Below are 72,089 nucleotides of genomic sequence, written 5' to 3'. Positions count from 1 at the left end.
GAAATGGCAACAAAGAATAAACTCGATTGAAAAAAGTGGCATCAGATATAATTCCAGTGTTTGTGAATGGTCATATAATGGGTGAGATGCTATGAAATAGCATTGTATGTTACAGAAAAATCATTCATAAACCCGAGTCAGGCTATACGTCACTGATGCCTTATTTTAAATAATCTCTACCATCAGCTTCGTCTTCAGCAGTCTCCACTGTGATCAATCAGCAACTACCATCATGGACCTTCCACTATGAAGTATTATTTCCAGCCCATTCAAAGCTAAAAAATGTTAGGATCATTTTCTGCAATAAAGCATTTTAAAATTTAAGTTATGTGTACTTTAGACTCATAGACTATAGCTTATATAAGATAGTTCCTTTTTAAAGATAGTTTCTATATGCATTGAGAAACCAAGATACGTGACTCACACCTGATGGTGGTACTTGCTCTATTGTAGTGGTCAGAAACAAAAGTACACCTCCTCTCAGGCGTGCATGCCCCTAGTACATACTACAATGTGAATGCTGTATACATAGCAGTTGTGATGCAGTATGTAGGGAATCATGACAAGAAGATTATGTTGTACCAATTCAGTACAGACTCATTTATTTTCCATTTGAATTCTGTTGAGTGTGGGCATGTAGAGCATGCCAGTATGGAAATTTCAGTTTCACAAGGTCCCAGACTCAAAAGGAATTTCTTAACAAACCACATCTGGCACATGTTATCTCTCTAGTGGAGGTTTTAGTATATATTACTATATGGAAAATTCTTCAAAGCCCTGCAGTAATGACATGACTTATTTCTACCATCATTTTTCAAGGTTTATTTTTTATTTTTTGTATTTTATAACACTTATTCCACTACACTATTTTTGTTTAGAAGAGTGTCAGAGTCCCCATGTTAAATAATTTTAATTACACATATACAATCATTTGTAAATTACTTAAAACAAATACACAATGATAAGAGCAGTTGAACTGTGGGTATAGGTCTCTGAACCTTACCAATTTGTAACTTGTCTTGTATCCTAAAATTTTATAGACAAGTAGGACCTCTTCAGTGGGAAGGACTACAGTATCTAAACTATCTTTCTTCTTAAGAAATATAAATCACTGTGTTTATTAGATGACTTGACTGCTTTGGGAGCCTGTATTAAAATGTCTTCCTCTTCAAATATTAACCGTGTATAGCACACAGAGTGAACCAATTATGTTCTTCATGGTTCTTTCATTTTGTACATTCACTATTTTACATTGTACATAATAGTACAATTTAAGTGAATTTAAAGTAAAAGTGAGTAGTCATTAGAGGAGGCAGGGAAGGGGGAGATTGGAATGAATGACTTGGAGAGAAGAATGTGTGCATTTACATCCACAGTCTTACTCTTCTTTTCTTTTTTTTTTTCTTTTTTTTTTAAAGATTTATTTATTTATTATATGTAAGTACACTGTAGCTGTCTTCAGACACTCCAGAAGAGGGCGCCACATCTCGTTACGGATGGTTGTGAGCCACCATGTGGTTGCTGGGATTTGAACTCTGGACCTTCGGAAGAGCAGTCGGGTGCTCTTACCCACTGAGCCATCTCACCAGCCCACTCTTCTTTTCTTTTGTTTTCTTTTCTTTTGTTTTCTTTTCTCTTCTTCTTTTTTTTTTTTTTTTTTGTTTCAGTTACTTGTGGTCACTCATGGTCCAAAATTATTAAATGTGAAATTCCATAGATAGAAAATTCATATGTTTTAAATTATACACATTCTAAGTAGCATAGTGAAATGTCATGCATTCTTGTTTCTTCCTTTCCAAGACACGGAACACGCATTCTTCCAGCACACTTACACTGGATATGCTTTTTGTCCTTTAATCACTTGAAAAGGGTGTTGATTACCAGTACTGGTTACAGTATGTATGTTCAAGTAATCCTTATTTCAACACTGGAAAGTTCTATGCAAGCTTCCCATGGAGACAAGCAAACAATACCCTGCTGTGAGCCTATAATTCACAACAATGACTAGCGTGGTAAGATATCCCTAAATGTACAATAGTGGCACACATATCTTCGTGGTAGCCAATCGCTAGCTAATGGACCTTAATGCCCACTCAACAGGAGGGCCTAGAAATAACCAACTACCCATAGGTCTTAAAGTAGAACCTACAATTTTCACTTTACCAAACTAGCATACTTTCTAACTGCATTCTAAATACTTCTTCTTATACTCATAGATGAATGTAGTTCTTACCTCTCATCAAAGAAACTTCTCTTTGCAACAGTAGGAGACCATTACAGGAAACCTCACTGATCAAGATGGAGAGAATACATGATCATGTAGTATCCAACTCCAGCTGAAACCCTCATCCATGATACTGCAACAATATGGCTGCCTAAACATGACCTAAACAAATACAACACCAACAGACATGCTAACATGGAAAGGGGGAAATCTCACGAGGTCCCAACCCTAATCAAATAACCACAGGCAGTCAAAAGGTGCTGAGAATGGGATGAAAAACCTTCCTTGGAAGTGAATCCACTAATTGGTTATCCAACACCAATTAGCCATGAAATCATGTACATACAAGTAACATTATATGGACTAAACAAATTATATTTTCATGTCATGCATACATAATACACACATATATACATCTCTATCTATCTCTATTATATGTATAGATACACACAAACACATATGCATATATTATATATATATATATAAACAATTTTTAAAAATGAAACAAATAGAGGCAAATAATCTTGGTACTTGAAGGTCTTGGTATGCTTGGTATGCAGAAAGTAAATGCCATTAATCTGTGGTTTCAGCTATAAAAGTCCAGGGAAGGCAGATAGTAGAATTTTGTCTGTTTCATGGAAACCATTGATACAATGTGTATAGACTCGATGACTGGCCTGGATTGAGTCGTGATCTAGCTTTTAGAGCCACCAAAGAAAAGGAGTTGGGGTGAATCAAGAGACTGATGATGGTCTCCACCCAAGTTACATGGCTGTAAGGGAAAGTGGAGGAGAGGACAATTGTCACCCAGAAGTGGGTAAAGAAGATTCTTCGATGCCAGAAATACTTGGTCTGTGTTTAGTGAAAAGATCAATACAATACTAGTTTTATAACCCAGATCAAAACCTCTTCCTCTAGTCTGCTCAATCAGATGGATTTTGTTAAGAGAAATTCAATGATTTCAGATCTAAGATAATTCATCTTCTATCCAGCGTCCTTTCCTGTCTTCCACTATGTGCTTCTCTTGCTGACAGGTCTAAATCTTTTGATTGCTACCATCTCATCTTCCTTGTTTTACTGAAGCTTACTAGAACATCTCTGATAGGAAGTCCATCCTTACACCTGAGAGCAGATTTCATTTTGTTCTCATGCAACCGCTCCCACTGGAGTTCCAAAAGCCAGGGTCAATCAAAAGAGAAGAGAAAGAAGATAGAAGAGGAAACTCTTTAAGCTTCTGCTCTTCTAATTAGCACTGTTCCCACCGACTCCTATGCCTTTCCTAATGTTTATCTGAAGGGATGCATTAGTCCATGTCTTACTCTTTCCTTCTACTTCTTACAGTGTATTCAGCCTATCTGCAGATCCTGTGGAGTGGCTATAGTCCAACTGTACAATAAGAAAGGAAGGCAATACTTTGAGACAAGCAAAGCAACATGGCTGAGTTTTGATGAAACTGTAGGGTTACAGAAAGCTCAAGTGGGAGCAGTTGATAGTCAGCTATATCTATTTCTCCCCCACTCCCTGCCACTGTTCTCTGTGGTATCCCTTCCATCTATTTAAACTCTGGGTGCAAGAAATCTTACTCATGGCTGGTTCTGAAACGAGACAGGCAGTACTCAAGGTTTACCCATGTACCCTGAATGTTTCTGAAACTAAGTCCAAGAGAATTAGTATCGGCTTTGAACACACCTTGCAGTCTACAGCCCAAAGGAGATGTTATCAGAAGGAGTAAATGCAAAGCACACAGTGTGCCTCCTTAACCAACTTAGGCTACTTGCTCTTCAAAGGATAACAAACTAGGTAAGATACATCAAAGGTCTAAGCTGGCCAGAGATGCCTTTTAGTCACTAGGGGGTTACTCTGTTATTATTTTGGATTTTGAGAATGATTACTAGCAGCCAGACCCAGATGCCCTTTTCCCCTCCAACACCCTTGTGGTTTCCTCAGAGGAATACTTCTAAGGGAGGCATGGAAAAAGTACACATTCTCCTTTTCTCTCTCCTCACATACGGAGTTGCACAATGTGGCTACAGGAAATCCTGTGGGACTGTCTTTCTCAATATCCTGGCAGCCACTGCCCAGTGGGAGTGCTTTAACCTTAAGCACTCCTGTCATTTGAATTTGATTTAAAAAATAAAAACAAAATTAAAATGAATTTCAAAATCCAAAACTTAGATTCATCCCATGAGAATATTCTGGATCATCACTCAAAATTGGGACTTTCATCTTGGCTCTACTGAGATCACATTAGATGGTTGTCATCAACAAATAACTCTTACTTCATTGGAGTAGCTATGCTCCTAAGTGAACTATATAGTATTGATTTTAGGGAATTCCAAAAATATTAAGTCAAGTGCTCTTATAGTATAAGCAGCCTGCTTTTGTCAAATGAAGTCTCACATAGGACAGCAAACATCAATATTTGGGGAGCAATCTAAAGGGAAGTGTGGTATCTTTTGTGACAGAGATCAGAAGTATAGTAAATATTACATATCTTGAAATATCCTTACCATACTCTATACATAGAATTATCCATTGAATTATTGTCTTCTTACAACTATACAGAGAAAATTATTATTTTTCTTGATTTTCTTGATTACTAAAAGGTTCCAAGAGGTTGCCACTGTTTAGGTTCCAAACACAACATAGGATGAACACATGAGAGTCAATATAGATCTAATGGGCTAATTAGATACAAGATTCGGCATCCTTTGCTATGCTCGTACACCCGTACTCGTACACTCGTACAGGGAATCATAACTACTTTTTTGCAGAGGATCACATTTATAATATACCTGGGAGTAATCTTGGAACCAGGCTTATGTGAAGAGAGCTCAAATTATCTGTTGAACAAAAAAGCATACTAGTTAATTTATATGAAGACTGAGTACTACATATAGTTATTTAAATAAAATTCCCTTATAATGTAACCCATGAAGTGAGAAGAATATGATCATACATTTCAAGAAATGTAAATGCTTTTGTGCATTAATTACACTAAAATGAGGGAGGGGTCTCTGTGACCACCCAGGACAGCAGAAATAAGAAGACAGTTCTGTTCAACACAACTCACTAGCCAGTGTTGGTTCAAACTTTAAGAGTCGGATACTAGCAAGCTTATTTGAGGCATATTTAAGAACACCACAAATGGGGAGAAAAATATCTGGTGATAATTGAGTCACTCCTGTGTGCACAGTGAAGCTTAAGACATGACTACACAGAAAACCCATGTTAAGTACAAGTGACACCTTTTATAATGATAGATTTTATGGATTATCTTTGGAAACAGGCTCAAGATAGACAAGTTCATGATAAGGGTCTGAGAGAGCCAGTGTGACTTGGCTAGTGCAAAGCTTACCAGGTTATTAGCCATATCTGTTGCCAGCTTTCTGGGTGAAAAATGGGTTATGCACATTCTCTTTGAAGAGTCAATCCTGTGTGTTTAGCATTCTCAGTTTATAAACTGAGATTATCAGTGATTATCTTGGAGCACAAGGACCTACATATCTCTTCCACTTCAGGATTGCATATAATAATCAAACTTAAAAATAATGACTTATGAATCATTAGCAGAGAAAGTTAACCCTTAGAAAGAATAGACGAAGATACGTCTTACTTTCTAAGGTTACTATAACAAGAGTTATGGTGTGACCTCTAAGGATTCTACTTTAAATTTGGCATGTTGAGAAAATGACCTTTGCATCTGAATATAGCTACACCCTAAAGGCTTATACCATGGGACTGCTGAATGCACTTACTGTGAATGAGACTGAAATATCATACAAAAATAGAGCTTTACTCTGATATCTTGGAAAAAATAAAGGTTTTGCATTTTTCTTGAAAGCTTTTTTCCCTATTCTAGGTTGCCACCAGTTATGGTCTGTACTACTTTCTATCAGAGTATTTCAAATGTAAAAGAGACTAGAAGGAACAGTGTGACAAGTCTCCATCGGCATGAGTGTCACCATTAGCTATGATCAAAACAGGGCCACAGGGGATTCTTTTATTCCTTACTTCTCAAAGTTCTTGCCCACTCTATTAGCATAAAATGGACCTATGATACTCCATGGTTTTATCCATTTCTTCAGTGCATGGCTTTTTATGGTTAAGAAGATTTAAAAAACACCATATCTTGTCTAAAAAAATTAACACTTCCCTGAGACTTTCAAATACCTAGTTAATATATGTTCCTCCCATTGTCTTTAGAAGCTATTACTTTAATTTGTCAAGTCATCTTGTTTGACTAAGAACTAACTATGTCCTTACATCAAAATTATTGACTACGTGTTATATATATATTCTCCATTCTTTTTCTTCTTGCTGATAGTGTCTGGGAAAATACATACTGTTTTTCTTATAGTATTCTCTGTTATGTCTTTTGCTAATTATATCCTGTCATGCTCTTGAACAAAGCCTTTAGTTTTCCATAGGCCTATCAAAGAACAAATACAGAGGCTTAAGCAGATGAAAACCCTAAGGAAGGCAGCTGTATTGTACAAAGAAACACTGAATATATATATCTGTCTTGCTGTGATATTAAGACTAGTGGGTCCATTGATGGATGTGAGTTTGACCCATCCATTATAAAATTCTACATCAGATTTTTACCTACTTATCTCGTTAGTTATTAATGAACACTGTTCTATCCATTATCATAATTAGTGTTGTTTTTAAAGAACTAAGAATGTTGCATAATGTCATATTTGCTTTTTTATGTGAATTGAACATTTATTTCTTTCATTAATGTAATTCATTAAATTAAATAGTATTTAAAATGTAAACCTGATAATAAGCTATTTGTTCCTTTTAGTAATTTAAGAGCATTTTGGAAGCTCATGAAAGACCGGCAAGGTACAGTGTTCTTTTCTAAGAAAAGCAAAAACATTATTTTTGGAGGGTTTTTTTTTTTTTAATTTTGCCCTGTGCATGTGTATTTTTCCCTCATGATGGTCAAGTGTAACTTTAACCTTCCGCAAATTATCTGTTGATTTGAAATATCATGGGAAATTTTTGACCTAGAACATTTTAAGAAAGGTTGGTTACTGGAAAGACAGGAAGGCTGAGGACACTTGGCAAGGTGGCTGTCTTGCATTCTTTACATAGCATTCTCCTTTCTCAAATATTTTATTTTAAACTTGGTTTCTCAGTTCCTTGTGAACTGATTTTCAAGCACCCGGAATAGCACTCAAGGTCGTCTTTCATCTGTCACACCCACCAGCTAGGCTTCCCTGGATTTTCACTCAAGTGCAACACAACTACATCACTGACTACAACTGACTGCTTCCCTCAGACCTGACCCTCAGGAGTGAAGCATCTGCCCTTAGAGGAGTCTCACCCTACTGTGTCTCTGTCTCTGTCTCTTTCCTCAGTCTCCATCTCCCTCCCTCCCTCCCTTTCTCCCTCCCTCTCTGTCTCTGTATCTCTCTCTCTGTCTCTCTCTCTTACTCTCTTGCATGCAGTTTTTCAAAACAAAGTTTCTCTGTGCAGCCCTGGCTGTCCTGAAAACTCAAAAATTCAAGAAGTATAACATTTGTTATGGTGGAAAATAACTGTAGAGGAAGAAAAGCTATATTAATTTAATAATTATTTATCAGAGGCACAAAGAAAATACTGTCTAGAGAAGACCTTGATAGAAATGAGTTAAAGACAAATTCAGACCTTCACTTGCTTTGGTCAAGTTTGCAGAATCTCTTTGCACTCACACGTCTACATATTGTCTATTGTCACCTTGGTACTCTATAACAACATCAAGGAGCTGCCAAGATCTTCTGTCTTGAAATGCCAAGAATACTTACAATCTCATCTCTCACAGAAAGTCTGATGATATTTATTCTAAAGCAACTGAGTATCTGTGTAGTATCACAAATATAAATACAGTCCCTAATACGTGGCAGAATTTCTGAATTTTATGAGAGAATCACTGTAGATGCAGAAGGTCTTAGTAGAAAAAAATGGCAATGTGATCGATGGACTATTTCTTAATGGAAAGAAAGAAAATCAGAAAAATGAATACTCATAGTGATGGATAAGAGTGTTGTGTTGAGTGACATTAAAATATGGGTGATGCTCTGAAAGATCAAGGTAAAAGGACTTCATACTAACAGATTGTCACTATATTCAAACCCAAAGTCAAAAGAAAACTAGAGAATGAAGGCTGGAGACTAAGAAAACTTGATAGAAGTTTAGCAGTTCTGTAAGTCTATATTAATACTGACTTCATAAAGCAGTAATGGTAAAATCTGGTTAACAGATAAAATTTAAAAAATAGTTGACACAATTGAACACAGGAGAAAATGTGGTGAGCTATTTCTGAGGAAAATACATCAAATCGAACTTAGATTAGATTTTAAGATAATACATACCTTAAAAACCGGAATGCACTCATGACATAGAAGCAAAGGAGCATAGAAAGAAACTTAAAATTGAGTTATAAAGAGTATGAAGTGAAAGAATTACTAGCTTAGAAGCCTAAATGTATCACAACTTGTGGACTATTGCTAAAAGGGTTGACAAAGAAAACAGTGAGCTTCTGGGCTAGTATCCACTTATCAGTGAGTGCATATCATGTGTGTTCTTTTGTGATTGGGTTACCTCACTCAGGATGATATCCTCCAGATCCATCCATTTTTCTAAGAATTTCATAAGCTCACTGATTTTAATGCTGAGTAGTACTCCATTGTATAAATGTACCACATTTTCTGTATCCATTCCTCTGTTGAGGGACATCTGGGTTCTTTCCAGCTTCTGGGTATTATAAATAAGGCTGCTATGAACATAGTGGAGCATGTGTCCTTATTACATGTTAGAGCATCTTCTGGGTATATGCCCAGGAGTGGTATTGCTGGATCTTCTGGTAGAACTATGTCCACTTTTCTGAGGAACTGCCAAACTGATTTCCAAAGTGGTTGTACCAGCTTGCAGTCCCACCAGTAATAGAGGACTGTTACTCTTTTGCCACATCCTCACCAGCATCTGCTGTCACCTGAGTTTTTGATCTTAGCCATTCTGACTGATTTTAAGCACAAGGTCCCCAATGAAGGAGCTAGAGAAAGTACCCAAGGAGCTGAAATGGTCTGAAGCCCCATAGGAGGGACATCAATATGAACTAACCAGTACCCCCAGAGCTCCTTGGAACTAAACCACCAATCAAAGAAAACACATGGTGGAACTTGTGTCTCTAGCTGTATATGCAGCAGAGGATGGCCTAGTCGGTCATCAATGGGAGGAGAAGCCCTAGGTCCTGTGAAGGTTCTATGCCCCAGTATAGGGGAATGCCAGGACTGGGAATGGGAATGGGTGGGTTGGGGAGCAGAGGGACTGGGGAGAGGATAGGGAGATTTTCAGAGGGGAAACTAAGAAAGGGGATAAGATTTGAAATGTAAATAAAGAAAATATCTAACAAAAATATGTATAAAAAATTAGTCATTGGAGGTGGATGGATGGAGAGACCTGGGTAGGAGGGGGTGAAGAGATCATTTTATAATTAATGAATTTGGGATATGTAAGGAACATGGCAGGTAATAGCTATAATTATCAATAACATGTGCCACAATACATTTTATAATATGAGGTATAGATAATGCACGAAGAAGCACTTAAAATGAATCAATCTGTGAGTTTTATATCCATATTAATAATAAAAGTAAAAAGCAACATGCCATATGTTTTGAAACAAAAAAGAAAACAACAAATTCCTCACCTAAGAAAACTGTTAAATAATTAATCTACAAAAATGTAAAGGATAATGATGAAAAATAAGAATAAAGTCCACAGCCAAAGTGGCTAAGAACCTGAGACAAGATGGGCCATAGGCATAAAGGAAAACCTACTATCACTATTGTGTTAAAGGAACATAGCAATGAAATGACTCCTAATGACATATTGCTGTAGCCATCCAGCCCAGCAGCATTAAGCCTTTATCAGAGAAGCTGTTTCTTAGAGCCAGACAGAGACTCACCACTGAACAGTGTCCAGTAGAACTCAGCCCTAAAAGCCCTCTCTTCAACGCACAGAGATCTATCTACTCAAAGGAGGAGACTGAAAAGTTGTAAGGGACACAGATGATGAATAACTCCAGAGAAACAGCATCTTCCCGACCCAACAATGCTGATGCACATATGCATATCCAGAGACTGTTGACAGTATGCATACAGCCTATGTAGGTTCAAACCAGAGGAATCCTAGCACTAAAGAGGGGAAGTGGACACAAAGTGCCACCCCTAATTGCAAGAAGATATTTGCAAACTGATATTTGCTAGGAAAGGGAAATCAGTTTTCCCCAATGAGGTGTCACTAAGTTTATCAACCACATCCCAGGACTCATGACCAGGAGTAGTTGGCCAAAATAAAATGGTCCCCATATATTTTGTGTGCTTTTTGGGTGGCTTTTTGTTTTGGTTTGGTTTGGTTTTTGTTTATTTGCTTTGATTTTGTTTATTTGTCCTGCTTTTCTAATTTTAATTTTTTAAGAGAGGAAGAATATGAAGTTGAGTTGATGAGGGAGATTAGCGAAGCCTGGGAGAGCTAGAGAATAGGAAAGATTATGATCAAAGTATATTGTATGAAAAATTAAAGCCAATAAATACAAAAAAGTTTATTTGAAAACGACTAAAAAGAAACAAGTTGAGAAATTGCATAGGTAATTTAACTTTTTCACTGCTTGCATTTGGGTAAATAAAATATACATAATTAGGGAAGTGGTTGTATTTTAAGAAAAATGAAAATTGATTTTATATAATAATCTAAACATAATAAGGAAAAATAAACAGAGTGGTCCAAATGTACTAAAGAAAATAAGATTTTCTTCTGTTTTTCTTCAAAATCTTTAGAGATTATATATATTCGTAGACAATTATATATATAATAAAAATTAGACAAAGCAGTGGAAAGAATTTTTAAAATTAGAAGTGGTTTTACAATATTACTAATATTTTAGATGATATAATTCTTAATCTTAAAAATATAGCAGGGGTAGCTAGAGCGCAGGGTCGGCTGACACCTGCCAGCTACCCACGACACCCGCCACAGGATTTTGAGACTTCTGGTGAGTGGAACACAGAGTCTGCTCCAATCTTTAAACAGTGACAACGATAACAACTAACCCTAGAGATTACCAGATGGCGAAAGGTAAATGTAATAATCTTACTAACAGAAACCAAGACCACTCACCATCATCAGAACCCAGCACTCCCACTTCGCCCAGTCCAGGGCACCCAACACACCGGAAAAGCTAGACCCGGATCTAAAAGCATATCTCATGATGATGGTAGAGGACATCAAGACGGACTTTAATATCAAACTTAAAGAAATACAGAAGAACACTGCTAAACAGGTAGAAGACATTAAAGAGGAAGCACAAAAATCCCTTAAAGAATTGCAGGAGAACACTGCTAAACAGGTAGAAGACATTAAAGAGGAAGCACAAAAATCCATTAAAGAAGTGCAGGAAAACCAGACCAAACAGGTGATGGAATTGAATAAAACCATCCAAGACCTAAAAAGGGAAGTAGAGACAATGAAGAAAACCCAAATTGAGGCAACACTGGAGATAGAAAACCTAGGAAAGAAATCTGGAACCATAGATGCGAGCATCAGCAACAGAATACAAGAGATGGAAGAGAGAATCTCAGGTGCAGAAGACTCCATAGAAAACATCGGCACGACAATCAAAGAAAATACAAAATCCAAAAAGATCCTAACTCAAAACATCCAGGAAATCCAGGACAAAATGAGAAGGCCAAACCTACAGATAATAGGAGTAGATGAGAATGAAGATATTCAACTCAAAGGACCAGCAAATATCTTCAACAAAATTATAGAAGAAAACTTCCCAAACCTAAAGAAAGAGATGCCCATGAACATACAAGAAGCTTACAGGACTCCAAATAGACTGGACCAGAAAAGAAATTCCTTCCAACACATAATAATCAGAACAACAAATGCTCTAAATAAAGATAGAATACTAAAAGCAGTAAGGGAAAAATTAAAGGTCAAGTAACATATAAAGGCAAGCCTATCAGAATTACACCAGATTTTTCACCAGAGACTATGGAAGCCAGAAGGGCCTGGACAGATGTTATACAGAAACTAAGAGAACACAATTTCCAGCCCAGGCTACTATACCCAGCCAAACTCTCAATTACCATAGATGGAGAAACCAAAGTATTCCACGATAAAACCAAATTCACACATTATCTTTCCACGAATCCAGCACTTCAAAGGATAATAACAGAAAAAAACCAATACAAGGACGGAAACCACGTCCTAGAAAAAGCAAGAAGGTAATCCCTCAACAAACCTAAAAGAAGACAGCCACAAAAACAGAACACCAACTCTAACAACAAAAATAAAAGGAAGCAACAATTACTTCTCCCTAATATCTCTTAATATCAATGGACTCAACTCCCCAATAAAAAGACATAGACTAACAGGCTGGCTACAGAAACAGGACCCAACATTTTGCTGCTTACAGGAAACTCATCTCAGAGAAAAAGATAGACACTACCTCAGAATGAAAGGCTGGAAGACAATTTTCCAAGCAAATGGTAGGAAGAAACAAACTGGAGTAGCCATTATAATATCTGATAAAATTGACTTCCAACCCAAAGTCATCAAAAAAGACAAGGAAGGGCACTTCATTATCATCAAAGGTACAATCCTCCAAGAGGAACTATCCATTCTGAATATCTATGCTCCAAATACAAGGGCAGCCACATTCATTAAGATACTTTAGTAAAGCTCAAAGCACACATTGCACCTCACACAATAATAGTGGGAGACTTCAACACACCACTTTCACCAATGGACAGATCATGGAAACAGAAACTAAACAGGTACACAGTGAAACTAACAGAGGTTATGAAACAAATGGATCTGACAGATATCTACAGAACATTTTATCCTAAAACAAAAGGATATACCTTCTTCTCAGCACCTCACGGTACCTTCTCCAAAATTGACCACATAATTGGTCACAAAACAAGCCTCAACATATACAAAAATATTGAAATTGTCCCATGCACCCTATCAGATCACCATGGACTAAGACTGATCTTCAATAACAAAATAAATAATAGAAAGCCAACACACACGTGGAAAATAAACAACACTCTTCTCAATGATACCTTGGTCAAGGAAGGAATAAAGAAAGAGATTAAGGACTTTCTGGAGTTTAATGAAAATGAAGACACAACATACCCAAACTTATGGGACACATTGAAAGCATTTCTAAGAGGAAAACTCATAGCTCTGAGTGCCTCCAAAAAGAAACTAGAGAGAGCACACATTAGCAGATTGACAACACACCTAAAAGCTCTAGAACGAAAGGAAGCAAATTCACCCAAGAGGAGTAGACGGCAAGAAATAATCAAACTCAGGGGTGAAATCAACCAAGTGGAAACAAGAAGAACTATTCAAAGAATCAACCAATCGAGGAGCTGGTTCTTTGAGAAAATCAACAAGATAGATAAACCCTTAGCCAGACTCACTAGAGGGCATAGGTAAAGTATTCTAATTAACAAAATCAGAAATGAAAAGGGAGACATAACAACAGACCCTGAAGAAATCCAAAACACCATCAGATCCTTCTACAAAAGGCTATACTCAACAAAACTGGAGAACCTGGATGAAATGGACAAGTTTCTAGACAGATACCAGGTACCAAAGTTAAATCAAGATCAGGTTAATGATCTAAACAGTTCCATATCCCCTAAAGAAATAGAAGCAGTCATTAATAGTCTCCCAACCAAGAAAAGCCCAGGACCAGATGGGTTTAGTGCAGAGTTCTATCAAACCTTCAAAGAAGAACTAATCCCAGTTCTTCACAAACTATTCCACAAAATAGAATCAGAAGGTACTCTACCCAACTCATTCAATGAAGCCACAATTACTCTGATACCTAAACTACATAAAGACCCAACAAAAATAGAGAACTTCAGACCAATTTCCCTTATGAATATTGATGCAAAAATCCTCAATAAAGTTCTCGCTAACCGAATTCAAGAACACATCAAAACAATCATCCATCCTGACCAAGTAGGTTTCATCCCAGGGATGCAAGGATAGTTCAATATATGAAAATCCAGCAATGTAATCCATTATATAAACAAACTCAAAGACAAAAAACACATGATCATCTCGTTAGATGCTGAAAAAGCATTTGACAAAATCCAACAGCCATTCATGATAAAAGTCTTGGAAAGATCAGGAATTCAAGGCCCATACCTAACCATGATAAAAGCAATATACAGCAAACCAGTAGCCAACATCAAAGTAAATGGTGAGAAGCTGGAAGCAATCCCACTAAAATCAGGGACTAGACAAGGCTGCCCACTCTCTCCCTACCTATTCAACATTGTACTTGAAGTCCTAGCCAGAGCAATTAGACAACAAAAGGAGATCAAGGGGATACAAATCGGAAAAGAAGAAGTCAAAATATCGCTTTTTGCAGATGATATGATAGTATACATAAGTGACCCTAAAAATTCCACCAGAGAACTCCTAAGCCTGATAAATAGCTTCGGTGAAGTAGCTGGATATAAAATTAACTCAAGCAAGTCAATGGCCTTTCTGTACACAAAGGATAAACAGGCAGAGAAGGAAATTAGGGAAACAACACCCTTCTCAATAGTCACAAACAATATAAACTATCTTGGCGTGACTCTAACTAAGGAAGTGAAAGATCTGTATGACAAGAACTTCAAGTCCCTGAAGAAAGAAATTAAAGAAGATCTCAGAAGATGGAAAAACCTCCCATGCTCATGGATCGGCAGGATCAACATTCTAAAAATGGCTATCTTACCAAAAGCAATCTACAGATTCAATGCAATCCCCATCAAAATTCCAACTCAATTCTTCAACGAATTAGAAAGGGCAATCTCCAAATTCATCTGGAACAACAAAAAACCTAGGATAGCAAAAACTCTTCTCAAAGATAAAAGAACCTCTGGTGGAATCACCATGCCAGACCTAAAGCTGTACTACAGAGCAATTGTGATAAAAACTGCATGGTACTGGTATAACGACAGACAAGTAGACCAATGGAACAGAATTGAAGACCCTGAGATCAACCCACATACCTATGGTCACTTGATCTTTGACAAGGGAGCAAAAACCATCCAGTGGAAAAAAGACAGCATTTTCAACAAATGGTGCTGGCACAACTGGCGGTTATCATGTAGAAGAATGCGAATTGATCCATTCCTATCTTCTTGTACCAAGGTCAAATCTAAGTGGATTAAGGAACTCCACATGAAACCAGAGACACTGAAACTTATAGAGGAGAAAGTAGGGAAAAGCCTCGAAAATATGGGTACAGGGGAAAAATTCCTGAATAGAACAGCAAAGGCTTGTGCTGTAAGATCGAGAATCGATAAATAGGACCTCATAAAGTTGCAAAGCTTCTGCAAGGCAAAAGACACCGTCAATAAGACAAAAAGACCACCAACAGACTGGGAAAGGATCTTTACCTATCCTAAATCAGATAGGGGACTAATATCCAATATATATAAGGAACTCAAGAAGGTGGACTCCAGAAAATCAAATAACCCTGTTAAAAAATGGGGCTCAGAACTGAACAAAGAATTCTCACCTGAGGAATACCGAATGGCAGAGAAGCACCTGAAAAAATGTTCAACATCCTTAATCATCAGGGAAATGCAACTCAAAACAACCCTGAGATTCCACCTCACACCAGTCAGAATGGCTAAGATCAAAAATTCAGGTGACAGCAGATGCTGGCGAGGATGTGGAGAAAGAGGAACACTCCTTCATTGTTGGTGGGATTGCAAGCTGGTACAACCACTCTGGAAATCAGTTTGGCAGTTCCTCAGAAAATTGGACATAATATTACTAGAGGATCCAGCAATACTCTCCTGGTCATATATTCAGAAGATGTTTCAACCGGTAAGAAGGACACATGCTCCACTATGTTCATAGCAGCCTTATTTATAATAGCCAGAAGCTGGAAAGAACCCAGATGCCCCTCAACAGAAGAATGGATACAGAAAATGTGGTACATTTACACAATGGAGTACTACTCAGCTATTAAAAGGAATGAATTTATGAAATTCCTAGGCAAATGGATGGATCTGGAGGGCATCATCCTGAGTGAGGTAACATATTCACAAAGGAACTCACACAATATGTACTCACTGATAAGTGGATATTAGCCCAAAAACTTAGGATACCCAAGATATAAGATACAATTTGTTAAACGCATGAAACTCAAGAAGAACGAAGACCAAAGTGTGGACAATGTGCCCCTTCTTGGAATTGGGAACAAAACACCCATGGAAAGAGTTACAAAGATAAAGTTTGGAGCTGTGAAGAAAGGATGGACCATCTAAAGACTGCCATATCCAGGGATCCATCCCATAATCAGCTTCCAAACGCTGACACCATTGCATACACTAGCAAGATTTTGCTGAAAGGACTCAGATATAGCTGTCTCTTGCGAGACAATGCCGGGGCCTAGCAAACACAGAAGTGGATGCTCACAGTCAGCTATTGGATGGATCACAGGGCCCCCAATGGAGGAGCTAGAGAAAGTACCCAAGGAGCTAAAGGGAACTGCAACCCCATAGGTGGATCATTATTATGAACTAACCAGTACCCCAGAGCTCTTGACTCTAGCTGCATTTGTATCAAAAGATGGCCTAGTCGGCCATCACTGGAAAGAGAGGCCCATTGGACTTGCCAACTTTATATGCCCCAGTACAGGGGAATGCCAGGGCCAAGGGGTGGGGGTGGGTGGGTGAGGGACTGGGGGGGGGAGTGTATTGGGGACTTTTTGGATAGCATTGGAAATGTAATTGAGGAAAATACCTAATAAAAAAATATAGCATTAATAACTGAGTAAATATTAAAAATTGAGAGTTGTGTAAACCTTGTAAGAACACTATGCATCTGCAGAATTGCCAAGCTTTTCTATACACCAAGGACAACCAGTTTAAGAGTTAAAAAATTAAACTCATATATGACATGATGAAAATAAAAAACAATTTTTTTGAAACAAAACAAAAACCAAAAAAACAAAGTCCAGGAGAGTCGACAGTGATTCATGGTAAGCAAAGGGTTAAGTCTGTCAGCATAAAAACTCCTACAGACTAAGAATAAAAACCATCAAGAACACAAAATAAGTAACCAGAACAACACAGCTCACAGAAATGAAAAGAAGTGGTCAGGAGGACCACTTCCATTGTATTGATAGCAAACTTTAAATGGCTTCCTGATGTGATGGGTCACCTTCTTATTACTCAGCCTTCAACTGGGTGGTCCCTGCAAGACTAACTTTCCCTAGCAATCCTTCAAGCCATTACTTAACTCTTCCATTTTTATTTTCCACAGCTGTTAACTAACTCCAATCTACCTTCTCTCTCATTAGATTACCTTAATAGCTCCTAATTCATAGCTGCAGCTATTCAATCCCAACTGATAGAATGCAAACATTTGTCAAAAAGAAAAAAAAAAGAGTTTAACTGAGTACCTAATATAAACCAAACACTCTTCAAAGATGGGCTACGGGGAAAAAGAAAACAATCTTTGTACTCACAAAGTTTCTGGAGGAAGCTGTTGGAAGTACATAAACACGTGATAAATAAGTGGAATTGAAATAACCAATTAACAGTTAAACAGAAGCCTTTAAGACTCAGGGGGTCATAGCTATCAAATGCAGAACAAAAGTCCAGCACCGATGAACGTATATTCTAGGCATACTGATCATGAGATGACAGTGCTTGAGAGATTCAGAGTGAACAGGCCCGTTCTAGTTAGTTCTAAGTCAAGTTGACAGAAGCTAGAGTCTTTTGGGAAGAGGGAACCTTAGATGAGAAAATGCCCCAACCGGATTGGCCTGTGGGAAGCCTGTAGTGTATTTCCTTGACTGATGATTGATGAGAAAGGACCCAGCTCACTGAGAGCAGTGTCACCCCTGAGCAGGTGGTCCAGAGAACCATGAGAAAGCCATGGAGTCCAAGTCTGCAAGCAGCATCCCACCATGGCTTTTGCTTCAGTCCCTACCTTCAAGTTCCTGCCTTGAGTTCTTTCCCTGACTTCTGTGGACGATGGACTGCAACCTGTAAGGTGAAGTACGCTGACCCAACACCAACTCATGTATGGTTGTGGTATTTTATCACAGCAACAGAAACCTTAACTAAGGCAGGAATGAGTATCTGTCCTTTATCATGGGAGATATCTATGACAAAATAAAAACAAAACAATGAGCTTTGTCTCGCACTTAACTTCGGAGATGACCTCAGTTGGTTGTTTGCTAGCATGCAGGAGGCTATGAACTTATGTCCGTGACAGAGGGAGCAAAACTCGCTGTGGAATATTCATACCATGTTTGGTTTAAAAATAAATACCCATAACCCACATCCCTTCATTGACCCTCTAAGCTTTGGCTGTCTTCGCTGAAAAACATCCTTTTAATTTTATCCTGAAAACAACATGGAGAACGACTTTCTTTCAAAACAAGTTTACTCATGAAGAGAAACACATGTTCCAAGGACAAGCAACATTCCAGTGTCCAGCTTAAGGCTACTTGATTTCTACAGGATGACATCATACTTCAGCTACTGAACATGTCTTCATACATTTTATTTGTGCCTCCATTCTATTATTTTTCACAGAAGGCTCAGTTTTTATGCAACTGATTACAGCACATGCTTGATCTGCAGTTCCCCCTCAGGTTATTAATAATCTCTAAAGTTAACTAAGAGTTACATCCCAGCATAATTTAAAAAATAAAGTTGGCAAGTGGATTTTAAATTTTACTCAAAAAAAGGCATTTGTGTACGTAAGGGAGTGTTTATGTAAAAAAAAAAAAAAGATTTATGGGTATGGTAGTTTATTTTCATCACAAACTTGAAAGGATTTAGAATCACTAAGAGAAAACACTTAATGAGTGCATCTAGGAGGGGATTTCCAGAGGCTTTTAAATGAGAAGGGATGGTCCACCCTGAGTGTAGGCAGCTGTGCCCACGACTGGCACTGTAGAGGAAGCGAAAAGAGAAAGCCTACAGGTGAACTACTATCTCTGACTACAGACTGCAGCCATCAGCCACCTCACGTTTTTTTTCCGTGGCTTCCCCACCATGGTGGATTGTACCATGTGCCAAATCCTTCCAGCTTTAAAGTGCTTCTAGCAGACACTTTGTCACACTAATGAGTATCTAATCTAATGGGTAAGCCAGGATACTGCCTTTCTAAACAGAGAGCTGTGATTATCCATGGGATACAGAGATGGCCATACATCCATGTGAGTACACACACACATGCACGCACGCGTACACACACACACACACACACACACAGAGAGAGAGAGAGAGAGAGAGAGAGAGAGAGAGAGAGTGAGAGAGAGAGAAAGAGAGGCAGACAGAGACACACAGAGACAGAGAGACACAGAAACACAGTCACAGAGACAAAGAAATACACGGAGCGAGAGAGAGAGACAGACATTCAGAAACCAGCTAGGAATATTACCATGATTATATGATGATACTTCAAATTAATAGTGAAAGAATGACCCACCCATCAGTAGCCTTAAAACAGCATTCACATTTGAAAAAAGTCCTAACTGCACATAGAACATGAGGTAGAACATAGCTAAAGTGACAAATATTCCCAGTGACTAAATCAGCCACTTCTTTTTTGCCTATGTAAATGAAGTTCAGTGGGCAGCTGGATATGGTTGGGAGAAGAACACTTTCGATGTCATCATTGAAAGACCCTGACAAACTGAACCTCACCACCTTTAAACTTTGTCTTGCAAGATTGCTAGACCCAGAATAGCAATATTTAATGGAAACAGGAAAGAGTTCCTCTGATGTTCTGAGAGACAGGTAAAAGCTACATAACCATTTTAATCCATATTCCATTGGTTAACATTTGCCTACATTCAAGGAAGCTGGGTAATGCAGTTCAAACAGGCGCCAAGATGGGGTGGAAATAGTCAATGAACATTTAGCCAATGGTCATTCATAGACTATTATAAGATGTTTTGTTATTAAATATCCTACCACATTTAGAATACAATGATTCCTTCCTTTTTCATGGGAGCCAGTCCAAAATCCCATCCTGTTACTCAGCACTAAGAGGGGGATCTGTGAGTCATGACTGATTCTGTCAGCTCTGGAGAGGATTCCCTGAGGAACAGTGACTCTTGCCCAAGCACAACTTAGTGTCATTGTCACTGCTCCCCCGCCCCCAACATACAACTGTGACCACAGAGGGATTGGGTTTATTGTTGTTGTTGTCTTTCCGTTCGTTTGTTTATTTTTAACAATAACTGCTGTCTAGTAAAGATAATAAAGGAAAGAGAGAAGGTTCACATCTGAGGTAGCCATACCTCTTGAGCAGGCATTTTGAAGTCCTCTGCTCTGAAGGAAGGGCATTTCTCTGACTTCAGTTTGCTTTTAGGAAAAGAGTAGTTCTTTGTTCCTCTGTGGTTCTCTTGGAGGACATTCCACTATTGCCTTCCTCCTCTTGGAGGACATTCCACTATTGCCTTCCTCCTCTTGGAGGGTCTTCTTTGCTTACTACCATCATAGGTCACACTTGAAGGGTATGATGGGAATTCTACCCTTCTTTGGGGACTACACAATCTTTTGTCACATACGCCTTCCTTAAATAACTACAGCGGCCGGCCTGGACATACTTTTTCTAACAGGCAATTCAAAAGCTGGTAAAGTTAACTCTTGCAATGGTTTTGGTATTACAAATAATTCAGTACAAAGATATGTGGTTGATTATTTTTGCAAATAGTGTCCTCTCTAAGTTTTTCTTAATTGCAGCTTTCAAGTCTGCCAACTGGTTTATCCCTTTGTCTCTATATTTCAAGGCTGACATATTTAGGAGGTAATCCTGTACCTTTCCTATTATCTAGGATGGAGCCCTAAATCTCAATTTAACTTACTGTTTGGAACTTAAAACATTGAGTTTTCTTTCCTCTTTGGTTCTGTTTTATCTGCAAACTAGAAAACTGTTAACACAGCTCTGTCTCTTTCAAACTCCATTTCTTTGATAAAAACAGAAAACATCATTCATTAAACACTGTAAGTTTCAACCGTCACCCTGAGACAAGGGGTCAGTAGGCATAGGTCCAATGTGCAAGCAAATGTGAATGATCTTTTTACTAATTGCCATATAACTTTCAAAAACTCCTGTTCTGCAGATCTGCAGAGCAGTTCTCATTTGACTGTGCTAGGTCTTTTGCAGTCTCCCTATCTTCCTCACATGAATGTCCTCTTGCAGCACCAAATTCTGCAATAGAATATGCTACATGGACACACATTTAATCCACCTTCTCTTTAACGTTACACTCATTTTGATGAACACTCAAGTCTGTAACTTACAGAGATCAAAGCCTCTCAATTCTTTCAGCTGACGCTGCTCCTTCATAGGAAAGGGAGGGAGGGACCATGCAACTGTGGGACGAAAGACGATAAAGAAGTTTTGTGGGCAAGGACTGGAGTGACTGACTCAATTTTCTTCCTCATTCTGTTCATGAATTATGTAATTCTTAAGCTCTTTGACTCAAACCTAGTTCAAGAGAGGTTAGTTAGCCATAGGGAGGCTGAGGCAGGTGAATAGATGTGCTTTTGAGAAAGTGAGATACTGTCTTAAAAACCCAAAAGAAAACAACAAAGAAACAAAAGCAAATGAGATCACACACACACACACACACACACACACACGGACAGACAAATACACAAACACACAGAGTAAAAACGAAAACTAAGAAATGTACATTAGTTGACTACTATAATAATTGGTTTAAGTAGCTTGCTAATCTTCCAGAATGCAGAGGGATAAACTCCAGATGGATTAAGAATACACATTTCAACATGAAGCTATTAAAGTACTGGAGGAATGGCAGGGTTATTTGGGGATATCATAAACTTTACAGGGCATGAGAATTTTCATGGCTGAGTGGAGGAATGAGATGCTGGATCAGAACCAAGTAATTTTATGACTCACAGTAAAAACAAGACACACAGCATGAATAGCCTATGCCAGCTCCCCAGGAGATTTTGATCCTGAACACTACCCTAAATCTCAGTGCTTCACTAGACTCAAAGGACTCAGAAAAATTGGTTGTACTTGTTGAATGTTTTGTGATTTCTTCTTCTTCTTCTCCTTCCTGCTCCTCTTCCTTCTCCTCCTCCTCCCCCTCTTATTATTACAACGATAGGACACATTAAAATTAGCACAGGGAGAAGGGGCATTGCTTGACATTCAAGAGACGACAGGTGCAGTTTGTAGGCATCTTCTCTTAGTGGAGCCACAGACACACATTCTATATAATGACATCACAACAGATGTTAATGTCAGCCTGAGACGTTCATTTGAATTCCAGTAACCAGAGCTGTCTGCCTTTTTCTTCCTTCCTTCCTTCCTTCCTTCCTTCCTTCCTTCCTTCCTTCCTTCCTTCCTTCCTTCCTCTTTCTTTCTTTCTTTCTCTTTCTTTCTTTCTTTCTTTCTTTCTTTCTTTCTTTCTTTCTTTCTTTCTTTCTTTCTTTCTTTCTTTCTCTCTCTCTCTCTCTCTCTCTCTCTCTCTCTCTCTTTCTTTCTTTCTTTCTTTCTTTCTTTCTCCCTCCCTCCCTTTTCTTTCTTTCTTTCTTTCTTTCTTTCTTTCTTTCTTTCTTTCTCTCTCTCTCTCTCTCTCTCTCTCTTTCTTTCTTTCTTTCTTTCTTTCTTTCTTTCTTTCTTTCTTTCTCCCTCCCTCCCTTTTCTTTCTTTCTTTCTTTCTTTCTTTCTTTCTTTCTTTCTTTCTTTCTTTTTCTTTCTTTCTTTCTTTTCTTTCTCTCTTTTATTTTTCTTCCTTTCTTCCTCTCTCTTCCTTCCTCACTCCCTCCTTCTCTTCCTTTCTCTTTCCTTCCTTCCTCTCTCTCCTTCCTCTTTCTCTTTCTCACCTTCCTTCTACCCTTCCTTCCTTTCTTAATGGAGAATCTGTCACATAGGTGCAAACTGCCAACCTGACCTCAACAGCTAATGCCTACATCTCCTAGAGCAAAGAAATGTTAAACACAAACCACATTTCTAGCAATATAACTCATCAATCACATTGCCAACTTGTAGTATAAAATATTTTGCTATGAACCAGTGAGTCGGGTCTTAAATAGGATTTTCTCAGAGTGTGCTGATTCTCCTTGCAATATTACAGTCCATGGAATATATCCCAACCAGGCATGCTCACTGGAACCTTGGTGTCTTGGGTTTTTATTGGGTCAGTCACACACACACACACACACACACACACACACACACACACACACACACACACACACATTTTCATGACTGATGTTTGGTACATATCCTCTGTTTCTACAGGGTACATAGATATTTGTAAATTACTTTGTTAAACACACTATCTGACCAAACAAGTATTTTATGGGCCAAGTTCATACATATACAAACAATTCTTTTCAGAATTTGTTTCAGAGCTTGTTTCCCAAAAGGTCCAGTCCAGAAGACAGGCAAATCTTGGGAATGTGCAAAGTTTGAGTAGCCCAAGCCTAATGGTTGACCTTTCCTATACGCCTATATTGTCCAAAGTCCTGCAGAGGAAACACAATGAGCCACTGTCGACTCTTGCACATGTAGTGGATTGTTACTAAGGAACAGGAACATTTTGTGCTAGGGAGCTATTACCCATCCCTTGTGATGGGTCAGCAGAAAAATAGCTTGAGAAATGAACATGGTGAGAAGCTAATAGGTCTTGGTATGCTGAACAAGATGGCAGGGATGCTCAAAGCTTATGACAGATTTTTTCCCTCTACCCTGTGTGGGCTTTCTTTCTTTCTTTCTTTCTTTCTTTCTTTCTTTCTTTCTTTCTTTCTTTCTTTCTTTCTTTCTTTCTTTTCTTTTTCTTTTCTTTTTTTTTTCGAGACAGGGTTTCTCTGTATAGCCCTGGCTGTCCTGGAACTCACTTTGTAGACCAGGCTGGCCTCGAACTCAGAAATCCACCTGCCTCTGCCTCCCGAGTGCTGGGATTAAAGGTGTGCGCCACCACGCCCAGCCTGTGTGGGCTTTCTTAAGCAAGGCATAAATCAGAGTGTAAGGTTGCAATGAGTTATAAACGTGATCTTAAAAAAAGTATATCCATAGCAGAAATGTTAGAGCACCAATGAAACTGGGACATAGAACACAGGAAGCTGAGATCTTTGAAAGGTATGAACTGGATAAATTGAAAAATAAACTTTTCTTGACTCCATCAGAGAAGTGAGGTAGGTAGTGGGAAAAGCAGACCTAGCCAAGTGCAGTCATTTTCTAAGAGTGTATGATCGGGCTTACTTGTAACAGCACAGGAGATGGGGTTGCTCTTGAGCAGTGGTTCTCAGCGTGTAGGTCATGATCCACATGCCAAATCTCTGCCTCCAAAAATATTTACATTATGATTCATAATAGTAGCAAAATTACAGTTAGGAAGTACCAATGGAAATCATTTTATGGTTGGGGGGGTCACTACAGCATGAGGAAGTGTTCTAAAAGGTTGCAGCATTAGGAAGGGTGAGAACTGCTGTTCTAGAGGGATTCAGCTCAACTTTTTGATAAGATTACTACAGCTGAATGGGGACTAATTTAGATCATATAGTTCAAGGTCCATCAGAATAGAGAGTGCTCACATCCTCTTTTGGATTAGTGGAGATAAGCCTACATTGGGCATGCATGAGAAGAGACAGACGAGAAGAGGCAAGCTCCTGGCTGAATTTCAGTTGAAGTCTTTGTTCATGGATATTTATGCTACAATTAAAGCCTCATATTGGTGGACAGGAAGTTGTTTTGTCCTGGGCAGTAAAATTGATTTGCTAATCTTTTTCTAAATTGCACACAAAATTCATTTAGACAAAGAGCCCGACATATGCTAAACCCCTTTCATGTTCTTGCACTCTGTATTCTGGGCTGGTGTTTTGGGTATGCAGGCCAAGAGGTGACACAAAATGGAAAATGGAATACTCTGGGTAACTGGAGCTTGTTGAAAACCGAAAGAGGCTGAGTGAACTTGCTTAGCAAAACTGGAACCAAGTGTTGGGCAGACTGGCTGCCATAATTTCCAGATAGCCAAGAGTTGTTTGATGGCTATTATCTATTACACCAACGCTCAGAATGTGACATACATACAGTGACTGATCCAAGAGGTTTCATTTAATATGTTCTCAAGTTTTACCCATGCTATAGTATCAATACCTCATGTCTAGTATAGATCACATTTTGTTTGGGTATTTTGAGCTATACAGCTATTATTTGCACAATGAACATCCATGCTTAAGTTTTCATGAGAACACACTTTCCCAGTCTTTGGGAAATACAGTTAGCTGACTGTAAACTGGTTACATAAAAAGTCCCATTTATTCTAAATTGGTACATTAAGTGGTACTCCATAGGTCTTCAAGTGTGCTAGGTTTTTAAATTTTAAATGTATATATATGAATGTGTGCAAGTGACTGTGTGCATTCAGAGGTCAGAGGAAGGCGTCAAATCCCTTGGAGCTAGTAATTGGTCTTTTGCAGGACACCCAGCCTTCGTGGGTGCTGGGATCTGAACTCTGGTCCTTGGAATCCCGCAGCAAGTGGTCGTAACCTCTGCGCAAAACTGCTCATTCTTTTATTTCCCGCTCTTCGAACAGCATCATCTTAGTTGACATTAAGATCCCTTTTCAACTTTTTAACTTGGTAATTGCACTTCCTAACTTCAGACTTTGGTTCTTTATAAGTTTGTTTCTTGACGTAGGTTAACCTCATTTTCAATTCTACTCCATCTGTCTTGACACTACAATACAGCCATGTGCATCATACCATTCTTTATAATTTCTAATTCCTCTTCCTCCCCTTTTGGTCAGGCAGTATACTTTCTCGTCTCTTTTAAACAGTGCCCTACAGGTTGGAACATATTTAATTTAGCTTACTCGGTGTCTTTGTTGAAATTAAGTTCAACATTTGCTCTTCCTCAGTTTCTATTTATTGCTGGTCCCTTGTACACTGGGTCACATTTTGTATATAATTTATTTGTTGAAAATTAGACACATTAAATAATGAAGTGTTTATAAAATCAGTACCCTATGCCTGTCTACAGCTAGTGATAGTTTCTGAATTACTTTTGTGAAGTACAGTTCTTTTGATGTGTAATGCCGTTTGCAGTCTGCATAGCTTAACACTGCCCTAATTTGACAAATTCCCTTAAACAGACATGCTCTCATCACTTACACACCAGGGTGTGATCTTCCCCTGGTGAACGATGAGGGTCCTTCAACTAGGTCCTGAGCAGTGATAGTCTGTATTCGTGCATTATCTTATTTCTAGAAAAGGTCAGAAATCTCCAAAGCCCCAATGAGCAGACAGTAACTTCTTCAGCTTTCCCTCTAAGCTTTGTGAGCAATGTACTTCCTACCTTAGCAGCTCTCTGCTGCTTATGGCGGCCATAATGTCAAACTGCCCGTGTTTCTCAAAAGGCAGCTTAAGGGAAAATGCTATCAAGCTAAACAAGCTTGGACTTACACCAAATAAAGGCAGCCTTGCCAAGTGGGCGGCTTCCAGTGAACTAACTAGACATTTCAGACAATCAATGTTCCCTACAGATGTTGCAAATGTATTTCCAGCAGTTGCTAGGCTGGTTTTCAATGTGGTAATAGCCTGATAGCTTTCAAGGCTACCATAGATCTAGAGTAGGGGATGGGGAAATTAAAGCCGACAACCCTCACTGTTTCATCAGTAATCTGAAGTTTCTGACTACACACACACACACACACACACACACACACACACACACACACACACTCCTTGGATTACTGCAAGCCTGATTAACTCCTGAGTTCAGAGAAAGTTGGTTCCAGGAGCTTAGATACTTTCTTCTTTCAGTTTTGAGACTCCATGTCTGAAGATTAAAGAAAAAGAAGCACCCAAGCTCTAATTAGCTGACTGGTTCAGAGGCGTCAGCTAACACTGAGAGCACTCTTAGGCAGATAATACAGAATACAGGTATGTCTTCCTACTAAAGTTTGAGGTAAGATAGAACGTCAATAGAACGTGTGATGCTAAATATCAGGGAGGAAGGATTTAGAAAGACTTGCAGAGCCCCTTTAAGGATTTGCTGCAAAGTCAATCCTTAAATATATCAAGACAGAGACAAAAATCACCAGGTAGCAGGTGGGACAGTGTAGGCGCTCACAGGCCCAGGCAGTTTGTGATCCTAGATAACAGGAAGACTTGCTAGGACAATACTATAGTAAGAGAATCAAAAGCCACAAACCCAGGACTTTTCAACCTTTGAGTTGTATTTTAGTCTGAAAAAACATAATCTTTATTGGTAGAGAGTTAGCAGTATGTCTGGACTATATCCGATTGCTGTGGTGCCTTTCATGAATCTGAACCTCTGCAGACATTAAGGGCAACGTCACCAGAAACTGAAATGCCCTACCAGCTGTTCTATCTGGAGGCAAAGCAGCAAAAAAGGGACAGCTCTGGTTCTAAAGTCTCCGTGTAATAAACTATAGCAGTAAATGTAAAAGTCTGCCTCCAACTTTTAGGTGGACTCCTGGCCCAAGGAACTCTCTTAGGCAAACTTACAAAACTGTAGAGAACATTCCAACTTGCTGAGGTACACACACACACACTCTCTTTTCTCTTACTTTTTTTTTGGGGGTGGGGGGTGGGGGGGTGGGTCACAGGGAGTTGCTTGGAATGAAGATTTAAGAAAACTCCACATCTCCACCATAAACTGAACCCACTGTTCTAGTTACTGACATTCCTAGGTTTGTAAAACAGAACTTACACTTGCTAACTAACTAGGCCCTTGAAGGCAGAGTGGAAGGTGTTACCTTGTTCTAACAGAATTCATATGCAGGCCACATAGAATTCAGTTAGCACTGTTTAATCAACTAACCATCTTTCTTGTCTTCCACAGCAGTAAAAAGGCAAACAGGTGAAGATCTTTTAAAAACCTCCTTTCCTTTAAAGTTACTCTACTGTATGAAGTAGGTGGTTCTTTAGGAGTCAGAGAACTTCTATTTAGCCACTTCAATCCCTCCCTCTTCTACATTTCAATACAAGGTAAAATACCTGCATCCTGGTACTGTGAGAGTAAAAACCCAGCCCTGTTTGAGCCACACAGCAAGGTCCTCAGTGGTAGAGCATGTATAAGAAGACCTAGAATGCATGAGGCCCTAGGTTCAGTTCCCAGTGCTGTACTCCAATATATGGCTAAGTGACTAGACACCATGCATAACTTTTCTGTACCATGAACACTGTATCCTGGACTTGGTCCATGGACAGAAAAACTAGAGCTCTATTGATCCATTCTTCAATGAATGGAAATACTCATTGCAGGGTACTTAGAACTTAACTTTTAGTTGTGTTGCTACACATAAGCACGTTGCTCAAACACTGCAAAGATACGCCACAAGTAACTGCAACTATTACAAATTCACATTTATTTATATTCCTATATCCACAATGACAACTGCCATTTCTGTTTTGCTTATAAAAATATTTTTTAGTCCTAATTTCTTTCCTTTCTCACTATTATTTTAAATATGTCCTAATATTTTTTATATGACATTTATTATATGTGAACATATTTGTGTGTACATAGGCATGTGCCACACTGTATGTGCAATCAGAGAACAACTTTGTGAGTTAGTTCTGCCCTCATACCAAGGGAATCACAGGGGTCAAACTCAGGTCATCGGGCCCCAGGAAGTGAGCCATCTCCTAAGCCCTGTTTGCCTTATTTTGAAGGCAAAAGGGAAAGCTTAACTAGCGAAATATATTTTGTAATCATGAATGAGAAAACCTAAAATTCCGTAATATCTAAATTACTTTATGTAAGAAATAATTTGGGGCAAGCATTCTTATGAAACAAATTTAAAGATCTGTAAAAAGATTATGTAAATATTCCCCAAACTCACATTAAAAAAAAAGAAAAACAAGCAACATATTTTATAACTCTTTCAAAGAGACTTATTTAAAATGCAAGTTTAAATAACAAGTTAGTTAAAAACAAAACCAAAAATTTTGACAGAATGCTTGCAAAGAGGCAGCAAGTATTAAATCAATCATCAAATGTTATTTTTTTCCCCTGAAACACAGCGATTTTGGACTGCTGTTCCTTCCGCCTCCTGCTCGCTTCCCAGGACGGATGCAGAGGTGCCTGCATCGGCTGCTTCACACTCTCAAAGCCTCTGTGTGCACTCTTTGTAAACTGCTTTTTGATTGGAGGTTCATTTTCTGGAAAATCTGGGAAGAGAAACAAAAATGACAAGTAACTATACCAGAACAGGACAGCTTTCATTTCTTTACATTACTCATTAAAGGAAATCTTATTTTATTTAGACACAGTATCTCACCAATTAAAGCTGAATCCCAACAGAAAACAGCTTCAAATTAAGAACTTACACAAGCAGTTAATTTGCTAATTATTGTATGCAGGCTCTTGCCAACATGGGGAGACAAAACAAGCTGCAGAAAAATCAGTAAAAACTGGTACTGATAGTGATACAACACCCCATTTCTACTTGTATGGGTACACACATCAGGAATAATACTATTAGGAAATGACAATTTTTGTCCTCTCACTGTGACAAAGCAATGTCTGCTTGCAGGCTGAGCAGTCTGTACACACCTGGGGCTTTATTCTTCGGGGCCTGTTCTCTGGGATCCCTAAAAGAAAACAGAAGAACATTAGGACCTAAGAGACAAAACAAACCCTCTGATGATGGAGTGGGAGATAAAACTCACCCACATGATGCATCAGCCACTTGCTTACTCTAATATCCAATTATTAATCCAGGACTCAGCTAATCAGATATTTAATTCCATTGAGCCTACCTGCCTTTCCTTCCACCCACACAGAGACCTCTGGTCAGTGAGAAGTAATCCACTTTGGCTAGCTTGCCCTTGCTCTAGCAGACTGTCTGTATAAAGAACTCAAACATTTTCAAGGGGACAATGATTACATATAATATGAAAATTAAAGTCTTTGTTTTTAGTGTAGAGCCAAGAAAAACCTAGAAACTTTTCGGGCATGACCGGGTCAGATAGGTAAATATTTTAATTTCACTCAAGGCTTTATGCTCCAGGTTTAGGAAAAATATTGGCTGTATTATTTTATTAAAGACTATCTCTAACCAATAAATACACAGAAAAAAGGTCACTATTTTTTTTTAATGACCATTTTCAGATTATTTATTTAGATTGGCTTTCTAAACAAACCTAATCACAGCCTCTACATTAAAATGCACCATAGTTCTCTACCATCTAAGACTGAGAAGTGAAATGAAACTACAACAGACCAGCTGGGAAAAATGCCTGTCCGTAGGCGTCCAGTCCATGGGTAGTAATATCCCAACACAGAGTGGTCTGGAAAAAGGCAGCCCCATACACCGAACCATGGGAGTGGGTAAAGCCTGGAGTAGTGGTACGCTATCACACACTCATCAAGACCCTGATCATGGAAAGAACAAACCCTAAGTTAGTCAGACATGTCACTGGGCTGTAAAGTAGCCTTTCACATGAAGCTGGGCAGTGTGCTGCTGCTGCGTATGTGTCTACACACTACACAATTTACCAAGGTGAAGGGAGAGCACCAGGCCAAAAGCCCACGTGGCTGAGAAAGCAGGTCCACGAGGAGATTTTCTCAGTGTGAGGGTATGAAGCCACTCCATGTGGCAAACATGGAGAACAGAACAGAACAGAACAGAACAGAACAGAACAGAACAGAACAGAACCAAGTCTGAATACAAATATGCCCTTACCTTCTGGAGCTTTTAGGTCCAGCCAACGAGTGGAAAAACACGGATTCTAACTTCCTGGCTTCTGGAATTGGCCTGTGTTTATCGTTTCTTACATCCCAGGGGGTTTCAAGTGTATTTGTTTTAGATGGTACCTTTGGGAGGGGCTTCAGTTCCTTGGCCGAGGAATGGACACCACATTCCTTCTTTCGTGTCCGTCTGACTTTCCCAATGAAGAAATCGTCACCACTGTCACTGTCCTCAGATGCAGAAGACTGTTTGTAGAACCGTTCTTCAGTGCTGTCATCAAAATACTCCTTTTCCTCCTCGCTCTCCTCTTCCTCACTGACACCGTTATTAGCAGGTTCCTCTGGGGTTTTGGTTGAGGTTTTCCCCTGGTTGTTGTCCCCTGGGGCTGGGGCCCCCTGGTGTTCAGAGTTAACCCCAGCACCCTTTCCTGAAGGCTTCCCCTGAGACCCTGGAGTGGTCACTGCTTTGGGTCCCTGCTCTGTCTTGGCCAGTTTTTCTTTTGAACCACTTCCTGCATTCTTTGCTGCCGTGTGGGTGTCCTTTGCCTTCTGCTCACTGACAACAGTTCTCTCAGGATGCTGTGACTCACGTGCATCATCCTTTGACCTGGCAATGTCCTTACAGCGGCCTTCTCCTGAAGCACTCTCAGATGACTCGGCCGCTGGAGCGCTCTGCCTTGCATCTTTGAAGGCCTGGACAGCAGCTGCGAGCGAGACAGCACAAGACTTGTTTCAGCATGGGCACAAACAAACTGTCACTGTCCCGCACAGTACTGCTTCAGCTATGTGGAAACATTTACGAGGACAGCTGGAGTCCACAGTACGTGTGTAAGAAGTCACAAAAAGAAATCTTTTCAATACTTAAACACCGTGCTTAAAGACACGGAGATTACAAAAGGAAAAGAAAATTACTTTCTTCATGTCTCTTTAATCATGAAAAACAGTAAAAATATTGCTGAAACAATAAAATGGCAACAGTAACTTCTGGGTTAACTTATTCTGTGCACTGAACAAGTTTCCAGACATCAAAATGAGCACTAATTAATCTCTGACAAAGCACTTAATTTCATAAATATATTTTATAAAAGATATGTAAGAATTATGTGATAGTCTGAACTGCATCAGTATTTAAAACATCAGCTGTTCAACATGATTATGTATAATAGATTTTACATACATTTTATATATATTAAAATTTTCAAAAAATACAAATTCAATATCCTTTTATAACATAAAACATTTTTCAAACTTACAGGCACATGTCCACAGTTCTACACATTAAAAATGAATATAATAAATGAAATCACTATCCAGAACCACACAGCTTAAAAAACTAAGCATCCTATCATTTGAGTCATACCTTTTAGCACATCAATTTTCTTCTTCAGAAGAGGGTGGCCTGCTAATCTGGCAACTGCCCTGTCGGTCGCAGTAGAATCTGGCTGGAGATTGAAAGCAATAATACAGAGCATCAAAATTATTCTGCCACTACTGGAAATGATCACATCACAATTTATTAATCTTTTGTACGTATTACAGCACAGAATTTGCAAATATTCTCTCTAGATAAGTTACCTATGTCATCTACTCTAAAGACAAAAATCACACTGATAAAAGCATAGCCAATCTTGAGTAATTAAAACGTTACCATTTAACAGTCTATAAAACTTAGAATTGTGCTACCTATGATTGGTTATAAATTTGAAAAAGAGTATCTTCTACTTTCAAAGAGTGTAAATGGTGTAAGCAAAGAAAGACTCAACTACTGTATTAGTTCTAAGTTGTGGTTGACAGTAACATTTGAAGTCTCATTTAATGGAGTCCTAAAATAATATAATGTTCTCTCCTAATATTTTAAATGCCTTTTATCACTGATATATGCTCAGAACCCAACACAGTACCCAGCTCATTACTAACACTTCACAAGTATGTGATAATCGGATAGGAACAAATAATTTTGCAGCATTTATTATATTTACAAATTAAGAAATTCATGGCACATGCTATGTGCTTTACATAGCCACTGGGGTCAACCTCTTCCACATTTCTAGCTTTTAGCTCCACTCGGGGCTTAGACAGATCTCCCTTGGCACATCTAAGCAGACATCTCTAAAGCCCCTCTCGAGCCCCTGTCTCCTACAGCCATTTCCATGTTCCTGCATGTTCCCCCTTCTAGGTGCTCAGGTCAAGATTCTGATACCAGTTTGCCTTCCTTCATACACCACATGACTCCTTAAATAAAAATAGTGCCAGGACAGACTGTCCCATAGAAGGTAAAATTTAACATGTTATGTATTGCTTTTATCTTATTCCTAAGAAAACAAATTTAACATTCCCAACTTCTAAAACATCAAGATGTTTTTTCTTAGACAATGTCTCACTTAAATTTTAAAATTCAAATGTTAATAAGAAAAAAGCCTTTTTCTATATACAAACCAACAATCTAGACTTGATTTCAAGCTCATTTAACTAAGCTATTAAGGAACAAACTGGAACTCAAATTTATATTTGTGAATTTAGTCTAATACTTCCCCACAAGTTTTCCTCTAATTCACAAATTATTTGTGACTTAACTGAGAATTATTTCTGCACTAAATTGTTTAATGTCCACATTAAGTGTTTCTGTAAAAAGATGAAAGCATCGGTGAAAAAGCCAAACCCAAACCAAGGCTTGGCTTGCTGTGTCCTGGCCGCTCTGCCCTGTGCACATCATGTGTTTAGTGTAGGATCTCAAAGGAAGGAGGAACCTTGCTCAGCCACCCTCCTGTATGCACATTCACTGACTAACTGGTGTGTTACAGGATCTCCACAAATGACTATCTAAGCAGAAAGTGATAAACTTCATCCGAGAGACAACGTCCCAGAGACACACAGAAGGACAGACACTGACGCATCTCTATGCAGCTACTTGGGCTTTGCAGTCTCCCAAGTTTCCGTCATCCAGTCTAACCTCTCAAGAGTGTTGACACCTGCATCAAAGCCTTCAGAGGTTAGACTGGATGACGGAAACCACAGCTTTCCTTATTTAAAACTGACAACGTTTGCCATGGAAAATTCTCAGGAAACTGTGGTTTTTCACACACCTCCAGTTTCTTCCATTTCAAATAAATTAAACAAAAAAGTAGAAAACACCCTCATCTTTTAATGGAAAATTTTTACTTTGGTATTGAGTATTTATTGTCAACACAAAGGCATTTGTTATTCAATTTTGAAAGCAGTTCTTCAAATACACTCTGGATGGATTAAATGTCTAAAAAAGAAAGATTACTTATGTGCAGCACTAATTCTTTGAAATGTCACGTCCACAAACTGTAAACCCATTCATAGAGCAAGAATATGAGTATTAACACTTGTAAGTAGAACTCCTCGTTCTACTTAAACAAATCAGCGGATCATGATTGTTGATGTATGGCTCTGTCTTAAGAGAGTAAGTGTGTGCTCTGGAGCTGCTTTGACTGATCCCTGATCCCAAGAAAACAGATTTAGGTTACCCAAACTCCATATTCTAACATGGAGGCAGTTTGACGAAGTTTTAGTTTTACAAAACAAAGAAGACCGTAAGTCAAGGCAAGTTTGGAACATACGGTGGGTACAGCAGAGAGATGAGAGAGAGAAGCTTTCCATAGGCCTAAGAAGCTATCCAGTCCCTTTTCCCCAGCCGCCTTTTCCTTTCTAGACACTTAAATGCTACTGAGGCTGTGTCTGAGTCCCTGGCTAACTGACTCCTGGGTGACAACATGTCTTTCTGGGGATTAAAGGCGTGTGCAGCCCCTGCCCAGCTAAGAATTGTTAAAAGTCGGAGGTTAGCACTTCTAGCTACTGGCACATTTTCTCTGCCGGGAAGGGAGCAGCTCACTAAAACTGCATCGCACTGAGGAATGGGTGTCTATCCTCGGTTAGATTACATTAAATCCCAGCTACATCTTCTTAGTTCTAGTTTCAGACCAACCTCTATTTTACTGGTCCTAGGTTGTATCTTCTATATGAAATGTCTCCCAGTACCAGGTGCTTGCTTGGTCCCTTCTAGGAGCTGTTCTGGGAGGCTATGGATCCTTTGGAAGTAGGGCCTAACTGGTACAATTAAGTAAGTGCTTGGAGATTAGTTCTGCCCACCTCCAGCTTGTCCTGCTTCTGGATCCATCAAAATGTAACAGAGCCTCATGGGAAGCCACTGTCACAGATGGAGCAACCCTGGCTACCATACCTTCTGTACCATGATGCTGGATAGTATAATATAATGTCAGAATCTGGCTGCAGCAGCCTTTCCCTTCCAGACACTTAAATGCTACTGAGGCCTTGTCTGTGAGTCCCCGGCTGACTCCTATATGACAGCATCTCATTTCTGGGGAAATTCATATCAATGGATGTGTCAGTAACCAGTCTCCAGCTCCCTATACCTCCCCCTGATTCTGGCTTGGGAATCATGTGAACAACTGATTCTAGACTTGTATTGTGAAACCAGTACTGTCAGAAAATGTAAGAGACTCCCCCATTTCTGTGTGGGTTCTGATTTCTCTTAAGAGACACTCCATGCTGTCTGCACTCTCCTCAGACTCCATCACACTATTGCACATCTGCCTAGCTGACTGACCACAGTATTACTTACACCGTTAGTTAACTCTATACGCCAACAATCCACCTCAGTACAATAACCCCTGAATTTTTGAGCCAAATTTAATTTTCCTTTTGCTACTATTATACTATAATTATACTATATTACTATTTTTTAATGGAGATAAGAAAAGAAATGGGTACATTCTAAACTCAGAATGTCTTTATGTCTCTGGTCAACATACAATATAGCATATGAAGAACAACCATTTAAAAAGTAAATTCATTAAAAAAAATGGAATAAAAAAAGGTAGAAATTGATCTGCATATCATCACATACTTGAAATAAATTTTAAGTAGATTGATGGCAAAATAAATCTTTTAACAAGAAAGCAATCTCTAAAAATGCTGTTTTAATACAGCAAAGCCACTGGACAATAATGACAGGAAGAGGGAAAACATTAAGCACCAAAAACTCCAAAATAAATAAATGAATAAATAAATAAATAACAAACCCAAACTTTTATTAGTGGTTTAAGTTATTTTCTTATAATACTTGCCACTACTTTATGTATTTAGCTACTAAAATTTGGTAATGGAGCTAGAAGCGCGGGAGTGGAGTGCCAAGAGACAATCACAGACTACAGAGAGGCTCGGGACCGTGTCCCACAGCCCCTGCAGCCTTGCTACCTTGTCTCTATCACAGACATACCTTTTTGCAAGTTTTTTCAAAGTTGATATCATCACTAAGAGCAGATTTAGTTACAACATCAGGTTTCAATTCCTGTAAGGAGGGAAAACAATTCTAGTTAATCTACGAGCATTGGGAGTGAAATTCTTTTTGTGTCTTGCTTTAGAAAACTTAATACAAAAGCTAAGTTCTAGAAAAGAACTCCCTGCCACGGGTAAAGGTATTCCCATGACACTAGAAAACCGAACAAGGAATGTCTTTAAATGTCGACTGCCCTTCCAGCAGCTCACAGCATCAGGTTCAGGCCCATTTCAAGGAGCATAGTCTGTAATTCCAAGACTCACAGGCAGTCACAAAGCCTTCAAGTATCAAGTCTTCAAAAATAAATACAATCAATAAATAAACACGGTTCTGAACTTAAAGGCATACTGTACACCTGAGCCTCTGTAGAGGGGTACTCTAAAAGACCAACTTCAGCCTGGGAAAAGTAACTTTATTAACAATATTTGAGGTCAAGTATTAACCTTCAGGTTAGTAGCAACCTCTGCGATACAGAAGAAAAGCGTAGGAGATAAACCTCATTATTTTGATTGCAACTGGAAAAAAAGTAGAGGAACACAGAAAGATGTGAAGACTATTATTTTATACATCAGATACGCAGACAGAAGTCCAAAGGATACCATTTAAAATGGACAGACAATACAACGTAATATCCCAGAGGACCTCAGTTCTATTCCCAGCATCCACATGGCAGCTCACAACCTTCACTCCAGTTGCAATTCACAACTGCTTAGACCTCCTGCTCTAGGTGTATCTGATACCTCTGGCCTCTTCAGGAAACTGCACTCACATGCACAGAGCATTCCCATGATTAAAATTAATAAACCATTAGGCAGGACCAGTGTCCCTGAACAGAGACCAAGAAAGGCTATTGGTCAATAGTGTGGCCCAGCTGCAGAAGACCCTAGCAATTTAGAGATGCCAGTACCATGGGACAATCACCAAGAACAACAACAAGCAGAAGCTGTGGAGTAGAGCTGGCCTGAGCCTAGGAGCAAGATGGGTATGCAAAGAGGGCAGAGCTGGAGAAATGACCCAAGCCCCTTGAAGAAGCCTAAAGATTGTGAGTGACGCCCAGACATTAGACACCGAGTTCTTTCCACTGTTGGGAATTTGATTTTGATTTCTTCAGAGCAAAATCTGTGCCTTGGGTTCCTCCCTTTTGAAATAAGAAAATACTTAACTTATTGTTGATTTTGACAGGGGGTCCACAGTTTAAAAGAGTGAACTTTTAGAGATGGAATTTTAAAGAGTTTTGAAGACTATGGGACTTTCAGGTCAACTTGACATAAGCTAGCATCATTTTGGAAGGAACCTTAATTGAGAATATGCCCACTTCCAGATTAGCGTGTGGGCAAGCTTGATTTGCACGTTTGTAATTGATGTGGGAAGGCTCCGCTTACTGTGGGCTGCACCACCCTTGGGCTGGTGTGGTGCCTGGGTGCCGTAGGGAGGCTGAGCAATCCATAAGAAACATGCCAGGAAGCAGTGGTCCTATTCCCAGGCCCCTGCCCTGACTTGCCCTTTGACGACGGACTTGAAGTGAAACAAATCCCTTTCTTCCCATATTGTTTTGGCCATGGTGTTTTATCACAGCAACGGAAACCCCAACTAAGAACGTAGATAACTGAATCCATCACGAACACAATGAAAAAAAACAAGGGCTTAATAAATATTTGTTTTACATGCATGAGTCAGACCTATAAACCACTGTCTCTTATACTCACTATTTCTCCAATCTACTCATTCTAGCTAGTCATTCTTCTACTCTGCTTTAAGTTTTACCATTTTAGAAAACATAATTGCTCAAAAATCTTTGCTGTGCCTATATTTAAAAAAAAAAAAGGCTGTGAAATGGAATACCACCTGCAATTTTAGTCACTACTTAGACCTTTACATCTCCACTCATTCCACAGCCCAGCAATGACAGTTACTTTATTAAAGACAGACATTAATTGTTACAGAACAATCAGTGAACTGAGATGGAAACTACTGAGTCAGGACAACATCCCTTCTAAAGGAGATGGAGACAAGAGCTGACCACAGAGTGTGGTGGAACATAACTGCAGAGTGCTAAGAAGCCCGTACCTGCCACGGACTTAGATGCTGATTTCTAAGTACTTCATATGTACTTTTCTAGTTCTAGGTTTGGGTTTCCACTCTGTGGAGTCTTCCTAAATTCATGTTAGACACTAACCTAATCAATTGTTTTCCTGCGCTTGTTTCCAACAGAACAATACATTCTGATAGCAAAATTAAAAATTGAGTGTACACATCCTCTTAAGTTTTAAACTAAAAGGTACAAAACCTGCATATATAATATGGAATTTTAAGAACTTTTCTAGAGATACCAACATTTTTCATTTTAATTTGAAGTAATCAATTTTATGACTTACCAAAGATGAGTATTAAAACTAGATTTTAACAATTTGATTAAAAACTAGATTTTAATACTATTAAAAATCAGACTATGACCAGTAGAACAAATTCTCCTCAACCTGCAACTTCTATCATAATGCATTTCATCAACAGTCATAAGGATTTAAGAACAAAAGTTTTTCTCTGGACACCCCCCCCCCCCCAGGATAGATTCTACATTTGGCTGCCTTTAGAAGGGAGAACGTGAAAATTTCTACGACTTTACTAGAAATTGCCAAGAATTAAAATTATCCCCCTTGGAATACTTTTTTATGTGAATGGGTGTGTCATCAGGAAACATGCTGACAGGGTAAAAAGTCCTGGTCTCCAGAAAGAGAAAACTTGAAATCACGTGCATGCTGGTCAAGGCCAGGGGAGTGTGCCATGCCCCCTAGAACTGGATGGAGTTGGAGACGGCTATATGTTGCAGCAGCCGTGTGGATGCTGGGAACTGAACTTAGGTCCTTGCGAAGAACAGTCAGTGGTCTTAACCACTGAGCCATCTCCTCAGACCATATACATTTTCACATTCAAGGAAAAGATATACAAATGAGCTTCTCTTGCTGCCACAAAGTATTAATTTCATGAGCAAAGTTATTAAAGCTTCTTAACATACAGAAAAGAACAAAAGTACGTGATTTCCATCATAAAAATTCAACAATGTATTGATTGATTTGAAATGCATTTATTTCACCATTGCATGCTTTTTCTCAGTTGTGACGCCTACAAATAACGGATACATAGAATCACATATACCCTCATGATTTGAGAGCAGGAGCAGAAGAGACTAGTGGAAAGAAGGGATGTCGAGACTTGGGACAGTAGCACAAAGTACACTGTGACCATTGTGAGAAAGGTCTTAGGTTAGAACATGATTTTAAAAGCTCAGTTTAGGGGGATGGAGAGAGGGCTCAGTGCTCAGCAGCACTTATTGCTCTTGTAGAGGACTTAGGTTTTGTTCCCAGCACATACACGAGAACTTACAGTTCAAGTTCCTGGGGATCTGATGTCTTCTCCGAGTCTCCGTGAGTACCAGGCCCATACAACATGTAGGCCAAACACCCACACACAGAAAAGTAAAAGCAAATAAATCTTAAAACAAAAACCCAAACCCATCATCTTAAAATATACAGAAACAAACATTTAAAAATCTGTTTCCATTTTACCCCCAGACTGAGTTCATACCCATTTTATAAGAGGATCTGTTATTTCCTATAAAATATGCTGGTAATATTTTTTTTTTCAAGTACCCGTTACATCTTACTGAAGTTATGGTAGTACTGCTTGTCCAAGTGTTTTACATCAACGGTTCAAAGTGCTTTGGATACTTTCATGGTTATTAGGAAACATCCTGACAGGGCAAAAAGTTCACATTTCCACAATTACAAAACTTGAAAAACCAAAAACAACAGCCTTCCCAGGCCCCATGTAGCTTTCTTTACTCCTAAGTCTTCTGAACGTACGCAGTTGCCTTTGAAGGAGGCTTACCTGGATGGGTCAATTCCAGATCAGTTCTCTGCACAGAGTCCTGCTGTGCACTGTAACCTAAGCCTTCAGAGCAGCTTCATATTCACCTATATGTCCTGCAGTCTGACCTGCTTCCCCTAGAGGTAGGAAGTTTCAGAGAGGACAGCCGCCACTTACATTTGTAAGATCTGCTTGTATTTAGAAGAGTAAGGTAAGTCCATCATATGCCTGACATAATGTCTCTATTACAGGACCTACAGTGAAACAATACTAAGGGATCAGGAATGGGGCCTACTCAAAGCTCTGATACTCAACTGAAGAAATTATACTCCCAAAAGCAATGTGGGATTTCAACTTAAACATTATAGTTTTCAAATGGTGTTTCCTGAGTGTGAGAGAGGCAGTATATGCTGATCTATGCACATTCCACCAATATTTTCTGTGGACCATTTCTAAGGTCACAAGACCTAGGGAACATTGTACCATTTTAAGATGCAAGAAGAGTTCTGCCTTCTAATAAATCAAAGACAGCACCAAGGCCAAAGACTTCAGTTTGATTCCCTAGACCTATGTCATGGAGAAAGATAAGATTATACAATGTCCTCTGATCTCCACACATCTGCATGTGCTAACAGATGCAAAGACACATCAATATATAACATGTAAAAAACAAAGACACACACACACATATACAGTGACCTTATTATATAAATATATAGTGGCCTTAGAGCACTGACTAAGGTGACGTTAAACAATGAAGAACTAGCTTTGGAACTTTATGTTTCTGAGACTCAACACTAATAAAACAAAACCTGATTTCATAATCCCTTTAGTAACAGTTTAGCAACATTTTATGTCTGTCTAGGGATTCAGAATAATCCCAATACTATAAATACGGCAACATAAGTTTAAAAAAAATGCTGCATTAAAACTCACTCAGCCATCCATGTGCCAAAGACATCACTACGTGCCAGAAAAAGTAACTGAGAAAGCTGACTCATTATCTTAAGACACCTCCTTAGTTATTAGCAGGAATCATGAAAACAGACAGCTGGGAAGCTGACAGCAGACACACCATGGGCCGTACTGAGCGGCTGGAGAGTTTTGCAACTAGAACGGCAGTGCTATGAAAAGTTTCTTAGACCTAGAAACGAGAAGAGAAAGGTGGTGGGCACTGGGAGATGGATGATTTAGTGGGGAGTGTTGCCACATTAAGTACCAAGACATGGATTCAATCCCCAGCATTCCCCCAAAAGCTTCAACTTTTGTTTTCCTGTCTCCAGATAAATAACTTGAGGGAGGGTCTTTAGGTTCATAAGCTACCTCTCAACAAGAAAGAACCTGTTTCAGAAGCCAGTATGTACATTAACACTTAGAAGTATGAATATTATTAGCAATAGCATCAAAGATGGGACTCATACTTACAGTGAATAAAATTAGAACCTCTCATTCTACAGAACCTTAAAGACCTGGCCTTGCCCCTGCCCCGCTTAGCCATGACCAAAAAGGAACTTACTCCCATTTCTAAAAATATATGGATTTTCTTCATGAGGATGGCAGCTTGTAACCAAATACCCTGTTATCATTCCAAGAGAGTAATGGCCGGAGGACATAAGACAGTATGGCCGGAGGACAGCTGGTGTTGCATGAGCCAAAGGGAAAAACCCTCTGAAAAATAACAAAGTAGAGCTTCTCCTCCAAGTTGAATTGGGACCGTGAATCTACTGTACTGTCTCCCAAATGCACAAGAAACACTTCCTTACAAAACCATCAAAGACCTTTCAATTGAAAAAATAATAAACATATTTATTTCAGAAAAGGCTGATTATGTAAAAGTACATGAGCTGGAAATAAAATGAAACACTTTAGCTAAGTAAACATCGAGTTGACTTAGTATTCCTAGTCTGAGTTTTTGTATTTCAATGTAATTCTATGTTTGAGTTAATGTCAAAAGAGAGAAAAACCTAAAGGAAGCAACAAGATAACATCAGGCTAGCAAACTCAGAATACCTTAATGTCCACCAGGAATTCAATTATGTGTATAAAGTGTATGAATTCACTACACAGCCAGTAAACTGTGGCTCTCTGGGGCAACATTAAGTGGTCTTAATTACAGGGAAGACAGACACAGTCACAATGTAAACTTTTTTAGCACTGGGTCTGACCTGCTGCTGATAAAACTAAAGAACAGAAAACAAGCTTCACATGGTCCAGGCAAGACGGCTCCTCACTAATAAAGCTGAGTACAAACTGGATGTACTGTATGTAAAGACGTATTTGTCTTTATATCACACTCCTTACAGACTGCACGTATGTCCCTTGTATGTACTGCACTCTTCTTCCAAAAACCCAACAATCACCTAGTGCTTCAAAGTCTGGCCATAACTAAAATGACAAATACTAATATTTAGAAGAAATCACATGAAAACAATCTATCAAATGGATTCTATGTATCTGATAGTCCTATAGGAGGAGTAACAAATACAAATAAATATACTGCATACAAACAACCACTTCCTGTACTTCTCCTCAGGTTAACTGGAATAACTGTGTCCTGTTCAATACTTTTCCTTCTCTTCAAAAGGAACAGTGAAAAAGCACTGATAATTTAACTCAATTAAAATATTGTTAAAGGATTCTCTTGCTCTTTTATCCAACTTGAACTTAGATGTTTTACCAAATTATAAAAGTCAAGCATACACAAAATTACCCTGGAATTAAGATAACTGCTGGTACCAAATGTTGTTTTTAAGTTCTGCAGTAAAAAGGCTTCCAGACATTTAATGGTATGTCATTTGGTAAATGAAAGTTTCCACAAAGACAGGGCAGAGAGGGGACCTAAAAATGACACCAGTGAGAAGTCTGGCTGGAAAGATGACAATACGGATCATGTTGGTCCAACACTAAACTTATTTTAAGTTCTACAGAACCCAGTAAAAGGCTGACAGCACTACATAAAAATTGATTGAATTGGCAGCAAGAGAAGCATGATGTCAGCCCCCAGCATCAGCATCCACATTCCCAAGTAACACGGACACTTAGCTGTTGGCCTTTCTTTAGAATGGGCCCTCGACACGGTGAAATAAAGGCCCCAGGCATGAGGCACTATGAAACACACACATGAGTTTAGTTTGGCAGCTTTGACTCAGATTTGTATAGCACTTCAAACCAGGGAGACATACAAGCTCACACACACACACAGAGTGCAGTCCTGCAAACGTGCCAGTCCTCACAGACCTCAGCGACACGGACGAGCCTGGAGCGACTCAGCGACCTGCAGGAGGCATCACTGACTGGCACGAGCTGCCAGGAGACACACAAGTACATGATGCACTCACACGCCTTTACCTTCATGGCTTGGATCTCCTCAAGCAACCTTTGGGCTCGCCTTTGGTTTTTCAACAGTGCATCTTCTGTGCCCCTACAACAGATTACCAAAGGGAGCGTTAGTTCAGAGCCACGTCACGATGAACAGTATTTAGTGTTTGAGACTTGAAGCCCATGTGAAAAGCACTGCACTCTGCACTGCTGTTCTCAGGCCACAGCAGCACACACTGATGTCACCGTACTGCAAACTAGACACGACTAATACTGGAAATGAGAAATATTCTTTTATTCAAAAGTATCACACAGTATATAAAAAACTGACAAATACTTCCAGATACTGAAAATTTCAAAATACTAAGCCAAAGAAAGGCTGATGAAATAAAATCATAACTGATTCAAGGTAGACATCCTAGACTTATTAACACCTTGAAATCATTTATTTCTAGTTATAGAAAACACATATAGAACACTGACGGTAATTTCATTTTAGAAAGAGGAAAGGGGAGGATTCTTTAAAAATGGAAGAAACCATTCTGTCTCTTAAGCAACAATGGTTCAAAGCAGTGCAGGGCATGCTGACACAGCTCATTCTCTCCCACCCTCATCACTACTACACAGAAACTCAAGTGCTGAGCGCAGACTCAGCCCTCTCCCTTTATAAATAGTAAACATATTTTGACATTTTATTAGATACAGCACTTTGACTTCCCATGACTAACTTTTTGGACTTCAGTCTGCCAACACTCCTGACAAGTTTTCGGATGACCAGAACTCGGATTCGCTTCACTTCTTTTCTCATCTTTACAACCTTAGAGAAAAAGAAGACAAAATAAATAGATTCATAATGGAAATAAAGACATTCTGAATGCTATCGCACACTTAGGTCTGGAGTTTAACCAAACATCTGCTTAATTATGTTTTGATTGATCAATGCAAGCTTCTTCCATACTGTGGGAATATGACAAGGCTGAACATGCATGTGTGGGGACGGAAGGAGAACCAAGTCAGGATTCTGACTTTAAAGCCAGAGCTTTCCCAGTAATTAGCATTTTACTCATATTCTGTTGGGATTGGAACACACTAAATTATGAAAAAAAATTTTTTTTTAATGAGAAACCCCTTTGTCCTCGGAGATCTGGGACCCACATTTACTATTTCTGATGTCACACTTTGACTTTCTTCAACAGTCCCGGGCAATGTTTGGATGCTACAGGGCTGTCTCGTGTTCTTTGGCCTTAGCGTGCTTGTATTCACCATCCCAGCTTTTACTGGAGTTTCTCCAGGGAGATGCCTTCCCATGGGCTTGTTAGCATCTATCCTTCCTGATGACTCAACATCCTTTCTGCATCTAAAGAGTACCTCTACAATTTACCACAAAAGTCAAAATCTTTTACTTTTAATCCAATATGTTCGGTTAAAATAATAATTAATATGTGTTCCCTCCAGACAAATTCCATGGAAGTCAATAATCTTATTTTACTCAACATTGGTTCTAAACGTTTAAACCGAGCATGGCGGATAGATCATGTTCAACTGATACTTGCTGAACGAGCAGAAACACAGCCCACCTTCTGTTCTCACTGCCTCAGATGCACTGCATCAGATGGCTTAAAAGAACATAACTGTTTTCCTTTTCCACTAGAATACAGTAACATCTTTGGAATTTGTTTTTGCTGTAAAACTTTGAGGGAAAAAAATACTGTCCCTAACACCACGTCTTGTATTTCTTGAGCCCTGAGCAGAAGGCAGGCCACTGTGGCTCCCATCTGGGACCCAAGGCTTCGGTGAAGGGAATGGAAAATGGCCCATGTAAGGACATCCTGTCCAGCATGCTTGGCCGGTAGCAAGCCTGGGCTACAGAATGAGACTATTGTAAAACAAAACAAACTAATTAAGAATGGAGAAACAGAATCACATAGGTTATGCTGGATTGTAAAATTAAGTCATTTATAAACAAAGTACTGCCAAGTGACAATTTATACATTCAAACATTAGTGTAACCCAAGGCTTACCCTTGCAAGCTTATAAATTGATAATATACCACTCACTATTAAGTATTAACAACTCCTAACTAATAAATCACAGCAGGCAGAGCTGGATCCTGGTTACATTCCAGTCACAGGAAAGCTAGTCTCCAACTTTGAAACTCAATTTAAGAACAGGTATACTCGGCATCACTTGATGATGAATTCTCAAAGCAGGGGAATACTTCCTATACTCTCCTCACACCAATACCAAACATGTCCTCTTTTCTAACTTTCTCAGTGTCTGTGTATAGGCAACAGAGAAATTCATGTATAGCAAAGACATTCACTATAATAAACATGAAATTTTAATTTTCTTCATAACTGCTTACTCTAAATACTTAAGCTGTATTTTTGTAAAACATTACTAGTGGCCTTTTTGTGAGGCCATTAAAAGTTACCAATTCATTTGTCAACCAGGAATTACAGCACTGTTGGCAAAAAGCCAGAAGCTGGCACACGTCTCATGTGAGCGGCAGAAGGCCAACACACTGAGTGCATCATCACACTTGGGCAGATTCTCTGGGTTCAGAGGTACACCTATGGTCCTGGCACTTACTAGCTAAGGCTGGGGAATGTGGACTTTGGGGCCTAGAATGGACTACACAGCAAGATGCCCAGGTTGAGGCTGCTGGTGACGGATATACTGGATTCTTCTCATGCAGTGCCAGCCTCCCCTGCGACAAATTAATTAAGGTTGGAAGAGAATGGGTGATTTTGGCTATATTGGACACCTGGGTACCAGAGCTTCCTTCAAGTTTGGCAAAGTGGAGACTGTTGACATCACGGTTTCTTCATTGACCTCAACTACATGGTCTACGTGTTCCAGTATGACTCTACCCATAGCACATCCAACAGCACAAAGTTGAGAACAGGAAGCTTGTCACCAATGGAAAGCCCATCATCCTCCTGGAGTGAGTAATATCCAATGGGGTGATGCTGGTACAGAGTATGTTGTGGAGGCTACTAGAGACCACTTGACCCATAAGGATTATCATCTCTGCCCATTCTGCTGATGCCCCAATGTTTGTGATGGGTGTGAACCAAGAGTAGTGTAACAATTCACCAAGACTGTCAAAACTGCTTCTTGTACCAGCAACTTCTTAGTCTCCCTGGCCAAGGACATCCATAACAACTTTGGCATTGTAGGACTCATGTATTGCCCGCGCTTTTGTCCCCCCTGGTAAGAACACGCTCAGGGCAACCGGAATCTTCTGCAGCACAAGCTTTATTGCTTACCCCATCAGGAGCCAGTGGAGAAGAGAGCCAGAGAGAGCCAGAGAGAGAGAGAGAGAGAGAGAGAGAGAGAGATGGCGGAGCCCCATCCCTTTTATGGAGGACTGTCCTCCGCCTCGGACGTGTCGTTCCCTGATTGGCTGCAGCCCATCGGCCGGAGTTGTCGTCACGGGAAAGGCAGAGCACATGGCGTGGAAAGCTACCCCGGCACATGTGCAGCTTGCTTGTTTACTACTTAGAACACGGGTGTCAGTGCCATCAGCGCCATCTTGTAATGGCGAATGTGAGGGCGGCTCCTTACACTCATGAACAGTGTCCATGTCATGACACTGTCATCACTGTCATCCAGAAGACTATAGATGCCCCTCCCTGGGAAGATGTGGCATGATGGCCATGGGGCTGTTCAAAACATCATCCCTGCATCCACTGGTGCTGTCAAAGCTGTCGGCATGCACAGAGCGGTACAGAAAACTCACTGGCACGCCTCCCAAGTGCCCACAGTGAATCTTGCATGCTGCCTAGAGAAAGCTGCTGTCAGAAAGGCAGTGAAGCAGGCATCTGAGGCCCACTGAAGGGCATCCTGGGCTACACCAACACTGGTGCCTACTCGTCCATCTTTGAGGCTGGCATTGCTGTCAAGGACAAATGGAAAGCTCATTTCCTGGTGTGACAAAGAATAGAGCTACAGCAACAGGGTGGATGACCTCACAGTTTATATGGCTGCCAAGGAATAAGAAACCCTGGCCCACCCACCCCAGCAAGGACAGAAAAGGAAGAGAGGCCCCTGGCTTCTGCGGAACCCATCTCCCAACTCAGCCCCCCACACTGAGCATCTCACATCAATAAACTTCACTGCACCCTCCCTCAAAAGGAGAGAGACAGAGAGAAACAAAGACCATGAATGAACAAACTATACTTCCATGTTGTTTGGGTGAAGGAAGATTCTAGGTACAATAGGTAAAGAAATAACAGTAGGAACAAAATGAAAGACACGTAGAGAGTCTGGAGAGAGAATGAAGTAGAAGTCTCTAGCTCATCATCACTCAGGCTCCTGATTCCAAGCAGCGAAAGAGTGAACATCAAAGAACCCACTAGAAGAAGCAAAGATCAGACCCCAGAGTAAACCTGTGCTGACTACAGTGAGGGGCCACCTGGAATCTAGGCAACTTCAATCGCTTCTTGGATAAATAATAAAATATAATAAAGTCAAAACCTAATACTCCCTGTGAAAAAGGAACAGACAGAAAGTCAACTCAAAGATGAGAAACGAAGAAAAGGAAGCACAAACAGGCAAAAGCTGACCATGAAAGAAAAGACACTATGTCCAAAGGGCTATCTAGCTATGGACTTGAGCCCTTTCTGCAGTCCAATATTCCACTGCTAGTGATCAGCAGACAAAAATACCAGTGTTTTACAATGTGAGTGCCCTCTCTAGATGTCACATATTCTGTAATGGGCCATTTTACTCAGCTATACTATCTTTTAAAGCTAATGTTTACTGACAATTAGCTTGTGAGCAAAAGAGCTATATTTTGTGATTAGCACCAAAAAGTTTTTGATACTATGATCCACAGACAAAATTAAGTGGTTTAAGCTGACTTTTGCTCACTATCTGCTAGCTCACCAATCAGCTAACACCTAAGTAATGCATTACCTTGGCATGTGCTTGGACTAGACTAACCTTTAACAACATAGATGGTTACTAGCAAACGCTGAGCGTCGCTGCATTTTTGGAATACAACTTCCACTGATTCACTCCTTCATATATAAACATCATAAAACACTGACGAGAAGACTGGAAACCAGGCATGCTCATACACTGCTGGTAGAAAAGACAACTTCTGTAGTCTATAGGGAGGGAATCTGGCGATCTTTAATAAAAATCCTCCTTCTGAGAGTCCATCTAGAAGGTGTACTTGTAACAACAAAGGATTACACACAATGCTTTCCACACCCACCCGCCCACCCACTAGAACACGATTCATAAAACACATGTATAAAGGGCACACAGAAGGACATTTACAGTACAGTATCTCACATGTTAAGTTTAAAAATATACACCAATACTACACACTAGGTACAGAAATGGTACAAAATGAGACATAGGTAAGAAAAGTGTACATCAAAAGCATTAATAATTATCTCTAAGCTAGAAATAAGTATGATACTGTAAAATACTGAGAATTCTTAAATAAAAGTAGGTTACAAGGACCTATGTTCTATGTTCTAGCACTTTCCATGTGTTTCAAGTATTCCACAGTTATAAGTATTATTATGCCTTTATAAGGAAATTCTAGGTTGGTCATTTAGTTTACAACTCACCATTAGAGTTACACTGTTGAGTGTTTTTTTTTTTTTTTAAATCAACAAGAATTTCTAAAAAAAAAAAAAACCCTACCCTGGTGCCTGCCTGTAAGGTAGCCACTGCCAAGCTAATGCTACCACCTAGCAAAGCTCCTGAGAACAGCACAAGTGAGCAGGCTCTGGTCAGGACAAGCAGGCTGGGGTCGGTCCAAGGATGAGCACATTTATAACCTCAGTCAATCTTAGAAACACCACCACATACAAGTTTTACACGTTCATATAAACACACAAAGGTTTCTTTTGGTATTCTTATCATTCATAATGGAAAATAAATTTGTCCTTAGTCATTTTAGCTTTTACCTTTACAAGTTACCTCCTCTGAGGAGAATATTTTCTGATATCCAAAGTGGATATATGAAACCACAGGTAGTTCAAAATCTTGTAAGAGTTCTTTCCACTATATATGTCTAAGAAAATTTGTATTATTTTTTTATTTATAAAGTAGACAACATTTTAAAAGCAATAGAATAGGTCAATAGTAGCGCATCATAGTGAAAATGTCTACGTCATGGCTGTTATTAACTACAGGTTGCTCACACTGTGATGCCTGACAGCCCACCTGGAGATTGAGAGCTCAGGGATCAATCAATGGTGGTAGAATGTACGATGCGGATACCCAAAGGAAAGGGTCCTTTCAAGGTGGGCAACACAGCACACAGCTTCACATGCTGCTCCTAACAGCAGGCAACTCAAGACTTATCAATTGCTTCTGTTACCTCAGATAATCAAAACCATAGAAACTAAAGCTACAGCTGCAGCTCACACTACAGGACTAGCTCAAAGGACATGTTCTAATGAACTCACACTTCTATCATATTGTAAAATTACATTTTTTTTTTAAAAATAGAAAGTTCTATAAGACTTGTCATAACTCCAACCCCAGTCTTATACATACCTCCTGGTGAGGAAAGAGATGAGCAACATGGCTCCAGTTGTAGCTCTGTACATTCTTCACTCACTAAATGCCCACACACAGGCACTGTCTATGGCGCAGCCCTGCTTCTCCAGCTCTAACGAGATGGAAGGAGACTCCATCTCCCTCTCATCTCTATACCGGTTAACATGACTTTGGAAGGTATGAACTTTCATATTCTCAGTATATGCTCACATACTACTTCTAGTCAAGGACCTATGCTAGAGGTTACAAAAGTGGTTATAGCAAGCCAACAGAATCATTTCTCCAAAATCCTATAAACAGATAAAGGAAAAAAACACTCAATGATAAAATAAAGTAAAAAGCAATGGCTTATTATTATTATTATTATTTTTTTCGAGACAGGGTTTCTCTGTGTAGCCCTGGCTGTCCTGGACCCCACTCTGTAGACCAGGCTGGCCTTGAACCCAGAAATCCACCTGCCTCTGCCTCCTGAGTGCTGGGATTAAAGGCATGTACCACCACTGCCCAGCTAGCTTATTATTTTTTAAGTAAAGGTAAAATTTAATATTCTTTATAATAATAAATGTATTTCAAGAGGGTTAGAAAAATAGCTCAGCAGGTGAGAGAACACTTTTCACTTTTGCAGACGACCTGAGTTTAGTTCCTAGCACGTATGTTAGATGGCTCACAACCACTTCCAAGTTAAGTTCAGGAGATCCAATACCCTCTTCTGTTCTCTGGTCACTAGGCACACATGTGGTGTATGGGGTGTGTGTGTGTGTGTGTGTGCGTGCGTGTACATGCAGGCAAAACACTCATACAAACAAAATAAATAAACCTAAAAAAATTTAAAATGTATTTTAAGAATGAGGAGTTAAGATATGTTTTATAAATTGGCCCCTATTCACAATTACCAATGCCAGGACATTCTCAAGCCGGGACACTGAAGTTACTGCCTAAGGAGCACTACTACAGGTAGGATTCACTGTTCACAGGACATTACGTAAATCTAATACACCATAAAACTCAGTTAAGTTAAAATATTAACATAATACTAATACAATTCATTTATTGTGACAGGACTGGGGATTGGATCCAGGGTCTTGTGTGTGCTAGGCAAGCACTCTCTCATTGAACTATAAATATATATATATATATATATATATATATATATATACACCCATATATACCCCAAAAAATCAAAATTATAATAAAAGGGCTACTGATCAAATCACAGCTGTGATTATTATCTCAAAGACAAAACCACAGAGGTTTGTAAATATTTTCAGTCTGAATATTAAAGCAATGACCCCAGTCACTGTCACCACTACACACATGCATATCAGTCACATACTGAAGACCAGAACTATTCCCTGAAGCAACTTAAGAAGCACTATTTAAGATACTGAAGATCCAAGCCTGAAAACTGAGTCCCATCCCGAAGAACCACATGGTAGAAGGAGAAAACTGACTCCCAGGAGCTATCCTCTGAGTTCCTCACGGGAACTGTGGCAGAGATGTGCAATACCCTCACTCCTATACAAAATAAACAATTGTTAAATTAGGACATATTTATAAAATATACACTGAGTATACAAGCAAAACCTTAAAGACAGGTAGAAGGGACACACACAGTCCCAAGTAACTGCCATCACAAACACTGACAAGAACTAAGTGGAGCTTCCAGAACTTACACAAAGGATAAAAGCCAGCAATGGGCTTCCTATGAAAGTGTTAAGTAGGAATAAGGAGCCAGGAGCCAGGCATGGTGGCGCACGACTTTAATCCCAGCACTCGGGAGGCAGAGGCAGAGGCAGGCGGATTTCTGAGTTCAGCCTGGTCTACAAAATGAGTTCAAGGACAGCCAGGGCTACACAGAGAAACCCTGTCTCGAAAAATCAAATAAAAAGAAGAAGAAAAAAAAAAAAAAGGAATAAGGAGAGGAGATTCTAGATCCAGGAACAGCATAGCTATAGTGGGGCCAGAAGGAAGCCAGCAGCTACAGAGCATGGGTTGACAGCGGCAGGATAGAACAGAATGCAGACAGGCTGCCCCTATGCTGCTCAATTTTATCCAAAAGCAAACTCGTGGGTTTAAAACAAGGAAATGACCTGATTAAATCTGTGCTGAAAAAAATTAAGGGTCAAGACCAAATTAAGGGTCAAGAAATGTCAATTTGGTAACTAGAAGGAGAGCAGAAGAGGATATGGGGGCATAATCTGGACCACTAGAGCAGCAGCGACAAGAAAGAGGAAGAGATGGGAAAGAGTAAATTTTAGCTTTTCCAGATACGCTTCCTTTATGTGAAAGTTGTTCTTTTGGCAAGTTTCTAGAGAAAAAAAAAATGTCTGTTTGATGAGTTTTTCTAGGCAGTCATCTTTATTTCTTCTTTTGGTCTGCTGTTTTATGTGCCTCATAAACTTTGAAGGGACATACACAGGACAGTGGTCCCATAATAATTCAAAGGACAGTGATGCTGTAGTCATTTCTGGTTGCAGGTTTCCAAAGACAAAATTACCAGATGCCACATTTCTTAGACCCTGTTGTCATTAAGTGACTCCTGACTATATTTATATACCTACATTCCTCACTAACTTTAGTAACATCAACATTTCCACCATTTTTTGTTCTCTTTATCCTCTAGGAGGACACATTAAATTTAAACTTGAGATCTGTATGATTTCTGACTTGATAAGTTCATCCAGTCACTTAGCAAACATTTACCGCATATCAGTGTTCCAGGAGACACATTTGCACATGACAGAAACAGCGTGTCACAGCATGGGAAGCATTCGGTTCAAATCAATTAGTAAATGCTTCCTAAAGGTCATATTTAGGCTATTTTTGAAAAAAAAAAAGCCTGTAAGTTCATGAAGTGGAAGAGGAGTCTTACTTGACTGATTCCCGGACATTAGAACCATTAAATCAATACTGGACCTAAGCGTAACTATCCCTTTCTGTAATTTCCAAAGACAATTAACCTAAGATAATTTAATCTTTCATACTTCGTATAGAACCTAATAAAAAATACCCCACAGTGATGGTTCAAGGAGTGGCACTATTAGAAGATGTGGCCTTGTTGGAGTAGGTGTGTCACTGTGGACTGTGTGTGTGGGCTATAAGACCCTCATCCTAATTGTCTAGAAGCCTATATTCTGTTAGTAGCCTTCAGATGAAGATGTACAACTCTCAGCAATGCCTGCACCATGCCTGCCTGGATGCCCCCATGTTCCCACCTTGATGATAATGGACTGAACCGCTGAACCTGTAAGCCAGTCCCAATTAAACGCTATTCTTATAAAAGTCACCTTGGTCATGGTGTGTGTTCACAGAAGTAAAACCCTAACTAAGACACCAACCAACAGTTTTCTTGCACAAAACAGAAGTTTAAATGAGGAAAAAAAAAATCAATAAATTCTAAATACCTCCTTGAAACTCCACTTCCTACTGAATGAAGACTCAATCTGGCAAGCAGACAGTAGTAGCATATTTGTTAATTCTCATTAGTTTTCTAGCCCCCCCCCCAACTTTTTTTTTTTTTTTTTTTTTTTCGAGACAGAGTTTCTTTGTATAGCCTTGGCTGTCCTAGAACTCACTTTGTAGACCAGGCTGGCCTCGAACTCAGAAATCCGCCTGCCTCTGTCTTCCAAGTGCTGGGAGACACCACCGCCCGGTTTCTAGGCCCTTTTTATTCAGAGTTTCACACCAACCTTTCTCTGCTTATAAGGCCTTCAATTACTTTAGGGAATTATTGCTTTCCTCAAAAGAAGATTAAGGATTCTATCTCACATCTGACTTTACCTCCTTCAAAAATTTCTGCACTGTTTTTTGGAGGGATAGGAATCTTTGTTTATTTTCTATCATAGGTTACCAGAAAAGATAAAAAAAAAATAAAAGCACAAAGAACATCATACGGCTGTGTAACCTTAACAGTGACCTGCATATGGACGGCAATTCTTTGGATGTCTGTAGTTGTGAGATGTTCTTTCCGATCCTTGCTCTCCAAAACTTACTTTATTTAGGATGCCAGATAAAAGTTGGGGAAAAACATATATCTGAAGCTCAAGATGGCCTGGTGACAGTAACACACTACGGTGGAGGTGGGGTGAAGGTAAAAGCGCCAAACCAGGTTAGAGAAATCGGAGATAAGAGTGCAGAAAAAAACTGTGAAGGGGACAAATGGGACGAACAGTACCAGGAGAAAAAGAAATGAGGTCGGGCGTGCGTACACGATCGCTAAAGATCTGGAATTTGTTAGGACAACTTATGCCTCAGCTTGAATTTCTCTTCCCTTCATTTTTGACAATTAATAAATGAAGAGCTTACTCAGGGCCAGGCACTAAGCAAACATCTCAGAAAACTTCAACCTTACAACCCTATGAGGAAGATGCTACCCTGAGCTTCATTTAACAATTAAAAGTGACTGTGCACTGCGTGACCTCCCCACGGTCGCCTGAGACCGGGGACCGACCCGCGTGGACCCTGTCCCCGCACGGCGACCAGTCCTCGGCGGCCGCGCTCCGCCCTTCCGGAGCCCCGCACCCCACCGCTGTCCGCGCGGCGGGAGACGCCGAAAGGGCGCCCCACACCCCACGGTCTCGGCCCGCGCGCTCACCTCGTTATTGAGGTTCAGAGTCCCCGGCTGAGCCATTGCGGACGGAGGAAGAGGGTCAGCCGCCATCTCCGGCACGTGAGCACCGGCGATCGCACCGCGGCTGCCTAGGCACGCCCCCCGGGGGAGGCCTCTTCCGCCCAAACGTTGGGATTTTCCAGCAGTGCCGGAAGTGGGAACGGTGACTTCCGGCGCGTGGACGACTAGCCGGAATTGAGCGTTTCCTTGGAAACCAAGTGCGCTTTGCAGTGGGCGTTGCTTTAGTTGATTTGAGCAGAAGAAAAATTTCCCGGACTCCTCCCTTGTGCTGGAAGGACCTAAGGAGAGGCGAATGGTTTTATGTTTTTTGTTTTTGTTTTTGTTTTTTAAAGAAACAGATCGAGTACTTGGGTTGCCGATTTTGCTCTATTCTAAAATTTAGCGCTTGTGAAAAATTTTGCCCTTTCAAGAAGAACATCAAAAAGATGAGAGCCTCAAAGCTTTTCTGTTTCCTACTGGCTGAAGCGTGAAAGTGGAAAGGTTGAGTTTTGGTAAACAGGATGTTTGAAGTAAAAGAGCATTTGCTACTGCCTCTAAGAACTATTTTGAAGAACTTAACTGTAGGCAGAAGAAATGTAAAGGACAGGTCTGAATTAGACCAACTATTAATTACAAATTTTAGTAGAGGCCATTACAAAAGGTGAAGTCCTAGGCCAAATGCTTCACTTGATCTAATCCTAAAATCGAATCTTTATAAAACAAACAAACAAACAAACCAAAACAAAACAAAGAACAATAACAACAACAACAAGACCTGACAGTGAAATAAACTGGTTTGTTCAAACTCCCCTCGCTGTGGCTGGCTACAAACCAGACTTCAGGAACAGGAACCACTGCATAGATTATGGGGTCCAGTGCAAAACAGACATGCAAGACAACACCACTCCCGATTTTAAAAATGGCAGGAAAATGTTTACTGCTTTGTGTCTCTACTTATAATCAAAACAAAACAATGCAAAACTACCGTGATTCCTCCTCAGTTTTCTTAACTGCAAGGTTCAGAGGTGCTATATGGGCCCCCCAAAAGTGTCTGCGATTCCTGCTTGAGACTCGAGTACTTGTGCTTAAGCAAGGTGGTGATATTGAAGGAGGAAGATAGAGAAACCATCTGGTCAGACTAGCTAGGGCAGGTCAGAGTATGAACTGAGCTTAGCGAAACTAAAGATCCAAAAACGCACTCAACAGGGACTCTGCTTTCCCTGTCATAAGTTCAACATTTCTCAGATCCCACGGAATGCTTGGCTTGGGCTGCTCTAACAAAATCCCACAGGCTGGGGAGAGTACATGACCTACTATGTTTGCAAACTCGTGTAATCTAGAAGTCCATGATTAGGTTGCCAGCAGGGTTGGTTTCGGGGCTCTCCCATTGCAGATGCCTGACCTCTAATATGGGTTTTATTCTGTGCGCATGTGCAGTGGTTGTTAGTGTCTCTTTTAATATCCCCAATCCTACTGCAATAGGATCTCACAGCAATGATCTTATTTAGCTTTAATTACTTTCACAAATGCTTTATTCCTAAAGTACATCGCATTAGGGGTTATATTGAATATATGGATGGAGAGTAGAGAAAGTCAAGGTTGAGTTCAGAAGGCACACTTCTAGATTCACCTCAAGGTAATCTTGTCTTTAGGCCTTATTTTGTCAATTCTATCATTTTCCTCAACATGAAAGTAGAAGTCATGTTTGCAAACACACATATAAAGCTAGATATTTAACATCAGAATTGAATAAAAAAAAAAAACTAGATACACATCCCTAAGCAGTTTTTATTTTTTATTCTTACAAAACTGTGAAGGTAATTAAGTGGAGAGAATGGAAACATCTGTATGAAACCCTTGTATTACACCACTCCAAAACTAAAGATACAGCATACACCAAAAGGTACAACTTTAAACTTACAGAAAATAACATAGGCTATGGACCTTATGACCTTGTATTATGCAACGACTGCTGAGCTATCAAAAATATAACAGAATCCACACAGTAATATATTGATGAGTTCAGTGCCACAGCTTTTGCTTTCAAAAGCACACCATGAGGGGAAGAAGGAAAGCACACGTGGAGAGAAGAGCTTTGCAAATTACGTAATGACTTCACTCATCAGCATCTTCTGCCATAAGCACACATCTTGTGGTATAAACTCTTCATAATTAGTACTCTAGGGAGAGATGACTCAGTAGGTCACTGTTAGACCCACCTGCATTCACTTCATAACCAAATCCATATCTGAGTTGAAGGTAACATGCCAAAATTAAAATGGAGGAAGCAGTTAGGCCAGCATGTTTTAATAACTATAAGCTAGATCTATGATGGTATTTTAGTGAACTCCAGTTTATAATGATATATACTGATTTATGAAGATAAATCCTTTAAGTACTGTTACATAGTTTAAACCCATGCAAAGAAAGATCACCACTACATGGTATGAACTTATGCATCTTCGTGACCAAGTCTCTCAAGAAAACTTCATCCTCGGCAAACTTTTGAGATTTCAGTGGAATTAAAAATTTCACTCCAACTTTCAGATTTCATCTAGAAAAACTCAGCTTTCAGATGACCTTACGAAGGTCCACTGACTGGTTTCCATACTGTGCTCACTGTCCCTACTTTGATTGCATACATGTTAAGATGGAAGAAATCATGCCAGTCAGAAGGCCTTTCTCATTCAGTGGCCAGACTAGGTCTTGCCTTGGCAAGCACAGGAAGAGACTACACAGGCAAAGAGTTACTAAAGTTAGTGTTTAACAGAGAGAAAAAATTAGATGCAGTTGCTGTGGAGGTGGGGATATTTGTTATGAAACCTCCATAAGTTCCTAACTCAAATGGAAACTCTTAGCCTAGGGGTCAAAATGGCTACCTACAAGCCAATTGACAGACCAAAAAGGTAGGCCTAGATTTGTCAATTGGTAGATTTATTAGCTAAAATGGTTCTCCAACATGATAGGATGATTGGCTTAATTTATACAGAACAAAAAAATTATTATATGGCTTTAGAGATATTGTTTCTCTAAAAACCACCAGGATTACAATCTGCTTGTACTCAGGAAACATTACAAAAAGGGAACCTGAAATAAATGCCTGGTTCTCCATCCACTTCCAGACTCCTTCTAGATAGTAACTCTTAAGTCAGCCATCACAGAGTCTTTGGTTCTTCTGCTTCTTGCTAATAGCAGTTGGCTTTTACAACATGGTTGTAAAAGTAATCCCTATCTGGGTACCATTAAGCAATGGCTATGAGATTCAAAAATAAACAAGTACCCACCACAGAGTCAAGAATCTGACTGGAAACACAATTTCAAGAGGGAATGTATTGCCCCAAATTAGCCTGTAAGCTCCACCTGCCCAAGGACCAGACAACTTCTTGGAATGCTGGGATTTGTAGTTCTTGGAAAATAAAGTCTCATGGGAAAAATACTTTGGTGTATAGGTTTGCCTTTATGAATCATTACAACACATGCCTCAGGGCCATTTTAGACTTAGAAATCTCAGTGAATGATGTTGAGCAAAGTTCTTCCCTTGGTCAGTATTTAATATTTAATAAAGTTGCTTTAAATTTGGCCCCAAGTGGTGGAATTGGTTTTTCTCTGTGAATTTTATGATTAACAAAGACATTCAAATCTGAACAGTGGGGCAAGTGGAACTGGGTCACCAGATAGTAAAACTGGTAAGGTCAGGCAGATTAAGAAACCTGGGCAATTCTCATTATTGAGAATGGTAGGCATTTGAGTTTGCTCCGGAACAGGTTCCTGTCCTGGAGCATGTGACCACGACACCCCACTACGAAGACCAAGACAACTGGTTAGTAGCATAGAGCTCAGAGTTCTCCATACTAATAAGGTATCTAGATGGGCCCAAGGGGTATAATCAATAAATTTCTCATCCTGGACACTCCTTCCTGTAAAAGGCATTTAATCTCTGGTTCACCGTGAATAAGTCACACGCATCTTTTCCACTATGAACAAACAGTTTACACAAGCAAGGGCTGTCTCTTCCTTAAGGACTGCTGTTGGTGGTGGGGGGGGGGGGCTTCATCATACAGAGCCAGGTCTAAGTCTCCCACAGAAGGCCTCTCTATAATACTGGAACTCATCCTGAGCTAAGCCTGATCCCTGGCCACCCCGCCAGGCTCATCTCAAGCTCTCAGCCCCTGTTCCTTAATCTTAGTTGTTCCCAGCAGTGTCTGGGGGCACTGGGGCTTGAGAACTACAGCTTCGGCCACAGGCCATGCTGTTTTTTTAACCCAGAGAAACACAGGCTGGGGCGTCAGTCTTAGGCTGTGTTTCGACTCCCCCAGTGGCATGTCACATGAGTCCCACGGGCAAGAAAAGAATTATAGCCTAGTGCCTCTGTGTTTCGCCTCCCTGAGTGGTGTCCTGACCCTTGCTTCCTGACACCCCAGTGTCGAGGCGAAACACAGACCACGCGAATCATCAGCTTTTAGTTATAAGATGATTCCAACAGAAACAGACAAAATGTCTTGAGAAGATGTATCAAGGAATACGCTTATCACCAAACCCAGTACTGCAGATTCCTGATGCTCTGTTGCCAGCATCAAAACTGGCTTCCTGACTGTCAGGAGCAAGTGAGCTGAGCTAAGTAATTTGCAGTCCCCACTGATTTTCCACAATGTGTAGTGAAGATTTGGTAGTTGGATTTACCATCAGAGAAGGCATATTATTGTGTTAAAAACAGGACAGAAAAGCTGCCAAGTTCTTTGGTATTGACCTGAAATACTTGCAAGATGGCAATAATCAAGTTACTTGTGGGTTAAAAATGGGTCCCATGTCTGCTTGGGGCTAGGGCTGCTGGACAAGGAGGGACACAGGAAGTTTTGACTGCATGTACCCTCATGGCACTGCTGGGCGGGCATCGGGCTGAGGGGACTGCGGGACTCTGCTACAGGGGTGGGGAAGGTGCAGTCTGAGGTCCCCACAGAACCTGCTGGAGTTGGCTGGGATCCCTGGGTCTGCATGAGAAGCCAAGAACGACAGGCTATTACTAGCAGCTGTATGCTGCGGAAGAGTTGGGGAAGGAGTAGGGGCCCCTCCGGCAGGGCCGAAGGGAAAAGGGCAGGAGGAAGGCTCTGGCTGATTACTGTGGAGGATGAGAGTCCTTGACTTGGTTGGTGGGCGGGTTGGTGGGGTTGCCAGCTGCCATGGCTGGAGTGCAGGGAAGCTTCCCAGCAGAGGTTAGATGAGGCTCTTTAGAGTGAGACCTGCTCCATTGCTCTAGTACTGCGTATCCCTATGAGAAGAAGCAGCCCATGGTTTTAAGGCGTTTATTGTAGAAAGGCAGAGAGAGGGAGAAGAGTAGAGAAGTAGAGGGCAGCTGTGGCCACATTGGGGGGTAGGGGGGGAAAAGAGAGGGGGAGCAAGGGGGCTAGAGATGAGGGTAAGATAGTAGAAGCAAGAGGGTAAGACATGGAGACGGGGTAAACAGCCCCTTTTATAGTGGGCTGAATCTACCTAGATCTTGCCAGGTAACTGTAGGGGTGGAGTCCAGACAGAATACCAGGAGCATGGGGCATTGCCTACATGACTGATGGTCACACACTTCTCTGTGGGGATGGAAGGTGAATCAGGCATTGTGGGAGGCTGTAGCTGCGACAGCAGCCAGGGGCCTAGGAGATGTGGCCAAACACCTATCATCCATTCGGGCCACCGGGATTCAAGGCCTGTGCTTGACCTGGGACCAGGCTCCCTGTGCACAGATCATGGCCCCACAGTTGCTGATATACTTGATACCTACGTTAGCAACTGCCAGAGAAACGCGATGGGGTTTGAGGGTGCTTTTAAAAATATTGTTCATACATGGAAGTGGATGCTCACAGTCAGCTATGGGATGGAAAACAGGGCCCCCCAGTGGAGGAGCTAGAGAAAGTACCCAAGGAGCTAAAGGGGTCTGCAACCCTTTAGGTGGAACAACAATATGAACTAACCAGTACCCCCAGAGCTCGTGTCTCTAGCTGCATATGTATCAGAAAATGGCCAAGTCGGCCACCATAGGGAAGAGAGGCCCCTTGGTCTTGCAAACTTTATATGCCTCAGTATGGGGGGGGGATGCCAGGGCTAAGAAGTGGGAGTGGGTGGGTAGGGGAGTGGGGAGGGAGGGTCTGGGGGACTTTCGGGATAGCATTTGAAATGTAAATGAAGAAAATACCTAATTAAAAAATAAAAATAAATACTGTTCATACACTTTTCTGTAAAAAGCAAGAGAAAAACATAAGTAGGGGGTCCCAGATGAACTTTGCTGGGTCAACAATGGATGGACCCCTTTCTTCCCTAAGCCACTGAGTTCATATTCATTTGTGTGGTACATTGTTTTCCTACTAAGGCAGTGCATTTTCCTCCTTGGGACTTTCTTCTGTTTAAACCTCTGGCTTCCAGTTCTACATTTCCAAAGCCTCTTTCATTACACATCACTGCCCCTACCAGACCACACTTGCAGCAACGAGCCTCCCCTAGTTTGTAAGGCTTTTACTCAGAGATTTTCATCCATGTTCACAATAATTTTCTTTTGCTGTTAGGTATTTGTCTTTTAATATCAAGGTGATACTGACTTTCTGAAATAACTTGGAAATAGTCCTTCATTTTCTATTTCCACTCAACACCAAATTAGTTTTCTTTACCTCATCCTTGTGGACCAAGATGTGAGCTCTCAGCTACAGAGCTTCCTAACTGCTGGCCATGCTTCACTGCCTTGGTGGTTACAGACTCCAACACTCTGGAACTGTAAGCCCCAAATGAATTCATATTTTTATGTTTTCTTCATAATTGTGTTTTATCAGAGCAATAGAAATAAGACAACTTGTCATCCCATATGGGATCTTAGAGCATGGGTAGTGGAGACTGCAAGCTCTGGATTCAAGGAGAGGCCCTATCTCAAAATATATGGTAGATCATGATGGAAGAAATCATCTGACATTCACTCGGAGTGTCCACATGCACACAAGTGCATATACACACGTCTTCATTTCCCACAATTTGTTATATAGATATATTATACCATTCTTTGATCACTTTGCTGGAATACTAAAATCAAGTCTCAAATATAATGTCTTGCAAACTGTGTCTTCTAGTATTTTAGATGTTGAGCAATACATTATCATGCCTGTGTGAATGTAAATTTGACTTATAGTTTGTCATTCAAATCATACTTTATCAGAAATTACAGAAGCTAGAAAGCATATACAGGCACATGCTATACCCATTTACTTGCTCCTAAGAGAGGAAATTAGGGGTGAGGTTTGTGTAAATTATTTGTATAGTGTTTCTTTGTGTACTTAATTTTTCCAAGAGTATTAACATCTTAAATAGATTTAAAAACATTTCTATAGTTTTGTTCCAATGGGAATTGATTATGCTCTCTCATTTCTATCATAGAATGAATTCACATTAAAGTCAAGAACAGGGTAGGCATGCACACTAGCACTGTTATTAGTTTACACTGCCTTGGGGGTTCGAGGGAAAATACCAATATAGAAGATTTAAATTCTATAAAGACTGAAAAAACTAAGTGATAGCCTTGCTGGCAAGATGTTTGCTTGTGTAGAAAACCCTTCCCTCTGGGAAATATTTATAATAATGACTAGAAGATAAATATATCAAAAATTAATTATTTATGTTTATATTGGCAACAACTAGATAAAATGACATCATTGATATTTGACAAAATTAACGAATTGGACAGATTGCTAGTTTATGTTTTAGAAGTTTCTTTTGTTTGCTTTATATGTTTGAGTGTTTGTTTTGTCTACATGTATCTATGTGCCCTCTGGAGTCCAGAAGAGGGCATCAGTCTCCTATAACTTAAGTTACAGGCAGTTGTGAACCACCACGTGGGTTCTGGGAACTGAGCTTAAGTCCTCAGTAGGAGCAGCCAATGCTCTTCATCACCGAGCTATCTCTCCAATCCCTGTTTTGCTTTAGGTGGGGCTAGAACGGGTTGCTAGGTGTTCTGAGTGTTCTTGTCCTTGCCGACTTAGGATGTTTTCTACATACTTCTGTATCCTCTTGCAGCTATTAGGAAGTTACAGGCTTTTGCCAAGAAGATGGCTGAATCTATACAACTCGAAAACATAAGGTATCAAGAATAGTATCATTTTTCTTACACATGCAAATTGCAGCCTTTGGTAGTTGGGCTATTTTAATAATCCCCAAGTAACAGATTGTAAAACAACTGTCTCCTCCTTTTGACTCTGCCTTTCCACCTCATAGCCTCTGGGTGGCAGTATTGTTTTCTAAATTGCACACTGAACCTGAAGTTGGAAAGCTGGAGAAAACTAGGTAGATGATTGGTGAAACACCGTCCCCAAATTAAAAAGAAACTTGATGTGTCTTCCGAGTCTATATTTCAGAAGGCATGACATTTTGATTTTTATTTTACATGAGTTAGAAAACTACAGCAAGCCATCTAGATCTATTGAACACTCAAGTAGTAAGTAACGAATTCACTAATGCGTAGGAAATATTGAAGTTGCAAATTTAACATCTTCCAGAAGTTTTTTTTTTTTTTTGCTTGCTTAAATTTCATTTGAATTGTAATGAATAATTTGGTTAAGTTTGTGGACTTATACTTGCTGGTAAACTAAAAATGTCTTATGGATAATACTATAAGATATATTTCACAATATTCTGAAAAGGCTAATTAATATTTTACCAAACTTAGTTTTACAATATATAAAGTGAGCATGCAAACACTTACTTAGCAACACCTACTTAGTAATTGTAGCTAAGTGATTTATCTGTGGAATCAGATTACAAAATGCCAACCCTCAGTTTCACTTCTCAACAACTTTGGTCTCCACTCTTCAGAAATCATGTATGCCAACATTTCTACTTGCAAAAATGGGCATAATAATCTTCCAGGTTGTGATGAGCAAGTGAAAACACAGCACACACTGGAAGAAAGCTTGCTTCTCAAGAGTATGAGCAGCTGTTATTTTCATCATTACACTTGCTCTTGACATTACATATGAGGGATTCCTGTCTCATGAATGACAAATAAGCTAATGGTCATAGTGCTAACAGGGTACTTCAAGCCTTCTGACATGAAGTCACTGGTAGAAGTTTTGTAGCAGACACATGAGCCGAATTTAAAGTATTTTAATAAATTGTGAATGTCACCATGTTCTTTCTCATCCGCCTAATTACTAACTGATCAACCATTAGAGACATAATGCATTTAATAACTGTAAATCCTTTCATATATGTGACATGTAGTTTTTATTATTTAGAAATTAGCTTACTATAAGCTCAAGATTATTGTAACAGAAGCCTATCGTAATCCACAGTAATGCTTAGAAAACATTTAAGCTCAGTTTCAATTCAATTTCAATAAAGTAGTGGGCTTCAATTCAATTTATTAAATACTTTAAGCATTTATTTGTGAAAAGATTTGCTCTTTTCAGTAGATAAAAAAACTGATAAAGATATCCTTTAAGAATTGTGGTGTTAAGACAGCTTTTGTCATGTGTAAGAGGAGAATAATTTTCTAACAGTAGAGTAAAATGAAGCTGTTTCTCCTGGGTTGAAATAAAGCAGTGGTGGTCGCCCAAAGGAGACCGTGTAGAAACCTGTCCTATTAATGTTCTCTCTTTTTCTAGAGGGAAGGAGGAAGCAGGCTCACTGGACTCATGACCATAAGGCTCACAAGGCTCTTCTCCTTCCAGACACTGTGGGAAGTAAGCAACTGCCTGTGGGCCTGCCTTCAGCAGTGGCTCTGCCTGTGCTTCCCTCAATGGGGGACTGGGCCTTTTCTACAGAGGTAGCTGCCTTCAAGTTTCTCCTGTTTCAGTAAGCATCCCCAGCGAACTAAGCTGGACATCGGTGGAATGCTTTCTTTGGTCTGTCTGTGCAGGCTCTCTCTGGAGTGACTAGACATTTCTTTACATTGCCCCAAGAAAAGTCATGCAAACAACACTGTAGGGGAGCAAGAGTAATGTGAATACAGGGCTTCAGAGTGGGTTGTATTTGAGTTCAGATTTGAAGGAGGGTTTAGGATATGTATTTAAAAAACTAAATAAATTCAGATGAAATTAGATAAGTAATGTAAGTGATAATTCACCGTTGCATTAATAGAACAGGTTTTATGAAGAACTTTAAAATACATTATTGTTTTATGGACTATGAATTTTTAATTAGGTATTTTCTTCATTTACATGTCCAGTGCTATCCCAGAACTCCCCCATACCCTCCCCCCCTCCCACTTCTTGGCCCTGGCGTTCCCCTGTACTGAGGCATATAAAGTTTGTAAGTCCAATGGACCTCTCTTTCCACTGATGGCCAACTAGGCCATCTTTTGATACATATAAAGCTAGAGACAAGAGCTCTGGGGTACTGGTTAGTTCATAATGTTGTTTCACCTATAGGGTTGCAGACCCCTTTAGCTCCTTGTGTACTTTCTCTAGCTCCTCCATTGGGGGCACTGTGATCCATCCAATAGCTGACTGTGAGCATCCACTTCTGTGTTTGCTAGGACCCGGCATAGTCTTACAAGAGACAGCTATATCTGGGTCCTTTCAGCAAAATCTTGGTAGTGTATGCAATGGTGTCAGCGTTTGGAAGCTGATTATGGGGTGGATCCCTGGATATGGCAGTCTCTAGATGGTCCATCCTTTCGTCTCAGCTCCAAACTTTGTCTCTGTAACTCATTCCATGGGTGTTTTGTTCCTAATTCTAAGAAAGGGCAAAGTGTCCACATTTTGGTCTTTGTTCTTCTTGAGTTTCATATGTTTTGCACATTGTATCTTGATTCTTGGGTATTCTAAGTTTCTGGGCTAATATTCACTTATCAGTGAGTACATGTCATATGAGTTCTTTTGTGATTGGGTTACCTCACTCAGGATGATGCCCTCCAGGTCCATCCATTTGCCTAGGAATTTCATAAATTCATTGTTTTTAATAGCTGAGTAGTACTCCATTGAGTAAATGTACCAAATTTTCTGTATCCATTTCTCTGTTGAGGGGCATCTGGGTTCTCTCCAGCTTCTGGCTATTATAAATAAGGCTGCTATGAACATAGTGGAGCATGTGTCCTTCTTACCAGTTGGAACATCTTCTGGATATATGCCCAAGAGAGGTGTTGTGGGATCCTCTGGTAGTACCATGTCCAATTTTCTGAGGAACCGCCGAACTGATTTCCAGAGTGGTTGTACAAGCTTGTGTAAGGCCCCGGATGCCAGACCTCTGCTCAAGTCCCGGGATGAACTGGCCAACATCCCACCGTCCTGAGAGAAAACCACACCTGATGCAAGCTGCAAGAGGTTTTATTATCAGCTAGCTGAGGACGAACCCCTCGTGCCTCACAGGGCAGGGGAGTTTGACCCTGAAAGATGACAGTAGGGGGCTTTTAATAGCTAGCTGAGGAATTGGGAGGAGTTGGGAGGAGAGTTTGGAGGAGTTCTTCTCTTCTGGGTGTCCTTGGTGACATTTACAAGGCAGGAGTGGGGAGTGAGTTCTTTCTGAAGTTTTATCGCCATGTCCTCGGCACAGGAAGGCCAGCATCTCTGGTTGTACAGTATAGAAACAAAAAAGCCTTTTGCTGGCTATAGAGAACAAAGAGCTTCTTTCTAACTGTATTTTTAAAGATCAGCTTGGGGAAATGTTTTAGGGGCTTTACCTTCCAGGGAGAAATGCTTTAAGCCTAGGTCTCACACTTGCAATCCCACCAACAATGGAGGAGTGTTCCTCTTTCTCCACATCCTCCCCAGCATCTGCTGTCACCTCAGTTTTTGATCTTAGCCATTCTGATTGGTGTGAGGTGGAATCTCAGGGTTGCTTTGATTTGCATTTCCCTATTGATTAAGGATGCTGAACATTTTTTCAGGTGCTTCTCAGCCATCCAGTATTCCTCAGGTGAGAATTCTTTGTTTACCTCTGAGCCCCATTTTTTAAAGGGATTATTTGATTTTCTGGGGTGCAGCTTTTTGAGCTCTTTGTATATATTGGATATTGGTCCCCTATCTGATTTTGGATAGGTAAAGATCCTTTCCCAATCTGTTGGTGGCCTTTTTGTCTTATTGACAGTGTCTTTTGCCTTACAGAAGCTTTGCAATTTTATGAGGTCCCATTTGTCGATTCTCGATCTTACAGCACAAGCCATTGCTGTTCTATTCAGGAATTTTTCCCCTGTGCCCATATCTTCGAGGATTTTCCCCACTTTCTCCTCTATAAGGTTCACTGTCTCTGGTTTTATGTGGAGTTCCTTAATTTACTTAGATTTGACCTTAGTACAGGGAGATAGGAATGGATCAATTTGCATTCTTCTACATGATAACCACCAGTTGTGCCAGCATCATTTGTTGAAAATGCTGTCTTTCTTCCACTGGATGTTTTTAGCTCCCTTGTTAAAGATCAAGTAATCACAGGTGTGTGAGTTCATTTCTGGGTCTTCAATTCTATTCCATTAATCTACTTGTCTGTTGCTATACCAGTACCATGCAGTTTTTATTACAATTACTTTGTAGTACAGCTTTAGATCAGGCATGGTGATTCCATCAGAGGTTCTTTATCCTTGAGAAGAGTTTTTGCTATCCTAGGTTTTTTGTTATTCCAGATGAATTTGCAGATTGCCCTTTTTAATTCGTTGAAGAATTGAGTTGGAATTTTGATGGGGATTGCATTGAATCTGTAAGTTGCTTTTGGCAAGATAGCCATTTTTACTATATTGATCCTCCCAATCCATGAGCATGGGAGATCTTTTCATCTTCTGAGATCTTCTTTAATTTCTTAAGAGACTTGAAGTACTTATCATACAGATCTTTCACTTCCTTAGTTAGAGTCACGCCAAGACATTTTATAGTATTTGTGACTATTGGCAAGGGTGTTGTTTCCTTATTTCTTTCTCAGCCTGTTTATCCTTTGTGTAGAGAAAGGCCGTTGAATTGTTTGAGTTAATTTTATATCCAGCTACTTCATTGAAGCTGTTTATCAGTTTTAGGAGTTCTCTGGTGGAATTTTTAGGGTCACTTATATATACTATCTTATCATCTGCAAAAAGTGATATTTTGACTTCTTCCTTTCCAATTTCTATCCCCTTGATCTCCATTTGTTGTCGAATTGCTCTGGCTAGGACTTCAAGTACAATGTTGAATAGGTATCTAGAAAGTGGACAGCCTTGTCTAGTCCCTGATTTTAGTGGAATGCTTCCAGCTTCTCACCTTTTACTTTGATGTTGGCTACTGGTTTGCTGTAGATTGCTTTTATCATGTTTAGGTATGGGCCTTGAATTCCTGATCTTTCCAAGACTTTTATCATGAATGGGTGTTGGATTTTGTCAAATGCTTTCTCTGCATCTAAGGAGATAATTATGTGTTTTTTGTCTTTGAGTTTGTTTATATAGTGGATTACGTTGATGAATTCCTGTTTATTAAACCATCCCTGCATTCCTGGAATGAAAACTACGTGGTCAGGATAGATGATTGTTTTGATGTGTTCTTGAATTCGGTTAGCAAGAATTTTATTGAGGATTTTTGCATCTATATTCATCAGGGAAATTGGTCTGGAGTTCTCTATCTTCACTGGGTCTTTCTGTGGTTTAGGTATCAGAGTAATGGTGGCTTCATAGAATGAATTTGGTAGAGTACCTTCTGCTTCTATTTTGTGGACTAGTTTGTGCAGAACTGGAATTAGATCTTCTTTGAAGGTCTAATAGAACTCTGCACTAAACCCATCTGGTCCTGGGCTTTTTTTGGTTGGGAGTCTATTAATGACTGCTTCTATTTCTTTAGGGGATATAGGACTGTTTAGATCATTAACCTGATCTTGATTTAAGTTTGGTACCTGATATCTGTCTAGAAACTTGTCCATTCCATCCAGGTTTTCCAGTTTTGTTGAGTATAGCCTTTTGCAGAAGGATCTGATGATGTTTTGGATTTCTTCAGGATCTGTTGTTATGTCTCCCTTTTCATTTCTGATTTTGTTAATTAGGATGCCGTCCCTGTGCCCTCTAGTGAGTCTAGCTAAGGGTTTATCTACCTTGTTGATTTTCTCAAAGAACCCACTCCTCGTTTGGTTAATTCTTTGAATAGTTCTTCTTGTTTCCACTTGGTTGATTTCACCCCCGAGTTTGATTATTTCCTGCCATCTACTCCTCTTGGGTGAATTTGCTTCCTTTTGTTCTAGAGCTTTTAGGTGTGTTGTCAAGCTGCTAGTGTGTGCTCTCTGTAGTTTTTTTTGGAGGCACTCAGAGCTATGAGTTTCCCTCTTAGAAATGCTTTCTTTGTGTCCCATAAGTTTGGGTATGTTGTGGCTTCATTTTCATTAAACTCTAAAAAGTCTTTAATTTCTTTCTTTATTCCTTCCTTGACCAAGGTATCATTGAGAAGAGTGTTGCTCAGTTTCCAAGTGAATGTTGGCTTTCTATTATTTATGTTGTTATTGAAGATCATCAGCCTTAGTTCATGGTGATCTGATAGGATGCATGGGACAATTTCAATATTTTTGTATCTGTTGAGACCTGCTTTGTGACCAATTATATGGTCAATTTTGGAGAAGGTACGATGAGGTGCTGAGAAGAAGGTATATCCTTTTGTTTTAGGATAAAATGTTCTGTAGATATCTGTTAAATCCATTTGTTTCATAACTTCTGTTAGTTTCACTGTGTCCCCGTTTAGTTTCTGTTTCCATGATTTGTCCATTGATGAAAGTGGTGTATTGAAGTCTCCCACTATTATTGTGTGAGGTGCAGTATGTGCTTTGAGCTTTACTAAAGTTTCTTTAATGAGTGTGGATGCCCTTGCATTTGGAGCATAGATATTCCGAATTGAGAGTTCTTCTTGGAAGATTGTACCTTTGATGAGTATGAAGTGTCCCTCCTTGTCTTTTTTGATAACTTTGGGTTGGAAGTCGATTTTGTTCGATATTAGAAGGGCTACTCCAGCTTGTTTCTTCATACCATTTGCTTGGAAAATTGTTTTCCAGCCTTTCATTCTGAGGTAGTGTCTGTCTTTTTCCCTGAGATGGGTTTCCTGTAAGCAGCAAAATATTGGGTCCTGTTTGTGTAGCCAGTTTGTTATTCTATGTCTTTTTATTGGGGAGTTGAGTCCATTGATATTAAGAGATATTAAGGAAAAGTAATTGTTGCTTCCTATTATTTTTGTTGTTAGAGTTGGCATTCTGTTTTTGTGGCTGTCTTCTTTTAGGTTTGTTGAAGGATTACTTTCTTGCTTTTTCTAGGGCATGTTTTCTGTCCTTTTATTTATTTGTTTTCTGTTATTATCCTTTGAAGTGTTGGATTCATGGAAAGATAATGTGTGAATTTGGTTTTGTCGTGGAATACTTTGGTTTCTCCATCTATGGTAATTGAAAGTTTGGCTGGGTATAGTAGCCTGGGCTGGCATTTGTGTTCTCTTTGTGTCTGTATACCATCTGTCCAGGATCTTCTGGTTTTCATAGTCTCTGGTGAAAAGTCTGGTGTAATTCTGATATCCCTGCCTTTATATGTTACTTGACCTTTTTCCCTTACTGCTTTTAATATTCTATCTTTGTTTAGTGCATTTGTTGTTCTGATTATTATGTGTCGGGAGGAAATTCTTTTCTGGTCCAGTCTATTTGGAGTTCTGTAGGCTTCTTGTATGTTCATGGGCATCTCTCTCTTTAGGTTTGGGAAGTTTTCTTCTATAATTTTGTTGAAGATATTTGTTGGCCCTTTAAGTTGAAAATCTTCATTCTCATCTACTCCTATTATCCGTAGGTTTGGTCTTCTCATTGTGTCCTGGATTTCCTGGATTTTTTGAGTTAGGATCTTTTTGCATTTTCTTTGATTGTTGTGCTGATATTCTCTATGGAGTCTTCTGCACCTGAGATTCTCTCTTCCATTTCTTGTATTCTGTTGCTGATAATTGCATCTTTGGTTCCAGATTTCTTTCCTAGGGTTTCTATCTCCAGCATTGCCTCACTTTGGGTTTTTCTTTATTGTGTCTACTTCCCTTTTTAGGTCTAGTATTGTTTTGTTCATTTTCATCACCAGTTTGGATGTTTTTATCTGTTTTTAAGGACTTGTAACTCTTTAACAGTGTTCTTCTGTATTTCTTTAAGTGAGTTATTAAAGTCCTTCTTGATGTCCTCTACTATTATCATGACATATGCTTTTAAATCCGGGTGTAGCTTTTCGGGTGTGTTGGGGTGCCCAGGACTGGGTGAGGTGGGAGTGCTGCATTCTAATGATGGTGAGTGGTCTTGGTTTCTGTTAGTAAGATTCTTACATTTACCTTTACCATCTGGTAATCTCTGGATATAGTTGTTTTAGTTGTCTCTGGTTAGAGATTGTTCCTCTCGAGATTCTGTTAGCCTCTATCAGCAGACCTGGGAGACTAGCTCTCCCCTCTGAGTTTCAGTGGTTAGAGCACTCTCTGCAGGCAAGCTCTCCTCTTACAGGGAATGTGCACAGATATCTGGCATTTGGACCTGCCTCCTGGCAGAAGATGAAGGTCTGAAACAGGACCTGTCCCAGAAGCTGTGTTGCTTTGGCCTGTCACAGAAGCTGTTAGCTTCTGTAGTCCACACTCTCACCTGCACAGACTAGTCTTGGAGGGATCCGGGAATGAAGATGGCTCCCCCAGGTGCTTCAGCAAAGCCCTCCCAGGCAGGGCGGACACCTCTCCTCTAGCAGGGAAAGTTCCCGGATGTCTGGAGCCCAAAACGGGGTCTTTCTTAAAAGCTGTCTTCTAGGGACCTTGGGGGTGTCTGATGACTCTGCATCCAGTTCTGGTGCAGACCAGAAGGGACTTGTGACCCTGGTCAGTTCGGGTTTCCTGCTTTCCTAATGCTCTCTCAAGTCCCGCGCATTGGATTGGAACAGAAGTTGTTTTCCACTCACTGGTGGCCCTAAGATTGTGTGGAGAGTCCTCTAGGGGACCTTGGGGGTGTCCGCCGACTCCACGCCCAAGGTGGCCCAGTGCTGGTTTCAACTGGAATGGACTTGTGACCCTGGTCAGGCCCCAGGTTTCCTGTCTCAGGTCCTGCTTGATTGGATTCAAAATACATTATTCTTAAAGGTTGCCCCAAACATTGTTAGATGCAGAATTAAAAAATATATTAAATATATTTATTACATTCCTACTAAAAATGAAGGTACTCTATTGGAATTTTGAATTCAAAGCAAAGCAAGGGTTTTTGAGGAAAAAACCAATTTACAACTCCTACTATAATGGTAGAAGCATGTTTCAAAATACCTGTGAAAATGGGTGTGTAAAACAATAACCAGTTAGTAGAAGCTTTGTGGCATTTTATTCAATCATCAAGGTGGGAATTTGGGAGAGACTAAATTGAATGATGTTAAAGCCTGTTCAGTGAAAACATTTTAACTTCGTTATCATTTAAAACAGGATTCTGTTGCAGATATGTTGGCTCTCCTGTCCATCAAAACCAGGATAGATACTGAAATCAGAATGTCTGCCATCAAGGAAGTAACAATAAGTGTGATGAGGACATTCAGTTTGGGAAAA

General features: G+C 39.9%; 1 protein-coding gene across 1 annotated transcript; it reads right to left on the bottom strand.

The window, feature by feature from the left end:
- Positions 1–28,176: 28,176 nt before the first annotated feature.
- Srfbp1 (serum response factor binding protein 1) lies at positions 28,177–54,732 on the bottom strand. Its single transcript, XM_021150716.3, has 8 exons — positions 54,607–54,732; positions 44,210–44,298; positions 43,512–43,584; positions 36,240–36,311; positions 32,337–32,418; positions 30,972–31,680; positions 29,840–29,877; positions 28,177–29,454 (listed from the first exon to the last, which is right to left on the bottom strand). Exons 1-8 carry the CDS (start codon positions 54,670–54,672, stop codon positions 29,270–29,272), a joined length of 1,314 nt encoding a protein of 437 aa, XP_021006375.1. The 5' UTR covers positions 54,673–54,732; the 3' UTR covers positions 28,177–29,269.
- Between the last annotated feature and the right edge of the window lie 17,357 nt (positions 54,733–72,089).

The sequence above is a fragment of the Mus caroli genome, unplaced genomic scaffold (genome assembly GCF_978045245.1).
Source record: "Mus caroli unplaced genomic scaffold, Mus_caroli_1 scaffold_19, whole genome shotgun sequence".
Taxonomy (NCBI): Eukaryota; Metazoa; Chordata; class Mammalia; order Rodentia; family Muridae; genus Mus; species Mus caroli.
The sequence above is the reverse complement of the archived record's forward strand: the minus strand, read 5'-3'. Positions and strand labels throughout refer to the sequence as shown.

Bases quoted from the DNA above. Each gene is read 5' to 3' on its own strand.
- Srfbp1 (XM_021150716.3), bottom strand. From the start codon at position 54,672: ATGGCGGCTGACCCTCTTCCTCCGTCCGCAATGGCTCAGCCGGGGACT. The intron at 44,299-54,606 runs GTGAGCGCGCGG...TTTTTCTCTAAG, and splicing joins CTCTGAACCTCAATAACGAG to GTTGTAAAGATGAGAAAAGA. The intron at 32,419-36,239 runs GTATGTCTGTGA...TTCAATCTCCAG, and splicing joins TTGAAAAAACTTGCAAAAAG to CCAGATTCTACTGCGACCGA.